Below are 72,089 nucleotides of genomic sequence, written 5' to 3'. Positions count from 1 at the left end.
TATGTCATAGCTGAATATTCTTTCCCAGTCTGTAGGTGGTCTTTTTACTCTTTTGGTGAAGTCTTTAGATGAGCATAGGTGTTTGATTTTTAGGAGCTCCCAGTTATCTGGTTTCTCTTCATCATTTTTGGTAATGTTTTGTATTCTGTTTATGCCCTGTATTAGGGCTCCTAGGGTTGATCCTATTTTTTCTTCCATGATCTTTATCGTTTTAGTCTTTATGTTTAGGTCTTTGATCCACCTGGAATTAGTTTTTGTGCATGGTGTGAGGTATGGGTCCTGTTTCATTCTTTTGCAAATGGATATCCAGGTATGCCAGCACCATTTGTTAAAAAGGCTATCATTTCCCCAATTGACTGACACTGGTCCTTTGTCAAATATCAGCTGCTCATACGTGGATGGATTTATATCTGGGTTCTCAATTCTGTTCCATTGGTCTATGTGCCTGTTGCTGTACCAGTACCAGGCTGTTTTGACTACTGTGGCTGTATAATAGGTTCTGAAATCAGGTAGAGTGAGGCCTCCCACTTTCTTCTTCTTTTTCAGTAATGTTTTGCTTATCCGGGGGTTCTTTCCCTTCCATATGGAATTAGTGATTTGTTTCTCTATCCCCTTAAAGTATGACATTGGTATTTGGATTGGAAGTGCGTTATATGTATAGATGGCTTTTGGCAGAATAGACGTTTTTACTATGTTAAGTCTTCCTATCCATGAGCAGGGTATGTTCTTCCACTTAAGTATGTCCTTTTGAATTTCTTGTAGCAGAGTTTTATAGTTTTCTTTGTATAGGTCTTTTACATCCTTGGTAAGATTTATTCCTAGGTATTTTTTCTTCTTGGGGGCTACTGTGAATGGTATTGATTTGGTTATTTCCTCTTCGGTATTCTTTTTGTTGATGTAGAGGAATCCAAGTGATTTTTGTATGTTTATTTTATATCCTGAGACACTTCCAAACTCTTCTATTAGTTTCAGTAGTTTTCTGGAGGATTCCTTAGGGTTTTCCATGTATACGATCATGTCATCTGCAAATAGTGATAGCTTTACTTCCTCCTTACCAATCTGGATACCCTTTATTTCTTTGTCTAGCCTAATTGCCCTGGCTAGGACTTCAAGTACGATGTTGAATAAGAGCAGTGATAAAGGGCATCCTTGTCTGGTTCCTGTTCTCAAGGGAAATGCTTTCAGGTTCTCTCCATTTAGAGTGATATTGGCTGTTGGCTTTGCATAGATGCCCTTTGTTATGTTGAGGAATTTTCCTTCTATTCCTATTTTGGTAAGAGTTTTTATCATAAATGGGTGTTGGACTTTGTCAAATGCCTTTTCTGCATCTATTGATAAGATCATGTGGTTTTTATCTTTTGTTTTATTTATGTGATGGATTACATTAATGGTTTTTCTGATATTAAACCAGCCTTGCATACCTGGTATAAATCCCACTTGATCAGGGTGAATTATTTTTTTGATGTGTTGTTGGATTCTATTGGCTAGAACTTTGTTGAGGATTTTTGCATCTATGTTCATGAGGGATATAGGTCTAAAATTTTCTTTTTTTGTAATGTCTTTACCTGGTTTTGGTATCAGGGAGATGGTAGCTTCATAGAATGAGTTGGGTAGTATTCCGTCTTTTTCTATGCTTTGAAATACCTTCAATAGTAATGGTGTTAAGTCTTCTCTGAAGGTTTGGTAGAACTCTGCAGTGAAGCCGTCTGGGCCAGGACTTTTTTTTGTTGGAAGTTTTTTGATGCCCGTTTCAATCTCTTTTTTTGTTATGGGTCTATTTAGTTGTTCTACTTCTGAATGTGTTAGTTTAGGTAGGTAGTGTTTTTCCAGGAATTCATCCATTTCTTCTAGGTTTTCAAATTTGTTAGAGTGCAATTTTACGTAGTAATCTGTAATGATTCTTTTAATTTCATTTGGTTCTGTTGTGATGTGGTCCTTCTCGTTTCTTATTCGGGTTATTTGTTTCCTTTCCTGTTTTTCTTTAGTCAGTCTAGCCAATGGTTTATCAATTTTGTTAATTTTTTCAAAGAACCAGCTTTTGGCTTTGTTAATTCTTTCAATTGTTTTTCTGTTCTCTAATTCATTTAGTTCAGCTCTAATTTTTATTATTTGTTTTCTTCTGGTGCCTGATGGGTTCTTTTGTTGCTCACTTTCTATTTGTTCAAGTTGTTGGGACAGTTCTCTGATTTTGGTTCTTTCTTCTTTTTGTATGTGTGCATTTATTGATACAAATTGGCCTCTGAGCACTGCTTTTGCTGTGTCCCAGAGGTTTTGATAGGAAGTATTTTCATTCTTGTTGCTTTCTAAGAATTTCCTTATTCCCTCCTTGATGTCTTCTATAACCCAGTCTTTTTTCAGGAGGGTATTGTTCATTTTCCAAGTATTTGATTTCTTTTCCCTAGTTTTTCTGTTATTGATTTCTAGCTTCATTGCCTTGTGGTCTGAGAAGATGCTTTGTAATATTTCGATGTTTTGGATTCTGCAAAGATTTGTTTTATGACCTAATATGTGGTCTATTCTAGAGAATGTTCCATGGGCACTAGATAAAAAAGTATATTTTGCAGCAGTTGGGTGGAGAGTTCTGTATAAGTCAATGAGGTCAAGTTGGTTGATTGTTGTAAGTAGGTCTTCCGTGTCTCTATTGAGCTTCTTACTGGATGTCCTGTCCTTCTCCGAAAGTGGTGTATTGAAATCTCCTACTATAAATGTGGAGGTGTCTATCTCACTTTTCAATTCTGTTAAAATTTGATTTATGTATCTTGCAGCCCTGTCATTGGGTGCGTAAATATTTAATATGGTTATGTCTTCCTGATCACTTGTCCCTTTTATCATTATATAGTGTCCTTCTTTATCTTTTGTGGTGGATTTAAGTCTAAAGTCTATTTTGTCAGAAATTAATATTGCTACTCCTCTTCTTTTTTGCTTATTGTTTGCTTGATATATTTTTTTCCATCCTTTGAGTTTTAGTTTGTTTGTGTCTCTAAGTCTAAGGTGTGTCTCTTGTAGGCAGCATATAGATGGATCATGTTTCTTTATCCAGTCCGTGACTCTCTGTCTCTTTATTGGTGCATTTAGTCCATTTACATTCAGCGTAATTATAGATAAATAAGTTTTTAGTGCTGTCATTTTGATGCCTTTTCATGTGTGTTGTTGGCCATTTCATTTTTCCACATGCTTTTTTGTGCTGAGACGTTTTTCTTAGTAGCTTGTGACATCCTCATTTTCATTATGTTTAACTTTGTGTTTGTTGAGTCGTTACGTTTTTCTTGGCTTTTTTCTTGAGTTATGGAATTGATATTTCTTTTTGTGGTTACCTTATTATTTAACCCTATTTTTCTAATTAAAAACCTAACTTGTATCCTTCTATATCGCCTTGTATCCCTCTCCATCTGGCAGTTCAATGCCTCCTATATTTAGTCCCTCTTTTTGATTATTGTGATCGTTTATCTATTGATTTCCATGATTTCCTGTTATGTGTACTATTTTGTTTATTTATTTATTTTTTAGAATCAGTCTTAATTTGTTTGTTTTTGTGCTTTCCCTATTTGAGTTGCGTTGATATCTGGATGTTCTGTTTTGTGACCTTGTATTGTGCTGGTACCTGATATTATTGGTCATCAGGCCAAACAATCTCCTTTAGTACTTCTTGCAGTCTTGGTTTAGTTTATGCAAATTCTCTAAACTTGTGTTTATCTGTAAATATCTTAATTTCTCCTTCATATTTCAGAGAGAGTTTTGCTGGATATATAATCCTTGGTTGGCAGTTTTTCTCGTTCAGTGCTCTGTATACGTCGTCCCATTCCCTTCTTGCCTGCATGGTTTCTGCTGAGTACTCTGAACTTATTCTTATTGATTCTGCCTTGAAGGATACCTTTCTTTTCTCCCTGGCTGCTTTTAAAATTTTCTCTTTGTCTTTGGTTTTGGCAAGTTTGATGATAATATGTCTTGTTTTTCTTTTTGGATCAATCTTAAATGGGGTTCGATGAGCATCTTGGATAGATATCCTTTCGTCTTTCATGATGTCAGGGAAGTTTTGTGTCAGGAGTTCTTCAACTATCTTCTCTGTGTTTTCTGTCCCCCCTCCCTGTTCTGGGACTCCAATCACCCGCAGGTTATCCTTCTTGATAGAGTCCCACATAATTCTTAGGGTTTCTTCATTTTTTTTTAATTCTTTTATCTGATTTTTTTTCAGCTATGTTGGTGTTGATTCCCTGGTCCTCCAGTAGTCCCAGTCTACGTTCTAATTGCTCGAGTCTGCTCCTCTGACTTTCTATTGTGTTGTCAAATTCTGTAATTTTATTGTTAATCTTTTGGATTTCTACATGTTGTTTCTCTATGGATTCTTGCAACTTATTAATTTTTCAACTATGTTCTTGAATAATCTTTTTGAGTTCTTCAACAGTTTTATCAGTGTGTTCCTTGGCTTTTTCTGCATTTATCCTAATTTCATTTGTGATATCTTTAAGCATTCTGTAAATTAGTTTTTTATATTCTGTATCTGATAATTCCGGGATTGTATCTTCATTTGGGAAGGATTTTGATTCTTTTGTTTGGGGGGTTGGAGAAGCTGTCATGGTCTGTTTCTTTATGTGGTTTGATATGGACTGCTGTCCCCGAGCCATCACTGGGAAACTAGATTTTCCAGGTAATCAGCTGGTACGCTGGCTCCTAGTTCTGAAAACGGTCGCTGTCTGCCCGTATTTGTTCGTTTTCCGTCTCTAAGTCTGTGCTTGTTGTTCAGAGTTCGTAGATAGTTATGTATGTGATAGATTCCCTTGTTTTTCCGAGTCTTTGTTGCAAGAGGGATCCACGGCAGCGTCCACCTAGTCCGCCATCTTGGCCCCGCCTCCAGGGATTGGTTTTTGAAGGAAGGGAACCCTGCTAGGTGAGATTTATATTTATGTGGCTCTATTACACTCCTTGAGCAGTGCAAACGGTTAACATTTTTGGCTGCTAACTGAAATGTTGGAGGTTAGTCTACCCAAAATGTCTCGGAAGAAAGGTCTGGTGATCTGATTCTGAAAAACCAGCTATTGAAAACTCTATAGAGCATGGAAACCCTGGCAGCATAGTGGTTAAGAGTTTGGCTGCTAACCAACAGGTCGGCAGTTCAAATCCACTAGGCACTCCTTGGAAACACTATGGAGCAATTTCACTCTGTCCTATAGGGTCACTATTTGTCAGAATAGACTGGATGGCAATGGTGTAGAGCATAGCTCTGCTCTGACATGTGTGGAATCTTTGTGAGTTGGAATTGACCTGATGGCAACTGGTTTTTATTACTGAGGGTGCTCTGTATGTAGTTCTTAGGCTGTTGGGCTTCTAGAATTCAGTCAGTTATAGTTTTATTAAACTGAGGCCTCAACAATGTAGTTTATAGATGCCTTTGGATATTAAGGTCTCAAAATCCAAGAAAGGAGGGAGACAAAAACAGCGGCCTAAAATTATGCATAAAAACTACCGTCTCCCCTGAATATTAACATAACTCAATTTAAAAATAAAAGTAAAAGGTATGCTGCATTTCTTATAGATGAAAGGCATAATCTACAGTAAAATGTGTATAAAATGAATTCAAATTTATGCTACTAATAATATGGCATCATATATATATAACAATACATGCTACATAACCCAGGAGAAACAGAAGTATTCATAATGAACAAAGCCATTAGGTACATTTTTCAGGGTTTCATATAACAAGAAAACAGAATAAGAATAATCATAACATGCTACATACTTAATTCAATGGATCTGCTTTACAGTCTACCTATTACCTGTAGAGAACATACATTTTCTAATAAATTATAAAAAGTATAAATACACAGACACACGTATATAGAAAGAGAGAAAAAGAGAGAGTGCATCCTGGTGACAAGGTGGTTAAGAGCTCGCCTGCTAACCAAGAGGCCAGCAGTTCAAATTCACCAGCCCCTCCATGGAAACCTTATGGGGCAGTTCTACTGTGTCTTATAGGGTTGCTGTGAGTAAGAATTGACTCGACAGCAATGGGTTTGGTTTGGTTTTATATGTGCGTGTGTGTGTATATATATATATATATACACACACACGCACTATGAATATATTGGGTCAAAAATCTCACAGTAAATTGTGGAAAATGAAAAGTATGTAGGACATATTTTTTTTCATGATCATAGTGATATAAATTTAGAAAATTTATCAAAAGAAAAACACAGCAAGCTCAAATTTAGAATAACAAATAAATGCATTATTTGGTGGTTGTTTTTAGGTACCCTCAAGTTGGTTGCGACTCAAAGTGACCTTATGTGCAACAGAACAAACACTGCCCAGTCCTGTGCCATCCTCACAATCACTGCTTGTTTGAGACACTGTGCCAATCTATCTCACTGAGATCTTTCCCTTTTTCACTGACCATCTGCTTTACCAAGCTTGATGTACTTCTCCAGGGACTGATCTCTTCTGATAACACGTCCAAAGTGAGTGAGATGAAGTCTCGCCATCCTTGCTTTTAAGAAGCATTCTGTGTACTTCTTCCAAGACAGATTTGTTCCTTCTTCTGGCAGTCCATGGTATATTCAATATTCTTCATCAAAACCATAATTCAAAGGCACCAATTCTTCTTTGGTCTGCCTTATTCATTGTCCAGCTTTTGCATGCATATGAGGAGACTGAAAATATATGGCTTGGGTCAGGTGCATCTTAGTCCTTAAAGTGACATCTTTCTTTTTTTTAACATTTTAAAGAGGTCTTTTGCAGCAGATTTAACAACGCAATATGTCGTCTGATTTCTTGACTGCTGCTTCCGTGGACGTTGATTGTGGATCCAAGTAAAATGAAATCCTTTACAACTTCAATATTTTCTCCATTTATCATGATGCTGCTTAATGGTCTAGTTGTGAGGATCTTTGTTTTCTTTACGTTGAGGTGTAATCCATACTGAAGGGTGTAGTTCCTGATCTTCATCAGTAATTCTTCAAGCCCTCTTCACTCTCAAAAAGCAAGCCTGTGACAACTGTATTGGAGGAGTCTTCTGCCAGTCCTGATGTCACATTCTTCTTCAAATAGTAAGGCTTCTTGGATTACTTGCTCAGAATATAGACTGAATAATTATGGTGAAAAGGTAACTATGAAGCATGTCTTTCCTAATTTTAAACCACTCAGTATCCTCTTGTTCTGTTCAAAGCTCTATCGCTTGTTCTATGCACAGGTTCCACATGTGCACAAATAAGTGTTCTGGAATTCTCATTCTTTGTAATGTTATCCACAATTTGTTATGATTCACACAGTTCAATGCCTTTGCATAGTCAATAAAACACAGGTAAACATCTTTCCAGTATTACCTGCTTTTAGCCAAGATCGATTTGACATCAGTAATGAGATTTCTTGCTCCACGTTCTCTTCTGAATTTCTGACAGTTCCCTGTTGATGCACTGTTGCAACTGTTTTTTTTTTATTATTATTATTAACAAAATTTTACTTGTATGAGATACTAGTGATATTGTATGATAATTTCTGAATTCTATTGGATTACCTTCCTTCGGAATAAGCACAAATATGGATTTTGGCTGTTTTTGTTAGTTTTGTCTGTATTTTCCATGATGTTTTCAATTTTTTCCTTGGTTTTGTCTGTGTTTTCCCTGATATCTTTCCTAATCTCTTGGACAGCCTCAATAGTCTTTTGAATTCCGTGTCAGGTAGTTCCACTGTCTTTTCTCCTACCAAAAGATCATCTGATTCTCTATTTTGGTCACTTGCTCAAGCCATCTTTTCCTGCTTTTTCGTATGTTTTCATATTATCTGCTATCTCCTCTCCAAGACATTAAGGTATTACTTTCTGTATTTATTGATTGTTTATTTGTTTGTTTCATCCTACTTCGTTTTTTTTTTGATACATCAGGGAGGGTGGGCCAAGCATACTTTGCTGCTTGCTTATCTGTGGGCATTATAGCTCTCATCACCTTGTCAGGGTGGACAGGTGAGTAGCTGGCAGAGAGAGCCCGCTTCATCGTACATTGGTTTGGTGAAGTGGCTAAGGGTGAACTGGGGGGAAGCTGTCTGCTTCCTGATTTTGGTCCAGTGGCATGGGAGCATTCATAGCCCCTTGAAAGATAGCCAAGGGTGTCAAATATGGAGTGGTACAGGCTTGTTTCTCTCCATTCAGCAATTGGTTGAATGTTGGAGAGGAGGGACAGTACAGGCCCGTTGCAGTTTTAGCTGCAGCAGCAGAACAGGGCCAGTGGGCTGTGGAGGGTAGCATATGGGATTAGGTGGGGGGAACAACTCATCTCATAGCAACCCTATATGAGTCGGAATCGACTCAACGGCAATGGGTTTATGGGGGGAATAAATAAAATAAAACAGAAAGAAAAAAAAAGGTAGCTGACCGGTGAGGGCTAGGTGAACCTGGGGGCCAGCAGAAACAGGGGGAGGTGGCAATATGGTATTAGGTGGAAGAGAGACAGAAAAGGAAGCAAGGAAAAAAAGTGTCATAGTGGGAGCTGACAGGGGGGGCAAGGGGGAACCAGTGGGCCAGTGACTTTTTACCCATGGTGGTTTGGTGAGGCCTGGCAGGAAAGGGGTATAGGTGGCATTTGGGCCTAAGTAGGGGGAAAAAAGAAAACAAAGAAAGGAGAAAAAAAAAAAAGCGATGTGTAGGGGTGTGGTGGACCTGGGGTGGTGGTAGGCTGGAGGCTTTCTATCCAAGGTAGAGCAGTGTGACTCCCTCGGAAAGCATACAGCAGGTGTACAGGGCTATGTGGGAGGGAGAATGAAAAGGAAGAAATGGGAAAAAATGGCCCAGCAGGAGCCTTTGGTGGTGGGTCTGGCTGGGGCAGGCCTGAGGTGATGACTTCTTGGTAGCTGTCTAGCTGAGAGGTGCAGCATGGACTGTCAGGAAGGGGTGAGTGTGGTGTATGGAGGTAAGTGGGAGAGAGGAAGAAAAGAAAAAAAATGGCGTGGCAGAAGCTGGCAGATGGGGGTGGGGTGGAGCTGGGCTGGCAGTGCACCAGGAGATTGCTACCTGTGGTGGTGTGGCATGGCCTTGTGGGAAGGGGTAGTGGTGGTGTAAGGAACTAAGTGGGAGGGGGAAATAAAAAGAAGAAAAGGAATAAGAAAATAAAAGAAAAACGGTGTGGCAGGAGCCAGCAGGCAGGAGTGGGGGAGACCCAGGGTGATGGAAAGCCGGTAGCTAACTGGCCAAGCGGCACAGAGCGGCCCATTAGGAAGGGGTGGGTATGGTGTATGTAGCTAGGTGGGAAGGACAAAGAAAAAGAAGAATGAGGAAACAAATTGCATGGCAGGAACCAGGGCATGGGGACAGGGCAGAACCAGTGTGACAATGGGCCCCTGACTCTCTAGCTGAGCAGCATGGTGGAGCCCCTCAGGAAGGGTTGAGGGTGGAGTGCAGGACAGGGGGTGAGAGGTGGAAAAATGTGTTTCTCTGGTTACCAGGTACTCTGCCTTCTGTTGGGAGCTCTGTAAAGTTGCCTTCCCATACTTCCTCTCAGGGTGACTGTTGGTTGTGCTCCAAGATGGTGTCGCTGTGCCATGTTAATTGGTAGGGAGTCTCCACCCTGTATCTTTACTCGTTCTGTTTTCCTCCTGTTTCTTCTTCCATTTGGTGTTTGAGCTAATTTTTTATTCCTTCATTTGATACGTAGGGTTCCAGAATTCATGTCTGTACCTGTTTTACTTAGTTGTTTTGGTCTTTGCTGCAGAGGGACAGCATGATGCAGCTGCCTAGAGCATCATCTTGGCTTTGCCTCTTGTATTTTATTTTTTTTACAATGAACATACAAAATTGGTAACTGTGTAAATTTACAAAATTTGTAAAATTGCAAAAATGATCATTTTCACTGTGCAAACTATTTGACCAATATAGGTCAACCAATGGCCAGCTCCAAGCACATACTAAGAGTGTGTTTAGGTAGATAATATCAAAAATGCAGTTGATTAAAGAAGTGTAAAAGACATGTATACATCCATGTGGCCCTTGAAGAAAAGCTGACCTATTTAGGAACCTAATTAAACTTCAGTAATGCTTCACACATCTTTAGTGGTACCATGTGATGGAAATTATCAAAGCTTGTTTTTGAATAGACAAAGCTTAATGAAGACTGTCTCTCAAAATAGTTACAGCTTCATGTTTATTGACTGATAAGGCCACTTTTTATCAGGACTAAACAACTGATCATAATCTTATAATCGTTTTGATGTTTTAATATATTTAAGTTTTAGTACAACTGCATAACTTAAATGTGATAAAGGGATGGCTACTAATTAGGAAGTACATAATATTGCAAGATAAAATAAATAAACCTTGAATAATAAATTTTATTTTCAATAACTATATGATAGTGATTATCATAATATTAGCTAATGGTTTCTTTTATTTTTCATTTTTCAAATGAAAAATATCATAGACAGTTTTGGTTTGCCCAGTGAAAAGTATTTTTATGGCTTTTAGAAGATGTTGTCACATAATAAATGATATTTTCTAAAGCACATATTTGAAAGAACGAATGAAATAAAACATTTTTATAAATATGAGACAGATGTTGTAGTGACTGACTAGACATATTTCTCCACCACTGCCTTTGATTCAGCATATTGTATTAATCAACAAAGTATTGAGCCTATGGCATAAACTTGATGTGTTGTGGGAAATAGAGATGGAAGTTTTCATTATTTCACATCAATTCACAATTCTAAGTAAATATAAAAGTAAATGATATACGTGTCTGCTGTGTTCTCTTTATTCATTTCAGAACCATTTATGGAGACCTAACCTATTCCAGGCACTCTGCTACACATTGGGATAAATAACAAGAAGATACCTGAACCGGTGACTACTACCTTCCCCTTCTTCTCAACCCCAAATATACTCCCCTGCAAATGGACTCCGATGCAGGCACATATACCTGAGCTATATGAATGTGAATGTACTTATTCAGGTATACGAATTAGAGTTTATGACTTTATATTACACCCTAACTCTTTGATTTGGTGTGCAAATAGTAGATCAGGATATATTCCTTCATTTCTGTCCTGCATTATATACCTTCACCTCTTCTCAGACATCGCACACTATTGATCGCGCTTATTCTCTTATGTCCCACTTCATATCCTCTAGGTCTCAACTGTCTCCAGGGCATTTTGTTCATTTGCTCCAAGCCAAGAAAACATGATGTTAAGTAACTCTAGTTTTCAAGTCTGATCAGTTGCCATTAGCGCAACCATTCCTGAGCACATATATCTCTCACCTCATACTCCAGAACCTCCTAACAATACTGAGGCTTGAGACACTAGGGGTTTATTCAAGAGCAACCTGAGGCATTTAACCTGTGGGATAAACCTTTGATCAATGGTACCGTTTGATTAATTTCCTTATGTTGCCTCAGAAGGACTTCCTGAGACGCAGTAGGCTGGACCCTAGGATGTGCATCCAGTCATGCTTGACAGCAAGCGATGATTGACTCAGTAATGAAGCCTTAATTGATTTCCTTTCCCTTCATTCATTTCCCTTTTTCCTCTCTTCATTTCCCTGGGACCGCACTACTCAGTAAATTAATAGACTATAAGTCTTTGCCTCAAGATCTTCTTTCTAGGAAATACAGGTAAAGGCAGTCATCTTTTCTGCTGATTCTGGCCCACAGATTAAAACTCTGGAATCTAATAATTGTCCCCTGTCCAAACACCTCTTCTAGCTATGACCACAGGCAGATTTACCATGAGGTTATTAGGTTTAAGCTTTGGGGCCTTTCACATGCATAACCCCTTCTAAAGCCTTATGCCTTATCTTTTATTTGTAAGTTTGCATTATTTTAAAAAAGACACCCATCCCAATCAATTGCATAAGTTTATCTGTTAAACCAGGTGTCATTTCATCAATTCTGACTCATGGTGACTCCATATTGTCAGAGTAGAACTGTGTTCCATGTGGTTTTTAATGGATGATTTTTCAGAAGTGGAAAAATGGGCCTTTCTTCTGAGGTACCTCTGGGTGTACTCGAACTGACAGTCTTTCAGTTAGTAGCTGAGCACTTGCACCACCATCCCACAAACCCTGGACCTGCTTCAGGTTATTGTATTGTGACTTGATTTTCAACACAGCCTAACTTCCTGGAGAACAAAAAAAAAAGATCTTTACCCCTACCTTTACTTCCTCATCTCCAACTATGATATGTTCCAATACCATCTATCCATAAAATCAAGCTTGCTGATTTCCCCAGAGAGCTCTTTCCTGCCAAGTATATAATGAATGCTAGTCTTCCCTTTATTATGTTTTACCTCCTCACTTTATGTAATGCTGCTCATCATTCCTTTTGTCTTCCCTTGCCTTCTCTAAAATCATGCTATCTTAAATTTTCTTACCACTGCTTTTCAGGTTTTTTTCTGCCTCTCCCCTAGATATTCATTACCTCTGGGAAGTTGGTTTTTTCGTCTTCTCTTTTCCATTCATACATGAATCCTTTATGATTTTGTGTATATCCATGATATTCATTACCGTATTTAAAGCTGATTCTCAAATAAATATCTAGAGCTTAGACTTCTCTCCTGATTTCAAAATATGTATATTTCACTAATTATTAAACACTTTTACTTGAATGTTTTCAGGCAGAGATAAATTTTAGTATGTCTAAAGAAGATCCATCCTCTTAGTTCTCAAATCTATCTCTTCAGTTTCCACTCACAGTTACTGGTACTGGCATCCATCCCGTCAGCTAATACAGAAACTTGAATGTCATTCTTGTTAATTTTCTGTCTGATACCATCTTAGGTTAAGTCAATTACCAAGTAAACTAGCTTCAATTTTCTAAACACTTATCAGCTATGTTTTTGCTCTTCTTCTCCAAGTTTCTTTTCTTGGCTTACTAAGCCCACTCTTACCTCTTCAGCCTCGTATATTGCCACCTGCCCTTACACACTCTACTCCTCAGACATTTTAATATTCTTTAAATCTTTGAATGTTCTGAGCTCTGTAGGCCTTTGCCAATGCTGTTCCATTTACCAGGAAAATTTACTCTCTTTTTTTCTCCCTCATTCTTCCACTATGCAATATGGAATAAAACATTTGAAGTTGAATAGAAATCCCCTCCTCACCCCGCACCCCGAATTCTCCATCATTTGGTTTGTTTAAGCTGGTTGAACTTAACCATTAAACCTATGGTTAGTCAGGGTTGCAGCTTTCCTCTATGAGGACCATTTTTCTTGAGGCAGTTTTTCCAGTATTAGCAACTGCTCCTTCTTTCCCTCTCACAAACAAGTAAAGCATTTAGTCTCATCCCAAAGGAAGAAAACCTAAAGTCACACCCAGTTCCTGAATAAACATCAAGCCTAGATTTAAGCTGATGTTTATTCTTCTCAGTTCTACTGCGATGGATGCTTCCTTGGTATTCTGCATCATGGGAATGAAATGGTAATCGCAGTACCACCAAATAATATACCTGTAGGAAAATGAAGCAGCAAGGGAAAAATGTAAATAAGTTATATGATCAACCAAACTGGGAAATGCAAGAAAAATCTATATTTTCTGTAATGGTCACAAACACATTACTACGGTTTATGATTTCATGCCTCTACTACAGATATGCCTTCCATAACCAGTCATATCCTTCTTTTTACACTAGGATGACCTCAAGCCTTTATCTTTACCCTTGTATCATCAGGTTCCATTGGACAGCATTTTAATCTTGAGGTTTTATTATTTTTAATGTATTTTATGTTTTAGAGCAGTTTTATATTTATAGAAAAGATTGTGTAGAAAGTACAAAGAGTTCCCATATTTGTCCTCTCTCTCCTGCACGCTCTTTCTCCTTTACCGACGTTTGCATTTCTGTGCTACTTTTATTGCAATTGAGTGATCAGTGTGGATACGTGATTATTAACTAAAGTCGAGTTTTCTTTAGTGTTCACTCTTAGTGTTTCATGATCCTATGGATTTTGACAAATGCATAATGGCATTTGTCCATCATTACAGTATCATAGAAAATACTTTCACCGAATGTTTTATTCATTAATTCTAATGATTTATAAGGATTAATGTTCTGTGATTTTTATCCTTTATTAGAAATCTTCTAAAAAATGCATAAATTTGAAAAATGTTACAATTGCTTCATCCTAGGAATTATTTAGCATTATTCATGAGTTATTCACATATTCTAAAAATGACTAAAATAATAAGGAAATGGGCAAACGATGAAATCACCCAGAAAAAAAAAAGGATCGTGCAATTGTAAAATAAATAATCACCGTATACATAACCCATAAGTTTTTATTGTATCCCCAAAATTACCTATTGAGAAGATATAAAAGAAGTCCATAGATGCCACGTTCGAATTATTTTTTTTTTGCTTTTATTAAACTTGAAAATCAGATATGTTCGTTTCAATATTCTGCTCATAATGGCAAAAAGAAAAAAAAAATACCAAGGAAGGCATTTTACAACTATTAGATAAATACAGACACTCATGGCAGCACTCAGACTCCAATGGTGATGATGGAATCACTCTATTTTCCTAGTGCTCATATGATGCTATCCAAAACAAATCTTCTCAAATGAGTAAAAGGTTGAGGATTTTCCTTTCTGCCGTCTTTTATTTTCTCTGAAAAATAAGAATGGGGAATGTGTGTGTGGGAGGGGAAGGGGGATGTTGAAGAAAGTATAGAATGTCTGTGATAAATTGGAAAACAAGATAAACCAAAACAATACAAGGCTGTTCATTTGTAGTGGGTTTTTTAACTATAAAAGTATAGGTATATCATTTAACCCTGTCTTGTGCCCTCCTCAGCCCCACAAAATAATATTATATGACATGGTATTAGGGTCATTTTATTAATGCCAAAGCTCTCAGGCTCAGAAACATTGTATCAGGTCTAGCCCACACCCATCCCCCTTTACTCTTTCCTAAAAGAGGGCAGGGATAGTTATTTATTTTATTGTTTCTAGGACAGAAAAACTGTTTACTGCCAAGTTGAAAAAGAAAGCGTCTATATTTAAGGATCTATGTAGAACAGGGAGACCAGGAAGTAGCCTTTGACCATCTCTCCCAATCTCTCAAGTACTTGGAAACTCTGCAACACACAGTTCAGGTTTTTCAAGCTCTGCAGATAGAGCATTCCCTGTCTTTGTGCTGATAAGAACTTTTGTTGAGATACCCTGTTGCTTAACTTCTTCACTCCTTTCCATAAATCTTATATTTTTTGTTAAGCAGGTAGGAATGAAATGAGGGGATTTTATCTATAGAAGGTGCCTAATATCTTCATGTAATTATTAATAGTTCCCACACTTACTATCAAAAATGAAGTCATTTTGATGGATACATTATATGGTTACCCCAATGTTAGAATGTTAGAATTCCATAACATACTTATGTAAGTGTCACTTTATCACCTGACAGGCTGCCCTCATGATCACTTTAGGTAGAAAAAAATAGAAGTAAATGCAAATTGGGTGAATTATTATGGAAGGAGAACCAGGATTAATTGATATCTCCTTGGGACTAGTAATATTCTTATCTTCTTTAGTTCAAATATTTCTACCCAGGATTTTAAGGAAGAGCTGGTAATGTTTATAGTAGAAATTGAGAGCAGCTGATTGGATTAAATCAGATAATTATCAGCTGTTGCTTTCTGCAAGAATTGGCTGGGCCTCTGAAAACAGCCTGTTATAAGTCCAAAGAGAATTATATGACATGGTTAGATATTCAGGTGTTACACAATAGCTTCAGTCTTTCTCTATATTAAATGTATATATGTATATACATATATGTATATAAAACCAAACCTGTTGCCATTGAGTCAATTCTGACTCATAGCATCCCTATAGGACAGAGTAGAACTGCCCTGTAGGGTTTCCAAGGAGCAGCTGGTGGTTTCCAACTGACAACATTTTGGTTAGTAGACAAGCTCTTAACCACTGTACCATCAGAACTCCATATATATATATTTCAAGAGAAAGGATTTGTCTATTAGTATAATACTCAGCTTTTGTGAGTATCTGGATAATAGTAATGTTTAGCAGGGGGGTTAACAGCTGCTAAATTTGGATGGCCGTTCTCCCAAATCTCTTTATGGACTTAAAATATGAAAAAAATTATACCAACATTCCATTAAGGAGTTACATGATTGTTCTGTACTTCTCTTACTGGTAATAATGTTTTCATATTTCTGTCACTGGTGGTTACATTTCTGTATTTCTAACACTGCTGATGATATTTCTAGTAATGCTGGTTATTTCTTAGCAGTGCTGATTACAGAGATGTGGGCATTTGAAGTTTTCTTCATTATAATTAGCTCTCCTTTGATGTTATTTTATTTTTCATTTTTTTTTTACTGTCACCACTTACATACTGTGACACTTGTTGACTGTTTTGAGATGCAAATGAATAAGTTGCTATTGATAAGAAAATGATCCACTGCTTCCATTTATACTCTAAAAAATAGGTTGTTTGTGATGTAGGATTTTTGGCTGATCACAATAATTCATTACAACACTACATCATGTGTACCTATACTGCTCAACACATTATAATGTATGCCTAAAGAAAATGTTAAGCTCTATCCTCCCAGTGTCCTTTAAACGGTGACTTTGGTTTTATGTAATAAAATACACATGTGTTCCAAGTGTAGGGGGCAATACTATGTCACTCATTGTCTTATAAAGAATTTCTCTGTTCTGTTTCCCTGTTTAGCAAGTCTAGACCTGGACTTAATAAAGTTTTTAAATGGGGAAAATTTTGAAGAGTTCCTTTTAACTTTACAAATTGTGTTCTGTTTTCCAGAACCACAATTATTTGATTAAGATGACTTCAACTTGATTATGTATCAGGGTCAAAGAAAAAAAAAAAGAGAATTTGTCATTTACAAATGAAGACAACACAATGCAATTTTTGTTCATTGGGGCTGTCCATAAACTGCAAAATAATGGGGTCAATTCTTCTCTCTTTTGAAGATCATGTGAGTTCAACTGTGTGGGATAATCAGCTTCACTCTTTATATTTAGCGTCTCAGTTTTCCTTCAAATAAGTCACACTATTTCTCACATGACATAGCTTCACATAGAGGCGTAATAGTCTATATTGGAATATCAATCATATAGAATTTAGAGTAAGCCAGGTATTGAATATGTCCAGGATCATCGAGTTAGGGAAACAATTCTTAGGCTCCCTTTTAATAAGAACATTTTAACTTGTATTGATTTCCACAAGTTGTTTTTTCAAGATAGCATAGCATCTAGGTTTTGGTGCAGATTCCTATTTAGCTACATATATTAAAGCATAAAGAAGCCCGATAGCTTATTCTGAGTGATTACAGTGAAAAAATCCAAAATAGAAGGTAGGTTTTTCCTCCCACATGTGTTTTACAAATTAGACTATCTCTCCCAATTAAATAAAACTAAAGCCATGACCTAGGGCACATTAAGTCTATTTAAAAAGCTCTAATTTTTTTCTCTACTTTTAGCTCCTTCACGGGAAGATAACACAATCTTCAATTTGTAATAGTGTACATAAATGATTAATAGATAATAAATTATAAACCTAATATAGTATATTGCAAACTTTTCCCTAATTTACTAAAAACTTCTCCATTCTATGTAATCATCTAAAAATGTGCCTTCTTCCACCCAGAGTTAGGTGTTTGTTCCTAAACTTATTTATTTCCTATTCATTATCCATGGTTCAGCTGGCATCCAACTTGTACCACAAGGCAATCTTGACCTTGCTTTGGTTTTTGTTACCTAAGTTTTATCCTCCATTGTTCTCCATTATGCTCACGGGGCCCTGAAAGAAGTTAAATGGTTTTTCTTCTTTCAATTCCATTGCCTTCAAGTACCACGGAACGTATTCATATAGTCTAAGAATGACCTCTTTCACATAACCCTAATCATAAAAAAAAAGTTTTTTTTTTTTAATCATAGGACAATGAAATTCAATATTTGATATGAAAATGCCCTCCTATTATTCTGAATGTCTTTATTTGCCATAGTACTGCGAGGAGGGAGATTTTTCGAAACCGCTGACCAATAGTAAAATGTCTGAATTAAACCCAGTTTCTATCGCTTTCAGCAAAATTGGAACAGACTTTTCACACATGCTTGTCCTTAAATTCCTTATCTGGCTAGCAACCGTGAGTAATTAAGGTAATGTTTTATCTAAGGTAAAGCCAGGATGTGGAAGGAATGTACCATTAGGAAGGGGTCTTGACAAATGTATCTGTACAAAGAAGCCTAAAGAAATATTCCCTTCATGATAAAGCTGTAGCAACAATGTTTTATGGAACAGTCCTTGATGGCAGCGATCCCTGTACTACATACATCTATAATGAATGTACATCAAATATGACAGGCCCAAGAAATGTTTTACATCAAATGAGACATTTTTAGGACCTGCTCTGAAAAGTATGTAATGTGAGCATTTTATAATCTCTGTGCTTAAGCAGGAAACCCTGGTGGTGCTGTGGGTAAGAGCTACAGCTGCAATCCAAAAGGATGCCGGTTTGAACCTACCAGGTGCTCCATGGAAACCCTATAGTGCAGTTCTACTCTGTTTAGTAGGGTCGCTATGAGTTGGAATGGACTGGACAGCAATGGGTTTGGATTTTGGTTTGGTGCATAAGTGAACTTATGTAATTAGCACTTGTAGTCAATCTTTGCAGTCCATCTCTACCCATGTATTCAATGGAAGTCTCTCCCCACTTTGTTTAACCCTTCCTTTTAAGACCTTGATGAAAGACTAACCAGTCAGTGATTTTGTTGTGATCTCTTTGTCTCTTGCTCTATATCCATCCCTGCTTGGAACCCTCTTGCCAAACTTGCTAGTTTTCACTTGCGTGAGCTGATAACTTCCCATTCTAATGGATCTCTAACACGGAATACATGCTCTGAATTTTTGTTTTAAGGTCTGAATGATTTTTCCCCTACAACAGCACTCACCACTAACCACCACATAATTTATGTATTTGTTTGCTCTCTGTCCTCTGCCACACAAATGTAAAGGCTAGAAGGGAGGAGACTGTATCTGTTTTATTCACTACTGATTCCCTTGAGCTTACCATGGTGCCTGACACATCACTGGTACTCCGTAAACACTCGCTCATTTCTTCAGTGAAAGGCAAGAGAATGCACCAAGATAACAGATTAAGGAAAATTGGTTGAAACATCAACACTTTATTTTCTGCCTTCTGTCATTAATTATATTTATACCAAGGGTGATAAAAATATTTAAATTATTTAAATCACATCTCTATACATAGGATATACAATAGATTATTTCAAACGTATTTGAGCCATTCTTCAAAAAATAATTTTTCCATTATCATCCTGTATCTCATTGACTGTTCAAGGTGTGCAGTTACATGATAATAGAGAATAAATTATTTTTAAAATACTAATAATGTCACTCACATTTCATCATTTTCTAAAATCTTTAGTTTTTTTTTTTAATAAGTTCCTTTTTCGGGTGTAGGTTTACTGTTTTTATTTTTAGTCTGATAAGGATAGGTAGACAGATGATAGACAGATAGATAGATAGATAGAAAGATAAAACATGCACTATTCTAACACATGTACAATTCACTGACATTAATTACATTCTAATCCTGTGTGAATTTGTATAGCATTCTCTAGGGAAATATGATGTGATTCATATAAATGTAATTGTCCTTTATTTTCTCTAGGAGTCAATATGACATCTCCCTAAATCATGTGATTTTATTGGCAGAATACTAATATTCCTTTCAATAACTGACTTTTTATTGTGATTGGTGTAAGATTTAAAAAGAAGAGGTCCAAAAAACCTTAAAAAATGTTACCTCACAAGAATTATAGAATTGACATACACTCTGTGTGGCCTAAAAAAAAAAAAAATTGAATAACTTTATGCCAAAAAGTCTAAATTTTATCCTTTTCATTCCAGCAATAAATAAATAAATACACGGTATATACGTGAGTATTCCCTGAAGGTTTTCAATAACCCACTTTGCACCCAATTTAGGAATCACTAGAGCAGAGTGATGAAGCTCATGCACTGTAATCAGACAGACATGGGTGCAGATCATACAGTTCTTATCAGATTGATGCCTTTGGTTTAGGCATATAACTTCTCTATGTTCTGCACATAAAAAGAGCTCAAAAAGCCAGCCATTGTAATATTTATTAGTATTACAACAAAGCACAAAGCTCTAGAGCCAGACTGCATAAATTCAAATACCAGCTCTGCTGCTTATTACCTGTTCAACCCATGCGATTTAGTCTCTCTGTGCCTTTGGTTCCCCACAGGATATTTAGTTACTCTGAATACCTTTTACATAGAGTTATTAGTACAAAATGAATTAAAACTCATAAAGATCTTAGAACCACAGCTGGTATATGGTAAACAGTCAATAAATGTTATTATTGCTAATAGTAGCTAAGAAGAACTTTCTAAAGAATGTGCCCTAGGGAAGGGGGTCCCTCTTGCTGAGCATGAATGCAGTACTCCTTTCAAGTAACTTTAAAAAGTAATCAAAATTCTATTTTTCCCTGGGATTTTCTGGATCAATGTAATTTATTTACAAGAAGAGCACTTTTAATGTTCATCATATAAGCATTATGGAATTAAAAAAAATAATCCTCTTATTTTGGTCTTTTCTATTAGGTTTTGATCTGAAGATAAGAATTACTGAACTTATTAATTCTTTTAAGGGAAAATGTTATACAACACATACACACACACTGAACAGTGTAGAATGCACTTAGAAAACAAATCTGTAATGTAGAAATCTTAGACATCTTGACATTACCAAACCAAAAATAAAAAACCAAACCCATTGCCGTCAAGTCGATTCTGACCCACAGGGACCCTAAAGGACAGAGTAGAACTGCCCCCTAGGGTTTCGAAGGAGGGCCTGGTGGATTCCAACTGTGGACTTTTTGATTACCAGCCATAGCTTTTAACCACTACACCACCAGGGTTTCCTCTTTACATTACAGAGACATTTAAAAATGAATCAAATAAACTGAAGAGCTTGTTTTAGATTGCGGCAGTTCAAAACGACGTGTGGAAATGCAGTCTTGACCCTGTACACGAATTCTGTGCTTCAAGTATATATTCATTGTGAGACAGTGAGACAGACAGACAGTATTTCATTTTCATTTTGACTCAACAGGAAAACCTCAGGTAGGCACATTTACCTACTTTACCAACCACACTTAGGCAGCATCTGTAATAGAGTGGAATCCATATTAAGCACAAAGGGAACTTCATTGGATCAAATTTCGGGAGAAAAGAGGATAGGAGTGTTCAAAAAAAAAAATACTACTACAGTGAAATTTTATATGCTTGTTATCGATATTTCTATTTTCTCAATATTAAAACGTAAAAATCGCAAATACTTGGAAGACAGAATAGAATAGTTGAAGTACCTGTGAAATATGAGAAACTATTAAATATATGTAATTATATACATAGAAACCCTGGTGGCATAGTGGTTAAATGCTAACCAAAGGGTCGGCAGTTCGCATCGGCCAGGCACTCCTTGGAAACTCTACCGGGCAGTTCTTTGTTCTGTAGGGTTGCTATGAGCTGGAATCGACTCCACGGCAGTGGGTTTTTCTTTAATTATATACGTATATACTTCTGAAGGGAACCCTGGTGGCGCAGTGGTTAAGAGCTACAGCATGCTACGCTTCTAACCAAAATTAGGGCAGTTCGAATACACCAGCCAGTCCTTGAAAACCCTACGGAGCAGGAGCAGTTCTACTCTGTCCTATAGGGTCCCTATGAGTTGCAAATTGGACGGTAATGGTTTTGTTTGTTTGTTTGTTTTAATACTTCTGAAGGATAAAGAGTAAGAGAAAGACAAAAAGAAAAACATCAGAGAGGCAGGAAACAGTGGTAGAAAACCAATATTCAGTTTCAAGGTATAATATGCAGAATTTTAGAGATTGGAAAGAGTGAGCTAAAACTCTGGGTTTCAAGGAAGTTTTAATATCCTTGGAAAAATAAGATGAAAATTAAAACTAATAGAAGTAAAAGATTTTCTGTCACCTATGCTAGAGCCCTGGTCATGCAGTGGTTAAAGTGCCTAACTGTTTAAGGAAATGTTGGAGGATGGAAAACATCAGAGGCTCCATGGGAGAAATATGTGGAAGTCTGCTTCCATCAAGATTTACACCCTTGGGAACCCTATGGTCATTATGAGTTGAAATTGACAGGACAGCAGTGAGTTTTTTTTTTTTTAAGCTAGAATATAAGCTGCTTCAGGAAATGTGTTATTGCCAATGTTTGTTCATTGACGTAGCCTGACTTCCCAGAGTCTGGCACATAGTATCTATTCAATGAACATTCTTTGAATGAACTTGAGAGATGAAGTCAAATAACAAATGAGATTTTTTTCCATAGTTATATTTATATCAATTGCTTACTTAATTGCAAAGATAATTATTCTATGGCATCAAAAGATAGAGAGATCCTTTTGTGTTACTGTGAAAGTATTTGACATGAGTTGGTAGATTTGAAGCTAGTAGATTTCAGGTAGCTAGAAATGAGGGATCAGGCACAGCTTTCTGGTTTTTACACATATATTGGTCAGTTGCCAAATGCCAGTCACTGTGATAGGTCCTAGGGATGCAGAAATAAAAGGCACAATGTCTGGCTTCACATAGCTGTGTTCTAAAAACAAAATCAACAAAAAATGTGCCTAGAAACTATTGCATTACAGGAGAAAATGCTAGAGATATGGGTACACACAAGGCATGGGTGTTTGGCAAACTGTGAGGAAATAAATAGAATGCTTAGAATATGTGGTAACTTGGCTGAGCCTAAAGAAAGGCTGTGGCAGAGTCACAAGAAAGAGAGAAAATGGTTTCTAAGTATCAGAAATGACACCCACAAATGCCTTGGGGCTTGAGAGAGCCTAGTGCTTCTGGGAAACTAAAAGTAGGGAAGGTGCTTACGGAGGAGTGGCAGGGCCTGGCATGACGAACTATGGAGCTTAGGTTTTATGCCGTTTTGGACAATGATTATCACAGGAACAAGCAATATGGTGACTCATGTTAAAAGATTTTGTTGAGTAAGTTCACAGACAAAAGCACTGAATGGAAAGAGTGTGGTTGAGGCAGAAGTGGTAAAAATATAGTATTGTAATTCAGATAAAAAATGCTGAGGGCTTGAACTACCATAAAAGCAATTGGTATAAAGAGGATAACCTTTGAGAAGTAAACGCACAGTAATGACTGTAAATTTACTGAGCATTTTCCATGTGCTGTACACAGTTATGTTTCATGTGTATTAACCCTTTTTAATGTACACAACAACCCTATATGACATGTACTATTATTATTCCCATTTTACAGATGAGGAAAGTGAGGGTTAGAGGGACTAAGTGATTCACTCAAGATCACAATGAGTACACAACTACTAAGTGGCCAAGACAGGATTACAAACTCGGGAAGTTAAAGTCTAGAATCCATGTGTTTAAACTCTACCATAATGCCTCTGGAGAGATAAACATATGCTAATGAGATAGAGTCAACATTATTTGTTGACTGAAAAGGGAAATGGTTAAGGGAGAAAGAGAAATTTAAGATGATTCTCAAGTTCCTGACTTGGGTTGGAGGTTAGAGAGCAGAAGATTAATTTTACTTAGAACATTTTGCGTATAAAATACATGTGAGGCACCAACACGAAGTTACCAACAGGCAACGTGTTCTATCAGTAGCGAAGTCTGAGCTTGAGATCTGCTAGATACAATCCCAAAGTTATTAGCTAAAGCATGGCTTTGGTTGAGGCCCTGATATTACTGAAATGGCAGGCATCCTGGATCACATAGCCCTTCTCTTGGTTAGGATGCTTAGGGATGTAGGTATCTGGAAACCTCAAATTAAATTGTTTTACACAACAATAATTTCCTCAATAGACAAGAAATTGACAGTGATGGTAGTTTCCTAGATTGTTTGGTATAATGGGTCTATGCTGACATTAAGAGTATAAGCTTTTTTTCAATTTCTTTGCTCTGCCATCCTCGTTTTTGGCTCTGCCCTCATGGTGGCTCCACTTATGTTGCAAAATGCTGCAGGGATTACAGGTATCAAATTAAAACAAGGCAAAATTAGAGGCCAAAAAACATTTCTAGCTTCTTCTTAATGAATTAATTTTTCTCGGGAATCTTTCAGAAAATGTACTAAAATCTTGTTGAACAGAACCTCAAGTCAGGCTCACCCCTAAACCTATTGCTACCCAGGAAATGGGACCACTATGGCTCTGTCTAGTCAGGATTTACCACTTTGTTGGGGATGAAGTAAACATATCCCAGGTAATGAAGGGTTGTTGGGTGCTGTTGAGTCAATTTTCAACTCACAGGTACCTCCTGCGACAGGGTAGAGCTGTCCCATAGGGTTTTCTAGGCTGTTATATTTATGGGAGCAGATCGCCAGGATTTTTCTTCCACAGAGCTTGTGGGTTCCATCCATCTGCTTACCTTTCAGTTAGCAGACAATTGCTTAACCACCAGAGCTCTTTGGGTAATGAAGGGAAAGGATGAATATCTCAACCAAGCTAAGATTCAGTGGAAATTAATGTTGGGTAAGCAACAAATGTTTTCGCTATCACCAAAAAGCAGACACAAAGAAGGAGTTAGCAAAGAAGAGAAGAGAAATAGTTGGAGGGGTTTTAAAAAATGATTGAGTGTAGTGCCTCTAGGGAGAAGAGTTAACAAATTCTTTCAATCAAGTTTGATACACATACTTATTCATATAACTATAATATTCTTTGACAATTTACTTTTTCCTCTTAATATATCTTGGGAGCCATTTTAAATCCATGCAGATAAATTTTCCTGGTTCTTTTTGGTGGTTGAATAATGGATCATCGTGTGGCTATAGCATTCTCTTTATAAACACATCTTTATAGATGGGTCTTTTTTTAATTAAAAAAAATTTAAATAATACACTCAATGCATTTCTTGCACTTATAAATACAAGTTTTTTTATAGGAATTAACTTCTAGATGTAGAATTATTACTCAGAAAAAAAATCTATTACTATTTTCCAAGATATTGCCAAATATTTCTCACCGAATATTTTTAGAGATGGACAAGACTTGAACATTTTTCAAAATCAAGAGTAAATGCTCTTTCCTCTATGAAATCTTTCCTAACGTTGTCAGAGAGGATTAACTTCTCTCTCTCTTTTTTTTTTTTCCTTCTCGTCCACAGCACACCATTCATACCCCATAATAAACGGTTCCTCACTAAGCATTGTAACAAACTTAAGGTGAACCCATAATGTTTCAAACTCAGAGGCATTCTGTCTGGTTCATCATTTTTGTTCTCTTAGCAGCAAGCCTACTAAAGATTCTATGAACACTTGTTGATGTGATATCAATCAGTAAAAGTTAATAAAAGCAAAATGATGGCAAAGAAAAAGACAAAATTTGGGGAAAGTAAATAGCATAGGTGTATTCTAATTTGATTATATAGAGATGCTAAAAACCACTTAACAGGGTAGCTCTATGGCTTCAACATTTAATATTTTCTTGACCTCTGAGTCAACTCATATTGCAAAAAAAAAAATCCTGAATTATGCAAGTAGCAGCATTGATCTTTTGATCATAATGTGTTTAAAAGAGAAATAAATTAAGTCTATATTAGAAACAAAGATGCCCTTTCACAGAAAATGTATATGGATATTAAGAATTTGCACTATAAAGTACTCGTTAAAAATTACTTGTAGTAAACATGTCCCACTTAAAGCTGACATTCTGCCTTCATCTCTGTGACTCTGGGTTTGATTACAACACGTCTTGATGAAGCTAATCAAAGATTTCATAAAATTAACTCAGTTGAAAGTGTAATACAGAGAAATTGTTTTTTTTTTTTTTTTCCTATTCTTAGATCAGGTTGACCATTATCTATTTTCTTTAGTCTGGGATGAGATCAGTGTGGACTTTTCAAAGAGACTTCACAGTGAGGCTTTTTGCTTTATGCTAATGAGTATAAATCTTATAATTTAAAAGAGGAACTTTTATCATTCCACAAATATTTAATTGTGTCCATAAAATCAAAGTCAACTTTGTTCAATGCACCCAAGGAAACCTTGAGTCACTGAGTCAAAGCTTCAGTTGAGAGAGCAAATTGCTGTTGCTGATGGTTCGATTACTCTGTTGTAACAAACGTATATGAACAAAGCTTACTCTGCAGGTACCCAGAAAACTTACGGACTGTATACAAGCATCTCTTACCATTTTACATATTTTTTATATATTGCTTCTAGCAGAAATACCATGCTTAGAATGCTAAAGGAGAAAGCGTTGTACTTTAATTCTAGCTTGCCCAATTTGATACATCTTTTAAATTCTCTGTTCAATCCGTAAGGTTATGTGAGCCCCCCTGTATCTTTCATCCCAAATACATTGCCATTAATCTTGCCGAGGCCCACTTTATACATCCCAGCTAAAACAACTTTCTGTTGTGCAGAATTTTACTGACTCAGCTCGCAAAGGTAAATGAGTAAACCCAGAACTCCTGAATCACACCTTAGCCTGCCTTTGGTCAAACGAAATTAAATGGTTCAGAGATGGATATGTGACCCAATCCATTATCCATTGTACAGTGGCAATTACTGTATTTTATGCAAATAACATGTGCCTTCTAAGTTTGTTTGCCAACTGCACCTTCCCCCTCGAGGTATTTTCGTAAGCGTGCTATACTAATTATTTACAGCAACGTGTTAAAAAACAAAAAAATAGCATAGTGCCACTTAGGAAAATACTTCATGGGGGGAGGAAGTGGTTGGCAAACAAACTTAGAAGGTGCACGTTATTTGCATTAAAATACTGTATATATTAAATAAATGAGAAAACAGCAATATTAGATATATCTCTGTAATAAGTTCAAGCTGGGATTTAATAATAGAGCATTTTTGATCCTTTTGAGTAAAAAAGAAAAAGAGATGTGATTTAAAATTTAAATAACATTTGATATTTTAACTGTTTTATAATCATTAATTCATTGTTTTCTTCTTATCACCATTTTCCAGATTAATTAATGTTATAGGAAGTTTACTGTCTTTCTTAACTAATATTAAATATTAGACTTTATATTACACTTAATAAATTAAGTATAGCAATTAATTCAATTTTCTAATTAATTTGTGTAGAGGGTTTTACAAAGAACTTTCTTTTTTTCTCATTTAATACAATTACTCTCAAGCGAATAAAAATTGCTTTTCTAAATCTGGACTTTAAAAAGTCACATCTAGGTTATTTACAATTGTGGCTGAAGAAGTAAGCTAAATAAAGCATGGGCTTCTATCTGGTCCAATAGCCCAAAAGTATTTACAAAGAGTTTTGAAATATCAAGTTTCTGTTTAACTAAATGATTGAATAGCACAATAGAGAAGCACTAGAAGACTACGTAGCTAGCTTTACTTGCAGACAGTAATCAAAAATCTACTTTGAGAAAATGTTCTGCATTCTACTTTGGTGATTAGCATCTGGAGTCCTAAAAGCCTGTGAGCATCCATCTTGGATACGCAACTAGTTTCATCCTTTTGGGATCAATGAAAAATGAAGAAAACTAAGGATACAAGGGAAAGATTAGTCCAAAGGACTAATGGACCACATCTACCACGGCCTCCACCAGACTGAGTCCAGTACTACCAGATGGTGCCCAACTCCCACCACTGACTTCCCTGACAGGAATCACAACAGAGGGTCCTGGACAGAGCTGGAGAAAAATGTAGAACAAAATGCTAACTCAAAAAGAAAGACCAGACTTGCTGGCCTGACAAAGACTGGAGAAACCGTAAGAGTATTGCTCCCAGACACCATTTCTGCTCAGTAATTAAGTCACTCCTGAGGTTCACCCTTCAGCCAAAGATTGAACAGGCCCATGGAATAAAATAAGACTAAAGGGGTGCACCAGCCCTGGGGCAGAGACTGGAAGGCAGGAGGGAACAGGAAAGCTGGTAATAGGGAACCCAGGGTTGAGAAGGGAGAGTGTTGACATGTCATGGGGTTGTTAGCCGGTGTCATGGAACAATGTGTGTACTAGCTTTTTGACGAGAAACCAGTTTGTTCTGGAAACCTTCATCTAAAGTATCCTAAAAATAAAATAAAAGAAAAAAAACTATTTTGAGAACTTCATGACTCGTCTCAATTTTAAAGTGATTGGTGCCATTTAGATAAAAATGTTTTATCAACCTTCAAGCTAACAAATATATCACACTATTTATTTAAAAAGAAATTTATTTAATATTTCCCTCAAACTACCTTCAAATTTTGAAAATGTATTGCCTTTCATAAGGTATAAGTACTATTTTATTTTTTAAGCAATAAAATCAGACACCTTTTCTTTGAGTTGAAGAAGACATTATGGGAACAAGAAGAATTTATTTAGGGCTAGTGCTTTTTTTTTTTTTTTAGTGCTAGTCTCTATAGCCCAAGTGATGTGCAGTTTTTTAAGGTAGAGATTAGTCTCAGGAAGTAGTCAAATGCTCCTAAACACAGAAAATTGTATCAGTATTTTATGTGGAGTTGAATCAAAATAGTTTCAAGAAGAAACATTCACAGTTCTTTCTGTATGACTACAAGAATAGACTTTAAGGAAAAATCAGTACTCGATTATGAGTTTTTGTTGTTCTTCGTTAATTCAGGAAGAAAATAGATAAAACTCCGACCATTTCCCAACATCTCATTGGGTCAGTTTCCTCTCTTCCATTTCATTTTATCAAAGAATTCTGGTCAAAATAGGTACTCCACTAATATTTTGTTGAGTAAAAGTTGGGGTCCCAGAGTTAGAGACAGAGGGCTGAGCCTTTAGCCATGGGGTTAACCTCTGAAAGGGGCAGGAACAATGGATGTAGAGATGAATTCTTGGAGCTGGGCAGTGGAAGGAAGATGACCAGCACTGAGGAAGTAGAAGGTTAGAATGAGGGCTGAAACCAGGGCACACTCCAAAGACCTACACAGATTATCACCCTTCCCACCTTCCTCCTACTTCCCACAGAGATATATATTAAAATGCAATAATAACAGATGGAATTAAAAATAACATTTTTTTCCCCTGAATCCTTAGCAAAGAAATTAAAAAAAAAAAATGTGGCTACCCAGATTCAATATTAACAATTCGTTTTGTTAAAACAAAATAAAACAAACCATAAACCCTTCACATTATGCTATTCTACAGTTTCATTAAGCTATTTAAAAAAAAAAATTTGGATATAAAATATCAGTTTGCATGGGCTATTTATCTCATTAAAAGATAGTTCTATTTTATTACTCTGACAAAAAGTGAAAATTTCCTATCTCTACATCATTTTTCAGTTTGCAGTGTCCCTGAAATCTGGATGACATCCATTATAAGTGGAAGAGCAACACTGGAATTCTGGGAAAGTTGCGTAAAGGAGAGGATATGTTCTTCCTCTCATTCCATTGCTTTGAATTAGATGTGATATTGGAGGTGTGTCATCCTTGAGTATCACAAATGGTTAAACGCTGGACTATTAGCTGAAATGTTGGTAGTTCAAACCCACCCAGATGCCCCTTGTAAGACAGGCCTGGTGATCAGCTTCTGAAAGGTTACAGCCTTGAAAACCGTATTTAGCATTTCTACTCTGCACACATAGGGTCACCATGAGTAGGACTGACTCAAGGGCAACTGACAGCAACATCATTGGCACTATAGTAGTTATCTTGGACCAGCAAGAAAACAGCCATGCCGTAAGTGGCTGGGCATAGATAGAAGGTAGTCTGTTCCTTTTCTAGCTGTGGAACTGCCTTGGACTGCTCTGGACAAGGCAGATCAGTGGACAAGCTCTGGACTGACCAACCTCCAGGCATTAACAGGAGGACAAGATAATCCTCTCTCTTATTTAAGCCACTTATTTGGATTTTCTCTTAAAGACAGCTGGGCCTAATCTTAGTTAATAAACTGATCTATATAAAGAAAATGACTCTTTTTTTTTTAAATGAATTGCTGTGTAGAGGCCCTTAGTGAATCTAAGTTAATGAACTGATAATAATTTTTTTATCTTTCTAGTTACATGTCTGTAAAACATCAGAGGGTTGTAAGGAGGTTACTTTAATTTTGTTTCCTTTTAAGTAACAATTATTTCCATTGCAAACTCATTTATGCTGTAAATTAGCTCTGTAAATATAAGAGTATCTTATATAGACATAAATCTCAAGACGTGGGGCAAGCCAACTGCCGCCAATTCTTAATTAGCAAAAACTGAATCTCATTAAGATTTGCTGAAATAATGACTTCTCCCTTTTTCCTAAAATAATTCACTATGGGATACAGAATACAGAATTGTTTTTCTCTGTCGCTCAATGTGGTGTTGTTTATGAGACTTACTACTCAAGTTTAGCTGATGTGATTGCAAAATCTACTATTTCATCCAAATGCTTTACACAAAAGGTTAATGGAAAACACGTTCTCATTAGGATCACCACTGTTGAGATTCTAATAAATAAGTCAGGGGGACTGAGTTTAAATCTATGTCTTTTCACTGGAATTTGTTTGAGAAATTACCTGTATCTCACTCATAGAAAATTTTATATTCCTTTTATTCCTCGTTGTTAACTGCCATCGAGTCAGCCCCTGATTCAGGGTGACTCTATGCACAATGGGAATGGATCTATGTGATCCATAGGAATTTCACTGGCAGATCACCAAGCCTTTCTCCCTACTCTGTCTTAGTCTGGAAGCTCTGCTAAAACATGTTTAGTATTATAGCAATGCATAAGCCTGCACTGGCAGGTGAGCGCTGGCTGCACATGTGTTACATTTGCTGGGAATCAAACCCAGGTCTCTGGCATGGAAGGCCAGAATTCTACCCCTGAACCACCATTGCCCCTCTTCTTTTATTCCTAAGAGATTTAAATTATTGAATAGGAAGTTATGTCATTGTGGGAAGAAGAGGAGTGAAGTGTTGGAAACTATACTTCATGGAACATAGAAACGTAGAGGATCTTTCTTCGATGTATATTCTCACAGCCTGAAAGCATTTTCAACCTATGTTATTTTCTTTACTAAAAAAAGCAAGCAATTATCTACCCATTCATTTTTCAGAAATAACATCTCAATTATGCAGTTCATTCTGGCAAATTTCTAAATGTTATAATAATCTGAAATAATTATCTGAAATAATTGAGAAAATTATTTCTATTTTCCAATATTTAACTGATGAATACAGGCAGGGTAATATAACAAAGCTTCTATAAAAAGCTAATAACATTTACCTATTCTAGATATTTCATAAAAGTGGGGTCATACAATATTTGCCCTTAACAACCAAAAAAAAAAAAAAAAGCCCAGTGCTGTTGAGTTGATTCTGACTCATAGCGACCCTATAGGACAGGGTAGAACTGCCCCATAGAGTTTCCAAGGACCGCCTGGTGGATTCGAACTGCTGACCCTTTGGTTAGCAGCCGTAGCACTTAACCACTACACTACCAGGGTTTCCATTTGCCCTTAAGGGGTAAATATATGTAGACCAAAGTTTAGTAGTGATTACCAGGGGTGAAAGGGAAGGGGAAAGAGGTACACATTGCTTACCGGGCACTAAGCTTCTGTTAAGGGTGATGGAAAATTTGGAAATAAGAAAGTGGTGGTGGTTGTATAGCATGATGAATGTAATTAATGCCACTGAATTATATATATAAAAAATGTTGAAAAGGCAAACTTTTTGTTATTTATATATATGTGTATGTATATATAGATACATATATGTACGTATGTACATATATAAATATATATATACACAAACCAAATAAAACTCATTGCTCCTGAGTCAATTCCAACTCATAGTGACCCTGCGGGTAGAACGGCCCCATAGGGTTTCTAAGGAGTGGCTGGTAGAGTTGAGCTGCTAACCTTTTGGTTAGCAGCCAAGCTCTTAATCACTAGCCACCCGGGTTTGTTTGTTTGTTTGATTGTAGTAAGTATACGGAAACCCTGGTGGTGTAGTGGTTAAGTGCTACGGCTGTTAACCAAAGGGTTGGCAGTTCAAATCCGCCAGGCGCTCCTTGGAAACTCTACAGGGCAATTCTACCCTGTCCTAGGGGGTCGCTGTGAGTCGGAATCGACTCAACAGCACTAGGTGGTTTTTTTTTTTAGTAAGTATATATGCGTATATATGTATGTATATATATATACTTATTACAATTTTTATAAAAAGCTAATGAAAAAACATCATTTATGTGTGGTATTCTATACAAACAGCAAATGCAGGAGGCAATTCTAAAATTCAAGAAGATAAAGCCAACATTATAACACCGTGTTTGATATATTTAATATAAACATTTTTTTAATTCATATATAAATAAATAATGTGTAATTGAAACAGCAGAGATATTCTCTTAGTTTTCAAGTTTGCATAAAGGGAGAAAATGGAAAGAAATAGCAAATTCAGAAGATAATTTCTGTTTGTAAAATATGTAGCAAACTTCTTCAGATATGTGAGCTTTTATTTTGTATGAAAAAGGGCAGCTTGTATGAACAGTGCTTTTTCAATTTTCCATTATTATTACATTTATGCATAAATATTCACTTACAATAACTATGATAAATTAGTAATAAATGAGTAAATTTTAGCCTTTAATGACAATAGTATCAATAGGCTATTTATTGTACATTTGGGACCACAGAAGAAGTAAAACCATGAGTAAACAAATGATTAATACCATCATTCTTTTAATTGCTATCTTTATCATTCTAAAGCAACATACTTTTATTTTTTTATTGAAACTCAGTCCTTGAGAGACTCAGAGTTTCATCTGATTTTCTTAAATTTCGATAGCTATGTAAATAGATCTTAAAATTTTATTATTCTATTTCTCCAAGGAAGTGCTCTTCAATATTTTTTATTAAGTAAAAAGTAAGACCTCTAATTCAAATATAACATTAAAAAAAAAAAAAAAAAAACACTCAGGTGAACTGCTATTGAGTTGAAAATTGATGGCTGTTTTTGAAATGTTTTAAAATTACATGATTTAATTAGGAGCTCCAATAATCTGGAGAAAAACTGCAAACAAATATCATACTACCAATAATCTCATGTACATATTAAAATCTAATTGGTGAATTAGAATGAATTTCCAAATGTTAAAAAATCATACACATTTATACACACATACATCCAGTTCTCACTTAGCGGCTATTTTGTTATCCCACACTTCACATTTGCAACAATAATAACACATCTACTTCTGACTACCTTGTACATCACCATGTATGTCTGGCAGTAACAAATGCTGTAGTGTGAGGCAAGAGTAATGTTGGCTGTAACGGTTAAGGTTATGTGTCATCTTGGCTGTGCCATGATTCTCAGTGGTTTGGCAGTTATGATGGAATTTGGCAGTTATGTAATGAAGCAGTCTTCTTCAATTTTGTTATCTTGTATAGTCATTCATTCTCTATTTTCACATAACAGCAATGTTCGCATAATGACCTGTTCTTTGGAACTTAACCATGTCAATAATTGAGCAGTGGGTATATAAGTGTTTATGCATGTTTAAAAATACATGCATGTTTTAGACCAGGTATAAATGAAACCTGTTTTTTTTTTATATTCATATTTTCTTTGTCTCCCACATTCTCCATCTTGTGCCTCTTCTCCCCTCACCTCACCTCCTGTCCCCACTCCTCTCTCTTTCTCTCTATTTCTGTCTCTCTGTGCCTTTAATTTTAATTGAGATGTAACACAGAGTATTAAAAAAAAAAAGGAAATGCATTGCTACTGAGCTGATTCCAACTGATAGCAACCCTATAGGACAGAGTAGAACTTCCCTATAGGTTTTTCAATGAGAAGCTGGTAGATTCACACTGCCAAACTTTTGATAAGCAGCCAAGCTCTTAACCACTGAGTCATCAGGGCTCCACACAGAGTAAATGTACAAATATTAAGTGTGCAACTTTTTTATGTATGCATTCACTGAACTAACCATTACTCAGATCAAGGTATAGAACATGCCCACAACCTCAGTTGTTTTCACCGTGCCACCTTCCCTGGATATTCCGTCTCCCAAACACAGTACATATTCTGACCTCTCTCACCATAGAAGAGTTTTGCAACATTTTAAACTTTATGTAAATGTAATCAAACTGTATATTGCTATTTTGTGTTTGACTTCTTTTGCTCATCTCTATTTCTAAAATCATTCATGATGTTGTAGGTATCAGCAATTTCTTATTTTCATATAACCATTGCTGCTGAGTTGATTTCTACTCACAGCGACTCTGTAGGTCAGAGTAGAACTGTCCCATAAGGTTTCCAAGGAACAGCTGGTAGATTCAAACTGCTGACCTTTTGGTTAGCAGCCATAGCTCTTAACCACTTTGACACCAGGGCTCCAATAGGTGATTTATTTTCTAAACTGGACATAGTAAATGAAAGAATGAGTGACTTAGAAGTTAGTATTAAAGTTTTTATTAAGAAAACAGCACAAACAATAAGATATGAGGAACATGACAGGTGAGTTTGGAGATAAGAAACTTAAATCACAAGCTCCATGTGGTTTCAAAATGCATTTAAAAATAGAAAAAAATCAAATACATAATCTTTAAAAGTTTTCTAGCATTAAGGAAATGTGAATATTTATATTGAAAGCAGGTCAAGTACAAAGTTGCATAAACCAATACAAAAATGAGATTGCTCTTACACACACAGTAATTAAAAAAGAATAACCAATGCAGTGAGAAAAACAAAACAAACCTGATTTTTATTTTAGGCAAAATAAGGGACCTAGCTAATATAAAACTTATGCAGTGTTACACATAAAAAAAAATATGTATCAGATAAAATGTAACAATTTTTAAAATAAGAGGCAGGGTTTAAATAGGAAAAAAAAAAAAAAAGGAGGAAGAAAAATGCTCATCTTCCAAAAACAACATGGAAGAACCAATGACATAAAAATCTTGGTGGATTTTCAGATTCATAAATGTCTAGGAAGTAGGTTTTCGATTGTTTTTCTAACACTCATATAAAAACAGGAGATGAAGCGTTGGAACTTCAGGAATTAGGAACCAGAAATGGAGTCCTCTACCTTGAAACCAGGATCTCCAAATTTTACATTGAATTAAAGTGGGATATGAGTGAATCATATCGCCTTAGACATAGAGATGTCAGGGAAGATAGTCTCTTCCAAAGCACTCAGTTAAAAAAAAAAAAAGAAAGAGAGAGTTACCTGAGTCAATAAAATTCAGTGCACATGTTTAGAATAAGAATGTTTACTACTCAAGCAATGTGGAAACCTCAGTTTATTCTGAGACAGTTGACAGAAGCAAATACAAAGTAATTCTGAAGGAAGGCTTCCACAACCACATCATGCAAGAGTCCCACAAACTGCCCCTCCGACCAAACACTGAGATATGTTCTTAATCAAAATCACAAAACACTGTGGAATACAATATTCATAAACACAATAAAGTAAATGAAACAAATAGGATTAAAATATAAAAAAAAAAAATTAGAGAGTATAGTTAAACAAGCTAACAATTTAAAAAGGAAAATTTTAAGGAAACTTAAAATAAAGACATAAAAACAAAGAAATGGAAACTATGAGGAAATTGCCATACACGATAGAATGGAAATAGAGCAAACAACTTTTAAAAGGAACTTTAGAAATTAAAAAAAAAAAAAAATAAGTCAATGGAATTACAAATTCAATTAATGGTTTAAACTGATTAGACACAGTTAAATAGAAGTTTAATCAGAATGCAGTATGCAGAGATAAAAAAATATGAAAGAAACTCAAAACACTGTGAAAGAAAGAATGAGAAAATAAGAGTTGCACATAAGATACATTCCTGAGGAAGGGAATAGAAAGAAGTGAGCAAAAGAAATTCTAAGGAGATAATAGCTGAGAATTTTCTAAAATTGAGGGAAGACATAGCTCCTTCGACCGAAGTGCTGAGTTGGGTAAAATAAACAGAAAAAGTACATACCTAGGCACTTTGTACTGAAACAACAGAAAACCAAAGACAAGGAAATAATCTTAAAAAAAAAAACAGTGTGAAAGGATAGATTAATCAAAAGGGAACACAAATAGAACAGCAACAGACGTCTAGAATACAGTGAGAGAGTAACTTCTAAAAAAATGTCAAAGTTACATTTTTCTCTGGTAAACTATTATTCTAGAATGAGGGTTAGGAAAAACTGTCTTCATAAAAGCGACAGTTGATGAGCATAGCCAGATCCCTTAAACATAGGAGAACTCCCGTCTTCTCTGTTATTAGATCTTCAGGTCAGATCACCTGTAGACTTGATGTAGAAGCCACATTCCTAGCCTCTCTGTATACATTGTATTCCCATTCTGCAAACTGTTGCCAGTCTGATAAATCAGAACACAAGTTTGGTCACACCATGTGGCTGCTTAAAATCACTAAATAAGCCTCCACTGCCTTCTGTGTAAGTACAAACTTACAGCCATAAGGAACTGCATGATTTTACAGGATATTTTTCTAATCTCTTCTCTCAATCCTGCAAGGACATCCCTGTATTGCTTGCCAACCTGTTGAACTATAGTTCAGGCAACTCCTTCTTTTGCCTCATTGTGTTTGCACTTGCTGTTTCCTCTGCTTGGGATGCTTCTTCTTCTCTATGTACATAGATAATTTCTCCTTATGCCTCCAGATTCAATTCAAGCATCATCTCCTCTGTCAGACTTTCCTTTAACACAATCCACCCACTCCCACACAACCTACTTATATTAGTCAAACTTAAGTGCTCCAGACATCTCTACATCCCTTGATTAAACTGTGGGTCAAAACTGTAAAGTAACTGTTGACAACTTCACTCGGCAGTTGTGAGGAAGAAGCTGGGACTTCGAATACTCTTTGTGACTTGTCTGTTTCAGTTGGATCAAAGCTCTGTCCATCTGCAGGATTCAGACAAAATGCATCCCAGGTGAGGTATGCAGCCATAAAAGGCTGAGGATCTCTCCCAAAGAGAGCTCATTTTAAGAAAACCTGTGTTGTGTAACAACCCGGAAGCACCTGAACCCAAGGTCATCCGCATCTCCAAGAGACTGAAGAAAGCCTCAAACCAGTGATCATGACATATGGTTTATTGGAAAGCTTACTTACAGGACCATGGCCCAGATTGGCAGCTGGACAAGTTTAGTGCTCCACAACCACCTGGCAAGGGACACAAGTTTATATGCCATTCCATCAGTGACCAAGGCTCAGTGTTTTCTACCAAGTCCTTGGGCAGCCAGTGTTCACAGGGACTTCACATCCAGGCCCAGATGTTTTTCTTCTTATTGCTACGGCATTCCTTAGCCTTGGTCATTGGCCCCAGTCATGCCACTCTCAGCCTTGAACCTCAGCCCGAGTCCATCCCAAGTTCATCCCCAGCATACAACAGGGAAGAGCAAAACTGACTCCATTAGGAGGGGATGCCTATAGCTGAACAGCATTACCCTACAGCATATAAATCCCATAGGCTTCAGCAGAAAGCCAAATGTAAGAAGAGCACAATTTCTCTAATTCATTTTGTTCATAGCCCAGTGTTGCCACAATCCCAGCTCTGACTAAGGACTCATCTTAACAATGTATCGAGAGAAAAAGCGGCTGATAAAGAGTAGTTTTCACTGCAATTTCCATAAGGAACTGTGTTGAAGATCAAGTATTGCGTTATTACTCACTGATCTGAATAAACACAAAAGAGAGGAAGAGCCAGTTTTTCTGCTTAAACCTAAAGAGAAGAGTGGATTTGATGTATTGAAAAGTCCAGCATAATATTATTCTGTCTAGAGCAATAGTAAACTAACAGTATCAGTTTGTCATGTAAGGTGGATAGAACAGCAGCATCTAGCAAATGACAGAAAATGTTGTCTGAGGGTGCAGAAAAAGGACAGGAGACATGGTGGTGGCTTTAGGGACATCAGAAAGATAATACTTTAGTCTGGCACTAGTGGGTACTGATATCGGCGTCAGGCGCCTTTAGAAAACTCATAGACAGAAGATTCATTGCAGTGATTGTCAATGGAAGGTCCACAGCAAAAAGAAAAGAAATGGCTCTTGCCACATGGAATCTGAGAGTGTTCATATATTAGCATCATAAGATTCTACCTAAAGACATCAAAACTAATTATGGAATGATTGAGTCAATACCAGATTGGAGGTGGGTAAGAGCTAAAAATTTGTACCTTAATTTTACCTTAAACTACTTCCTCTGACTCTTTTCTTCCCACCAAGGTGCTGTGATCCAAGTAAATGTACATTAAACCTTTTGGGTATGATTTAGAGAAGTCAGACTAATTAGTAGGGAAACAGAGAATGTTGTTAAATTTGAAACGGTACTGTATCTTTAATTTTTTAATATACTTTCCTGTAGAAATAGATCATGGATTTGTTTTTTACAAAATACATTTTAAGTAATGTAGTTTTTAGTATTATATAGCAATTTATTTAACCAATTTCCTTTGGACATCAGATTTTTTTAGTTCTTATTGAGAATGCTGAGTAAAAAGCCTCAAAATTAAATCTCATCACATAACCTTGATGATCTAATAATAATAAATTCAAAAAGGGATAATGAATAATAATTATGAATAATTAGAAACTAAGAAAAATATGGGAAGTGAAATTGGAAACTGTTATTAAAACAAACAGAACCTAATCAAAGTAATAAGTTATTTCAAGCTGAATAAAGTAATTGGACTAAGCAATTGAGAATTACATACCACAACATGTTTTAGCATAGAAGTCAACATATAATATGAAAAACTAAAAAATTAAGGAATAACAATATAAGCATGCTATTTAGAAATATACAAATTTATATCCAGGGGAAAAACGTAAAGGTAATGGAAAAAAATCTGTCTCTGAGAAAAGGGAATCAGAAATGGGGAGGATTGGAACTGAGAAACACTTTCTATTATAGGCTTTTTAACTGCTTGATATTTTAAACTTTATTGGTCCTTTAATCATATAAAAATTAAAAGTAAATAAAAAAAGAACAGTGTATCAAGGAGACAGATATACAAATGTGTTCTGGTCTTCTATAGCATTTGGAAAATGTTTTACATATTGATATGAAATATTGACTTGACATACCTGAGAGGCATGCAACCAATGACAATTAATGCCATGGTCTGTTGGATTATTTAATAAGACTGCAAAATGATAATCAACTTTTATATTAAAGTTTACTGAAAATAAACTAAACTCTCACTTTCTAAATGTGCTTACAATAAATATACTTCTTGTATAATATTCTAAACAAAAAAAGTTTTTCATATGTATATGAAGTTCTTCCTTTTTAACGGCATTTGTGTGTCTCTCTGTCTCTGTTTCTCTCTCTCTTGCTCTAGAACTCTATCACTTCCCAGCCCTGCTCCCCCCAACCAAACACACGTGTGACACTCTAACAATGCGTCTATCTATTTGGTTTGGCTCTTTGCACATTACAGTGTAGTATAACAATTAAAGAACTTTCCTGTGCAAAAAAAAAAAAAAAATAGTAAAGTTATTTTCCTTGAAAAATCAATTAAATAAATAGATCAAAATTGATAGTATTTCCATGAAATTTTCCAAATCTCCCTTGTTCTTAAAATGCACCAAAATATTTATGTTGAGGTGTTTCAGAAACTGTGACTAAAATGATCTTGAAATATTACCAGTCATGGCTGCTGCATTGTAACTGCCTGACCTACAATGCTTACTTGAGCACGCAAGACTACTTCATCTACTGCTCCTTGTCCCTAAGGCCCTACTTATATTTTAAAGAAACTTATAAGTTTTTCCTGTGGTGCCATAAGATCTGATTATGAATGAACAGAAATACCAAAGGAAGTAGCTTTTAAAATGTGCATTTTTCCCCAAAATTTACATTTCAAGCTTTTCATTCTTATATGATTAGTCCAATCTTTATCTCAACAAGTGAGAGAGGGAAAACACACACACACATACACACACACAACCTTGCATAATAAATAAATGGACTTTCCAAATGCAAAATATTTGGGGAAAAATCTTGATTATCTTTCTACTATTCGTTTGGATTTACATTTAAAGGATACAGCATGAGAAGTCTATCATTTATTTAAATATTTAAACACTTAAGTTGTGTTCTATACACCAAGCAATAATTTACCCTGGTCAGCTACCCCAGGGAATTAAAGGAAACAAATAAAAAAAACAGTAGCAGATGATAAAAAAGCATCCTTTCAAGAGAGGTATAATTTTATTCACACTGTGAAGTCGTTTTCACTGTCATCAAGATATCCTCGAGACAGCCTTACTAGTATATGCTTGATGCATAGTTATTCTTGAACAAAAACAAAATAAATTGATCGATGTGGATTTGAAATCTCTACTATTATTTTACTTGTTGTTGTTAGATGTCATCAAGTTGTTTTTGACTCATAGCAATCCCATGTGACAAAATAGACCTTTCCCACAGTGTTTTCTTGGCTGAAATCTTTACAGAAGCAGATCACCAAGTCTTTCTACCAGATAACCTTGGGGTGGGTTCAAACCTCCAACCTTTTGGGTAGCAGCTGAGCGCCTAACCATCTGCACCACTAGCAGTCATTCTTAATGAGGAAAAGGCCTTCATAACTATTATCACTTACTGTTAATTAGTATAAAAAGAGAACTTTCTTTGTTCCCAATTCAGTGGCTTCATTCTGTGTTCATCCTACCTTACTACTCCGTAGTATTTGATCCTTCTGATCACACGTTTTGCTGGAAATTATCTCTGCTGCTTATTTTCAGAAATGACAGTCTTATATTTTCATCTCTGTCTGGCAATGATTTAATGAATACTCTTAAAAATTTTAAATTTCTACATTAAAAGAAGACATTGCTTGGTGAGGTATTCTTTGCACAATATGAGTTGCATCGAAGAGTACGTATGTTAATGTAAAAAGGAATGAATTCAACAGTGAATACCTTAGAGAAAACAGATTTAAATCAAGTTAAATGAGACTTGCTGCTGCATGCTTCTCAGAGATGTTAATATTTTGAACCATCAAATGAAGATGCACCTCCAATGAACACAATAAGCTGAGAGAATTTCAGGGCATCTTAAGTTAACACATTGACAGACTAACTTTATAAAAAAAAAAAGCACCTATGAAATTATAAATTTATAAACTCTGTTCTAAAATGATCAAAGAGCATACAAATTTCTCAGGTCAAACAGAATATTTTTAAAATTTACATTTCTTTAGAAATCAACATCATAGATAAAGTGAAGGTATTAGATAGCATAATTTGCCTTTCAAATTAGAAAAATAACACAAATCAATGATATCTATATTAATAGGGGCCAGGAATACTTACATACACTCAAACTCTCATGCACTACTGCAGAGCCTAGATTGATACCTCTCTTTCCGTGAGTAATTTTCAAGATATATTCAGACCTAAAATGTTCACTTAAATTGGGTAAGTTATTTCTTTATGAATTTAATGTTATTGTGTTTCTACAGGTATGTAATGAGACTTAATTTTGAGACTGTTTACCCATTAGTCTTAATAATAATAAAAATGAAACAAATCTAATGTTGAAAAATAACTGCTTAAAGAAATTACTCCATAACATTAGAGTGGAATGGCATGTTTGTCAAAATTCACTCTATAAAACAAATATCTCTGCTGTATTCCACCATGAAAGAAACATTTTCAAAAGCAAAACCTATAGTATTATCTTAATATAACAATATCCCTACGCTATGAATCTGCAGAGAACAAAATGCATTCATCCGAGTAGTCATTAACAATGGTTTTCTCTGGGGGGAGGATTGCCAGTTAACGTGTATTTTTTCCTTTGTGCTTATCTGTATATTTGAAATTCTCTGAATGAATGTGATTTATTTGGTAATCTAGTAAAGTGTATGCATGTATGTTAAACAATCAATTACATTCTTATAATTTCCTTCTTACATTTTCTCCAAAATGATGTTATGAAGCATTTGAGTACTCAGTAATGCCAGGCACTATGCTAAGCAATGACGGTTAAGCAATGAATGAGACATTAAGAAATTATATATATATATATATATATACACATACATACATATACACGTACATATATGTAAAGAGAGAGACCCTAAGTAGGGCAAATGGCTAACATGCTTGGATGCTAACTACAAGGTTCAAGGTTCAAGTCCACCCAGAAGTACCTTGGAAGGCAGGCCTGGAGATTTACTATGAAAACCCTATGTGGCACAATCACTCTGACACAAAGAGTTGCCATGAGTCATTCGGAGTCAACTCTATGGCAACTGGTATGTGTGTGCATGTGTGTGTATATATATATGGACATATTTATAAAATAGGTGCTAAGAGAAAACTAAATGTAGGTGCTATGGGAACACTAACAAGAAGAACTCAGTCTAACCAAGGGACTCATGGAAAGATTCCTGGGGAAAACCATATTTGAGTTAAAATCTACAGGTCCAGCATAATGTCTTCAAGCTTCATTTCTCCTACCGCTTGAGTAGTCTTCCATTGCACTTGTGTACCACAGTTTGTTTATCAATTCATCTGTTGATGAGTATTTAGGCTGTTTTCACCTTTTGGCTATTGGGAATAGTGCTGCAATGAACATTGATGTACAAATCTGTGTTTGAGTTTCTGCTTTCAAGTCTTTTGGGTATATACCGAACAGCAGAATTGTTGGGTCATTCTATCTTTAGTTTTTTGAGGAACTGCCACACTGTTTTCCACAATGACTGCACCATTTTGCATTCCCACCAGCAATGAAAAAGGGTTCCAATTTCCCCACATTCTTGCAAACATTTGTTATTTATTTATTTTATCTTAGCCATCCTAGTGGGAGTGAAATGGTATCTCACTGTGGTTTTGATTTGCCATCTCATTTTTTTGATGGCTAATGACATTGAACATCTTTTCACATGTTCGGTGGCCATTTGAATGTCCTCTTTGGTAAAATGTCTATTCAAATCCCTTGCCCATTTTATGATGGGGTTATTTGCCTTTTTGTTGTTCTTCATTTACCCAGATCAACAGAGGAAGGAGAGTCAGGAATAGCAGTAGGAAAAGGAATGTGTGGCTGATTGCCTCCATGAACAACTGCCTCCTTTGCCATGAGACCAGAACTAGATGATGCCTGGCTACTATAACTGAATACTTTGATCAAAGATATTACAGAAGAATTCTGATCAAAAGGGGAAAATGCAGAACAGAACTTAAAATTCTCATAGACTCCAGGTTTTCTGGAGCCACGGGGGCTGGATGAACCCCTGAAATGATTGCCCGAGATAATCTTTAACTTTAAACCTTAAGCCAAAAATATCCCCCTGAAGTCTTCTTAAAATCAAACAATAGTTTAGCTTAGCTAGTAAAAAAATGTCTGCTTGAGCTTTATCCTTTTTAAAAAACTAGCTATATAGGATCAAATTGAAAGGAAATTTAGGGGGCAGTGAGTTTATGTTAGTGGGGGAGGAACAACTCAGATCAGGAGGGTGAGAGAGATTGCACAACTCAAAGAATATAATCAATGTCACTGAACTGTACATGTAGAAACTATTGAATTGGTGCATGTTTTGCTGTGTATATTCTCAATAACAAAAATAAAAAAATAAAAAGCATCCAATCCTAGTTCACAGAGATACGGTGTAGATAAATCATCCCAGGCTGCTGGAAAAGCACAAGGACAAACAAGCAGCCATCAACAGGACACATGTGCAGCCATATGGGCAGTTTCTTATTAAGAATTGAAAATAGAACAGCAATAATTGATGAAGAATAAGACTGAAGAGATACTGAAATTCTGAGTAATGGTGACTCATTTAAGTTATGCGAGAAATCTGGATTGTATTCTCTATGTCATGGGAAAAAAACTGAGGTGTTTTAGAAACAGAAATTCTTTTAGTGTGCTTTCAGCAACAGCTCCATTGTTCCTATATTTATATGCAGAATAATTAAAATTTTCAAACGTGGTTTTTATTTACCTCTAGAGCTTTGGAGCTTTATTTTCCACCTAGCTATAAAACTTACCAATGTCCTTCAAAAAGGTGAATTTTAGGGAAAAAATTCCAATCGTTCTCTACTTGCGCACCTCCTTTGCAGACATCTTTATCTTGGTTAGTAGCATCTCCAGTTACAAAGATTAGATTTATTGTCTTTCACTGTTTTTCATCTGATCTGTCCTTTCATCTCCTTCCTGGCTCATGAATTGGTGTCCTTTTCTTATTCCCCAAAATTATCATCTTTGCCTTCATTAATTGTCTCCTGTTGTTGTTGTTGCCGCCAATGTTTATTCTTACTCATGGCAGCTCTGCACACATGGGGTCCTCATGAAAGGGGTGGTAGGAGAGACTAGATGAATTCCTTACAGTCAGATACCATGAAGAGCAGAACTGCTCCAATCACCAGACCTGTCTTCTGAGGCACCTCCGGATGACTTCAAACTCGATCACCAGACCTGTCTTCCAAGGCACCTCTGGATGCCTTCAAACTCCAATTTTCTCCTAGGTACCACAAAAAACCCAGAACCCAGTGCCACAAATAGCACCTTAATCGGTTTCCACAAGTCTGTTTTCCTTATTCTATTTTTAAGATTGTTACCACGTTATATCTATAGTTCCAAGTCTGTTATTTAACAGTGTTTGAAGTGCTTTTTATCTACTATATTATTACTATTTTGTCTTTGCTTCTTCTTTCTCCTGTTTTCACCATAATCTACTGTCTTTCCATTTCCATATTTGTTTTTGCTGTTATCACTAGAGGCATTTATGTTTGCTGGTGCCCTATTGAAAACGTCAAACATATCAGGAATGTATTTTTCTCTATCATGTATGTCAATCATGTTAATAATCATTGTTCATAATCATGTTGAGCCACATGTTCTTTTGCGAGTGTTTTTTATATCCCTTGTTATGAGTAATTGTTCATAAATCCCTAATGCTGTTTAAGATTCATGAGCACAAAGAACATCTATTCCTTGTTCACCTTTGCTCCCTGGATGCATGAGAAAGTACCTCCTACTTGGTAATACTTGTTAAATACTTGATAAATGAACACATTATTTTATTTTGTTTTTCTATATTAACATTCTTGAGTGAAGATAAATCTCTCTAGACCAGACTGTCAAGAGTTAGCACGTGTGATATCACGTCAGCTTGATCTAATACTACTTTCTACGAGAGCAACTACATAGTTCTGTAGTGCAGATTAATTTAGGTATACAATTTTTAATGAATTCTTTGTGTTTCACAGGCTTTGACTAATGCTCAGATTGGTCTATTATTTATTTAGTTTTTTTAGGACATATGTTTTCTAACAATCAAAAGAAAGAGTGAATGAGGAAATAAAATCTCTGTATACTGTATCCCTCCTATAATGTGATCACTTCCCCTTCTGTCCAATTGTCTTTGTGATTTGTAGACTCAGTATGTAGAAAGAGAAATACTGTAAGAATGGGAGCAGAATAAAGGGAATTCTGTCTCAAAAAAAAAAAAAAAAAGAAAGAAAAGATAAGATAAACAGATATTTTAAACAAAAGAAATAGCTCTTCCTGGCAAAAATGAGAATTCATAGAAAAAGGAAGAGGAAGCGTATAGCTGAGGAAAGTTTAAATGACCATTCCACATACCTTCAGGAGAGCAAGCTTTATTTATTATTGGCATAACACACTTTAATCATGAATTTTTCTACCTATTTCTACCAGCCTGTAATCCAGTACAAATTCTTCTTAGATTCTGGCAGAATATTAATTCAATCCTTCATTTATTGACTGAACACGTATTTATGGAGTGACTAATATATGGAAGTCATTGCATAAAATGCAGTATTACAATGGTGAAAAATATAGACAACTCTCCTACTTTCAAGGAGATCTTTTTGACACAAACAAAAAACCAAAGATGAGAAACACAAGTCCTTATTCAGATCAAGATGGCACAGATGAGTGAAACCTACAATTACAGAGTGATAAGAAAGAATGGAGCATCTGCTGTGGATTGGCAGCTCACGCTCATTCACAGGTAGAGCTGCTACTCAACTGAACCCCGCTATTCTAGGAGAAATGCCAGACCAATGGATTGAGATTTTCTGGTGTTGACGTAAAACCAGAAATCAGAATCATTTTGTGAAATTATCTCACTTCAGAATATTGGTAGTAAATGTGATTTTTTTCAGAAATAAAAGCAGTGTTAATTAATTCTTCTGTTACTTCATTTTTTCTGCTTCTTTTTGGTGGCAAGTGTTTTCACTGGAATGCATGCTTACTAATTGAGTGTGTTTAACTTTTTGGTCGGTAATACGAATTTTGAAATATGATCTGATAATACAAGCAACTAATGAGGTGACTGGCACTATGGTGCCACCATTCCGTGGTATGACAATATACCAATGGGAGAAAAAAAAAACAAAACAGACCAGTTGTCATCTAGTCGATTCTGACTCATAGTGACCCTAGAGGACAGAATAGAACTGCCCCACACGGTGTCCAAGGAGTGTCTGGTGGATTCAAACTGGCAACGTTTTGGTTAGCAGCCATAGCTCTTAACCACTATGCCACCAGGGTTTAATTTATTGCAGGTGTCTTACTATTAGGTTACATGGAGAACCTCTGGCTTTCCAAATATGACATAGAAAAACCAAAACAAACCCATCAGGGCTCTCTAACTATCACATAGAAAAGCCATAATTACACTTGCAAGCCTTATCTCACAACAATAAAGGAAAAAAGGCAAAAGTTTACAAAGCTAACATATCCAGGAAGCATCACCTAATAGAGTGCTCAACCTACACAACAATGGGGCTCAACTCTGGTTGGCTGAGCTTCACCCATTTCAAAAGGGACCTGCCTTGCTGCTATAGAACTGGAATAATGCCTTACCTCTGATAAAGGGTTAACCTAACCACAAAATGCCAACTAGTTTATCAGAATCTGAGAAGCTTAAAACGATAGGAAAACTACATAAAAGAGTGGAACAGAGTGCTCTAACTGGCTCAGTGGACTGTGCAAGGACATGTTTACCAAAACTAAGTAACAATTGGAGCCCTGGTGATACAGTGGTTGAGGGCTATGGCTGGTGACCAAAAGGTCAGCAATTTGATGCCACCAGCTGATACTTGGAAACCCTATGTTGTTGTTAGGTGTCGTAAAGTCAGTTTCGACTGATAGAGACCCTATGCACAACAGAATGAAACACTGCCCGGTCCTGCACCATCTTTATAATCATTGTTATGCCTAAGCCCATTGTTGTAGCCACTGTGTCAATCCACCTCATTGAGGATCTTCCTCTTTTTTGCTGACCCTGTACTTTGCCAAGCAGGATGTCCTTCTCCAGGGACTGATCCCTCCTGACAACATGTCCAAAGTATGTAAGATGCAGTCTCTCCACCCTTACTTCTAAGGAGCATTCTGGCTGCACTTCTTCCAAGACAGATTTGTTCATTCTTTTGGCAGTCCATGGTATAATCAACATTCTTTGCCAACACCACAATTCTAAGGCGTCAATTCTTCTTCAGTCTTCCTTATTCATCGTCCAGCTTTCACAGGCATGTGATGTGATTGAAAATACCATGGCTTGGGTCAGGCACACCTTAATCTTCAAGGTGACATCTTTGCTTTTCAACACTTTAAAGAGGAGTTCTACTCTGTCCTCTATGGTACCCCAGGACGCAAATTAAAGATCTGCCCAATATCATACACAGCCCACATGATAAATGAAAAACAATAATCATGTGACAGACCTGAGAGCCCTGAGCCAAAAGACCAAATGTTTAGAAAAGAAAAGCAAGGAAAGATCACCCAATCATGATCTTTCTTCTTTGCCTTTGCTTTAACCAATCATTGTCTTAAGTAATTTACTCATAATGAATCAGCAGCTGTCAGCACTCGAAAGACTCAGTACTTATAGATTGTACTTATTTGGATTTTGTTTTTTTTATAGCCTAAGTTCTTGTAGCCAATTTCTCATTTTGTTTTCTTATACGTTGCAGTAAAAACCTCTTTGTTGCAGAAGGCTTTGACGAACGTTGTTTCTCTGCAACTCCTCTGAAGTCCAGAAGCATAAAAATTGGCAGGTATACTGTTAACCCAATGGTAGCAAAAGAGTATTAACCTTGTTTATGGCCAAAGAAAATGCATCTTATGGTCATATTTATCACAAAGGTCTGCAACAATTCAAAGAAAAAAAAAAAAAAAACAAGTGTATACAAAATTGTTGCAAATAAAAATAAATGTCTTTGAATAGAAAAATGAGATGCAGGAACAAGTATACCTACTTAGGATAAGGTGGCTAGAAAATGCCTCTGGAGAAGTTGCCTTTTATTCTGAGACCTGAAATACAAAAAGTACCAAACCAAATGGAGGGATGGAAAAATAGTTCCTCAGGTAGGGGGGAACACTTTACAAAGGCTTGGAGGCCAGGAAGACCTTGTCAATCAGCTGATAAAGGGAGTCTCATGAGTTAAGGATCAAAATGTAAATGGGGACTAGATTTTAAACAACTTGGTGGGCACTCTTTGGGACAGAATCAGAAGTCTATAAACTGAGAAATGTCTTGACAGTTGACTTTTGTTTTCATTTTCTGCAGGCTTTAACTTTTTTTTTTTTTTTAATTTGCCTGCTTTATCCTTTATGGCAGTTTGAATCCAACAGGTGCTCCTTGGAAACTCTATGGGGCAGTTCCACTCTGTCCTATAGGGTCGCTATGAGTTGGAATCCACCTGATAACAAAGGGATGGGAACCTTTATCTATTCACTATAAACATTTTAAAGGATAGTTGTTCTTAGTTACTGTCAGTAGATGCCAACTCTTGGAGACACCATGGCACAAAAGGTTAAGCACTGAACTACCAGTCAAAAAGTTTGGGGTTGGAACTCACCCAGAGGCATCTTGCAAGACAGACCTGGTGATCTGCTTCTGAAAAGTCACAGCCTTGAAAATCCTACAGAGCAGTTCTTCTCTGTGCATATGGCATTCCCATGAAAGGGCTGGTAGGACAGGCTATTTGAATACTTTATAATCAGATACCATTTTAAATTAAAGCCTCTGAAGAGTTAAAATGAGAATTATTCTTGAGTGATAAATGAGATTGGGTAAAATTAGGAGTTGTGACAAATCTTTTTGCGTTACTCAGATACGCTTTCAGTCTATTTCTCTGTCCTCACAACATATACTGACTGGATTTTTTTATTCCACTTTGTCTAAACCAATCGGAAACCGTGAGCAGGATGAGATTCTATTGCACTGCTCTAGAAAGAAATTATATGAATATTTGGAGCCATTTCATGTGCTATTTTAATATTACCCATGAACATGCTGAAGGAAATGCAACTTTTTTTTTTTTTTTTTTAGTGAATAACAGTTTGTCTTGTGAAAAATGCTGTCTGCTTTTAAGTGGATGGTTTTCTTTACATTTTTGAAGCTTTGAAGCTGTTAAGGAGTAAAACTGAAATTGCAGAGGAGACGTAACATCATACTAAAATATAAAAACCAAAACACCAAACCCATTGTCATCCAGTCAATTCCCTGGTGGCATACTAAACCCTGATGGCATAGTGGTTAAGTGCTATAGCTGCTAACCAAGAGGTTGGCAGTTCAGAACTACCAGGTGCTCCTTGGAAACTCTATAGGGCAGTTCTACTCAGTCTTATATGGTCGCTATGGGATTAAAATATAAAGGCATAGACAAATACACCAATAATACTTTTCTTTTTATTTTAATTTCACAAAAAGACAGGTGTATGAAAAGGTTACTTATATTCTGCTTTTGCCTCCACTACTTCATTATTTAGATAAAATGTTACAGATATTAAGAAAATGCCTTTTTAATTTAGATAGCAATATCTTTATTTTAAAGGAGCTCTAGCAGTGCAGTGGTTAAGCACTTGGCTGCTAACCAAAAGGTTGGCAGTTCAAACCCACTAGCCATTCCTCAGGAGAAAGATGTGGCATAAAGATTAACAGCCTTGAAAATCCTCTGCTTCCATAAAGATTAACAGCCTTGAAAATCCTATGGAACAGTTCTACTCTGTCCTACAGGATCCCTGTAAGTTGGAATTGACTTGATAGTATTACCGGGTAGAAACCCCAGTTTCTTACTCAGCATAATTCCTATTGGCCAATAAACGAGAGACCAAAATGGGAGAAACTTTATTTCATTGTACAAGTGAATGGAGCCAGTCAGAGCTTACTGTTGCGAAGGGCAGGCAGGCCGGCAGGTTATTTTTAAAGGGGTTTACAAGTAGGGAGTTCATACAAATTACATCAGCAACATTCTTAATCATACTATTCAGGCTCAGTGGGGTTTACATATAATCTGCAAGCAAAAGCAGGATTCAAATGTAAAGCTGAGGGGTGGGGGTCGGGGGAAGCCCAGCAAAGGAAATGATTTTGCAATACAGCACTGTAGGGGAGGAAGCCAGGTAAAGCATACAGTGCTGTGGAGGTTCTATCACACTTCTCTGATTTCGTTTTGGACGTTGGTCATTCAAGACCAGTGTCCATTTTGAACTATAGGCCAGCTTGAAATTGTTTGGCAAATTTTCAGGAAGGGGCAAATATTGAACCTAGGCCTTTCATTGTGACTACTGACTTCTTGTTGGTTTATAACTATTTACTAAATATTAAAAGAGTCACTTTTACACCCTGCTTAATTTTTTTTTTTTTATGTGAATGTCTTTTTTTTTCAGATTATCTTTCCTACTGTCTTTATACCTCAGAGCCCAGTTGATGTGCCTTTATGAGTCTTTGTGAGTCGAACTCTAGCTGGGTCACATTCTCTATGCTCAAGGGCAGGGAATAGTGATTCTAATATTATTTTCTAAATCATTCTTTCCTGTTGATCGGAGATTGGAGATAACACATCGATGGTCAATACCTGGCCTTAGCTGAGCTCCTAAATGGTGGCCATTGCAGGCTTTTTAAACTCACAGTGCTGGTTTTCCACCGGATACCATCTGGTTCTTCACCAGGATATTAAGTAAGAGCAATGTTCTCAATCACATTGCCGGAGTAAGCAGACTCAGTGTATATCAATATTTTAGCCTGAGGCCTTCTTTTTTAAACTTCTAGGTGTGTAAGACAATAGAAAATAAATTTTATCACGCCTAATACTATCAGGATGCAGACTAAGAATATTACTATCCCTTGCAGTAGAAATGTGGCCCATGTACTTATCCCTGATCGTAAACAACCAAACAAATCTGGTGTTTGTAAGCGTGTTATAGTGTGTAACCAAGTAGCTTGCTGTCTAATTCTATGTATATCCTGTTCTACTTCTCCTGTGTTATTTATTCAAATGCAACATGATATACTTGATACAGCACAGACTATACTTTCTTGGGCTAATAAAAAAATCCTGAGGCTCTTTTGTTATCTCAGGTCACCTTGGCTAATGAGGTCAGAGATTACTGTTTTGTCTTTATCTCATTAGCAACTTTGTCTGTTGTTTGTTTCATAATGATTCATCAATTTCTTAAAGATTTCTCCAACAGCTACCAACTGTACCTTGAGTGTTGGACCAATGGATTTCTTTTTGACTCTCATTTTTATGGTGTGTAACAATTTAACATTACCCTTTCAATATTTACTAGTATCATTACTATGAATATCTACGGGTAATCTTAACATTCTCAAAGTGCATTGCACATGCATTTGCCAGGAATCTAAACAAGAGATTGCCCACATAAACTCACTGGCAGTTGGAAAAGGGTAGTTGGATCTGGAAACACTGGTGGTGTAGTGGTTAAGAGCTATGGCTGCTAACCAAAAGGTCGGCCGTTTGAATCCACCAGGCACTCCTTGGAAACCCAGTGGGGCAGTTCCACTCTGTCCTATAGGGTCACTATGACTCAGAATCAACTCAATGGTTATGGGTTTCCATTTTTGGTATAGCTGGATCCACCACTCACAAAGTTTGCTAGAGGAAACAGGAGGTATAGAAAAATTCACATGTGACAATCAGATTTTCATTAAAGCATACATGATTAACAAGACGATATAGGATGGACCTCTCCTGTTGGTGGTCTTCAGTTAACCTGTTTAAAACATACGAAGTGTTCTTCCTGAGGGCAAGCTATGCCTCCTTGGTCTACCTATTAACAGTCATGGGTCACTTTCTCGGAAGCAGTAATGTCACAAAACTGTTCTCATGAAAGAAGAGCTTCTAATTCAAGAGTTACAATATCTAAACCCCATAGTTAAATAATTTAGGAAAAAGGAAGATGATTTCTTATTTCTAGAGAGTAGAACCTTAAACATCAGCAATATTCCCGCATAAAACCCATAGTTTCCTTTCGTTTACTCAGTCTTATGTAGTTAATTTTTGTTACACGTGATTCTGGATCAGCCACAGTCAGCTTCTGTACAGGAATTCTGGAAATTTTATTCAGTCTAGTTACAGTCCTTTTCGCAACTCCGTTATAGTCCATATTTTTGTTGAGATATTTTGATCAAACATTCTCAGCAAATAGGCAAAGTAAAAATTTGTCTGCAGATGACAAAACTTAATACGACCATGGTTAACTTGTAAAAATTATACTCTTATACTGAAAGGCCTGACAGAAATTATTTACAAGCATAACATAAAGGCCAAATAAAATCAGTTAAAAAAAACTTTAGATAAAAATATTGCTAAATACAACCACTAACTGTATTTTTAAAGCGCTTCAGACATAATAAGTAATAGTCTTGAGACATAATACCAGGATATACCAAGTCAGGATATATCACAAATATATCAAGGTTATTAATGTTTTAAATACCTGAATAGTAATGAAAGAAACTTCATAAGTAAATGATGGGCATTCTCAATCAAATCACTGGCTTTGATAAAGTTGTAACCAAGTTAGCAATTAAGAAATAATAATAAAATTAAGACATAATATTATACATTTGCTGTCTAATATTAGACAAAAACACAGAGGAAATGTTAACACATAAATCTTAACCCAAGGAGAATCAGGCGTTTCTCTTGATCTTGACAATACCTTCCATGTAATTTATTAAATAAAACTTTTTAGCACTTATCCCTTATAAAATTTTTTCTTGTGGCTTTCCATGAAGTTTCAGAATTGTCAGGAGTTTATTATAGGTCACGGTGAAATAATACCTATTTAACCAAATATCTTAAAGTAAAAACCTTGGCTTTTTTATTTCTAAAAGCAATGTGGCTTGGTTTACTGCTCAGGAATCTTAATTTAATGAGAGGCTGAGCCTCTGCCTTTGAGGCAGATTATACAAAGAATAAATTAACCCTTCAACTCAGAAATCAAAGAAAATTTTATTATTTTAAGAGCAAGAAACACAATTCTTAGTTTTATATTTTATTTAACATTAAAGCTCCTAAAAATCTCATACATTAAACCATTTAACTTTAGTCAGACAGATAAAACTTTTGTCCATATCAAATAAATTTCTTTTTTAATAAAGCTCTGATTTAGGGAATAATATTGGAGTCATTATTCCCTGTCCTTGAGCATAGAGAATGTGATCCACCTGGAGCTAGACTCATAAGAACTTACAAGGATGTATCAACTGAGCCCTGAGATAAAGACAATAGATGGGACAATCTTGGAAGTTACCTTTTAGGAAAGAAAAATATCTTTTAGGGCACCTTTCACATAATCCAGAACACAAAAGACTTCCCACTTTTGTCTTTTTGAATATATGCAAATAAAACTTTTTTTTTTTTTTTGCTGTACTAAACTCAGTGATTTTTTTAAACTATACACCACCTCTTGGACATTGTCTTTGTTGCATATCTCTTATGTTGCATCCCTTCAAATCACAAAAATGAACACACTCCTTCATCCCTTTAAATGGCAAAAATGAATGCACTCTTTAGCAGACACAAATATACACATATATATATTCTTTCTCTTGTGGCATAAAAAGCAAAAGTATATAAGCTTAAATTACAATAAATATCTATTAATTTGATTTAATAACAATAAAACAAAAAACCAAACCCATTGCCATCAAGATTTACAGCGACCCTATAGGACAGAGTAGAACCGCTCTGTAGAGTTTCCGAGAAGTACCTGGTGGGTTCTAATGGTTGACCTTTTGCTTAGCAGCCGTAGGACTTAGCCACTATGCCACCAGGGTTTTCTTAACAACAATAAGTTACCTGGAAGGCCTTAGAAATTACTTTAAGCCTGTGTGCTATAAAACATAAAACTGTTGTTGAAAGAAAGTCTGTTTACACATTCTAAATTTTCATTCAATATTTACCATTTCTCATATTTTCCCAGTCTAATTTGAACCCTTAAAGATTTCATCAACTGGTGTTAGAAATCACAAAGTCTGCTCAGCTGGCAAATTCATTGATACGGATATAACCTTAAGTGTCTGGGTCCCAAGCCATTTCAGGTGTGCCTCATTGTGATTTCTATATGACATTGGAGACTGGGGGCTGGAGAACCCTGATGTTGTCCCACCCTCTCTATTTTTTGACTCTTTCCAGAAGAGAAGATTAGGCCATTCTGATTCATTTACATGTGTTTAAATTTCCAACTCAATGGCACTGGGTTTGGTTTGGTTTTGGTTTATCTATCCAGTAAATATCAAAGCTCTTCAGCAATTTTTTAAATGAATCTATCAATCCTTGGCTAGAGAGACTGGAGCCTGCGGGGTCATCCCAATTCATTTACACGTGTTTAAATTGATCTAGGCGTTTTGAAAGGCAAAAAATAACTCATTTCTTCCCCTTTTATTTTTCTCTTGGAAAGCAGTTTTGCTTTCTCTTTATCACAACCTTTTATCTACCTAGTAAATACCAAAGCCCTTTAGCAGTTTTTTTTTTTTCTTTTTCATACTCTGGAATTGTTAGTTTTACTTTAAGACAAAATTATTATTTTTCTTTAAATAAAACATATTTCATATAATGTCTAGCTTAACTTACTTAGAAAGGCTTTGGTTTTATGATTGACTTAAACATAAGTTTTTCGATGTCCAAAAAAAAAAAACCAAATCCCCTGCCATCAAGTCGATTCTGACTCATAGCGATCTTATAGGACAGAGTAGAACTGCCCCATAGAGTTTCCAAGAAATGCCTGGTGGATTCGAACTCCTGACCTCTTGGTTAGCAGCTGTAGCACTTAAACGCTACGCCACGAGGGTTCCCAAGTTTTTCAATACAGCTACTAAAAATCTAAATCATAAGACAGGCACAAGACAAGGATGAGAAAAGAAACTGATGTTCTAAGATAGCCTTACAAAAATCAGCAATTCTTAGCCATAGCCTGCAACCTGATACAAGACAGAAACTTAGACACAGCACTCTAGACCAGAAGCAAGCTCTCAGAATAGAAGGAGACAGAAAGACTACATAAACTCACCAAACAGTACTGCAAAAAACGAGGAGATATACAAAGCAATTTTTGGTAAGATTGACTCAATTCAACTGAAAAACCGGTTCTAGATAAAACTTATTAACTTATCAGGGCCTCAGATGGAGGAATATTAGAACTTTTGACAAAACATGAACATCGAGCAAAGTTCCCCAAAAGAGAAGAGACAACACAAATGAAAACTCATTTTCCCAAAGTAGTCACTGAAGTTCCAAATTACTTTCAGTATACTCAGTGTATAGTATTTTGATATATGAACCTCAAACCAGTATGTTGGTAGCGGGCGGGCGGCGAATCCAGGCTCCTTTACCAAAGATGTTAAACTCTAAGGTTCAAGCTTTTGGTTTCCTTCTTTTTTAACTTAATTCTGATGGCTAGAGACTTAGTCTCTTATTTAGACCTTAAATATACTAGTTCCTCCAATTGGGAAATAAACTATAGACTGATGATTTTAATTTTAATTTTAACATTGTGATTCTTTATTGAGAAACTATATCATAAAACAGGTAAAGAACTACCACTTCTCCCTGTGAATTTGGAAAAACAGAGCACTAATTTTCCGGTTTTCTATGAGCCACAAAAAGAAACCTAACAAGGAATGCCTCGGGGTTTGGGCAGTGTTCCACTTAGACCAATGCGTACCTTCACTGCGTAAGCAATTTCTTGTGGGTGGCAGGCAGCCTAGCGCTCTAGTCTGTCTCACAACCACCTTGTCCTGTTACAGGAGTCTTTAATGCTCGTGATGACCACCCTAATGGTTTTTGCTGGTTGACCCGTGCCTGAATTTTTGTGGCTTATAGTGTCTCAGAGTTCTTTGAAAATAGTATTACCTCTTTAATATTTCAAATGCCCAAATCCAGACCTAAATTGTAGTTTGCCAAGGGTTACTAAATTATCACTCTTAAACGATCAAGCAAAAATCTAAAAGATTCCTTTTAATCAAACAACCCATTTTGCAAAGAAATATACCAAACAAAACTTAAGAAAACATGAGAAAAGGAACAAGAAAATAAGCAAAGCCTTGTTTTCTGGGATCACTCACCCGGTCAGTGTCAAAGGGACTTGGAGTGTGAATGCTTGGGTCCAGAAGATAGGACCTGTCTTTTTGCTGGCTTCTGTTCCAAAGTCCAGGTCTTTTCAAAGTTGACTGGATTCTTGGTTTTAGAATCCCTACTGCAACTAACTCTTGTAGGGTGAAAACATCACAAAATTTAGTAAAGCAAAAAGAGATTTTATTTGACATATATTCAAATTATATTCAAAAATCGATTATATTCAAAAAGGGAAAAGTGGGAAGTAGACAATCATGCTGCCAGAGCCACGTCGGATTTCCAAGTCTCTGTTCCCAGTTCTTAAGGATGCATCTTAGTGGGCCGCATTTCAGGATCCCTTGAACGTTCTAGATACACTCACACACTCATACAACTTAATCTGGTGCACCAATTTAAAACGTGCCTGAGCCTTTTATGCCCTCAGTGGTCAATTCCTGCTGCTTTTTGGTACTCTTCTAAGGTCTTACCTAAGAATTACCCTGTTACTTCCCAAATAACCTTAGATCCTTAATGCCCTCAACAGTCAATTTCTCCGGTATCTTTGGACTCTTTTAAGGCCTTGCCTAGAAACTACCCTGTTACTTACCAAATAACCTCAGATTCCTAATGCCCTCAACAGTCAATTTCTCCCACTTGTTGGGACTCTTCTAAGGCCTTACCTAGGCACTTGCCAAACAACCCAGGTGCATTTCGAAATGTCTCTCACTGAGCCATCATTTGAGCCCTGGGGGCGGGGGGCGGATCTGCTTTCAGAGCTGCTCCAAGGTCTCTAGGAGAAAATCTTCTAGTGGCGACAGACATTGGGGCTGTCGTGTTTTTCGATTCACCTCAGGAACCAAGCTGGCTCACTAGAAATGTTACTGGGTGGAAACCTAAAGTTCTTACTCAGCATGACTCACATTGGCCAATAAAAAAGAGACTGAGGTGGGAGAACAAAAAGGCCCTTTTACTTTGTTGTACAAGCAAATGGAGCCAGTCAGAGTTTATAGCTGCCAAGACTGCTCACCAAGGGTGGGCTGACAGGTCACTTTTAAATGGGGTTAACAAGTAGGGAGTTCATCCAAGTTATGTCAGCAACATTCTTAATCGTACTACAGGGGCACAACAGGGTTTACATATAACCTCCAAGCAAAAAAAAAAAAAAAAAGCAAAAGCAGGATTCAAATTCAAAGCTCAGGTGGGGAGTGGAGGCCAGCAAAGAAACAATTTTGCAGTACAACACTGTAGGGGAGGGAGCCAGGTAAAGAATACAGCACTGTGGGGATTCTGTCTCAAAGGCAGTGGAAAAGGGAGAATTTTAGCATATATTCCCTCCATGATTCAAAGCAATCTTTATACAGACACTTAGCTAATTTAATTCTGAATACTTTATAACATTTTTCCATTAGCTTATACTTACTGATTACTAGTTTCTTAATTTTAGATCATGCCCCCTAATTTGGCCTTCTTTTTAAGTTTTATATGTGTTTTGTTTGAGTCAGCTTTGTAGTTCCCCTTGATCATATTCAAAAGGATTAAATACATCACCAAAAACACAAGATGGCTTTATCTGTAGAAGCTTTCAATGATGTCTATTCAGAGATATTTACATATCACAGTGAAAGAAATGTTTCTTGATTAAAGTGACAAAATGCATTTTTCTGTAACACTTTCTAAGTAAAACCATAGCTGTAAAGTCATTATGTTACTTTCAAGAGAATATAATATTTTCACAATTTTGCAAAGTTCTTGAAGATAAAATAAGCTTTATGATATTATACTTTGAACATCAGTGTTGTTGTTGTTAGGTGCAGTTGAGTTGGTTCCTACTCATAGCTACCCAATAGGACAAAGTTGAACTGCCCCATAGGGTTTCCAAAGAGCAGTTGGTGGATTTGAACTGCTGACCTTTTGGTTAGAAGCTGAGATCCTAACCTCTAGGACACTAAGGCTACTCTTGAACATCAGTAACCCACGAAAAAAACTTATCATCTCCTAGAATACTTGTTTGTTTTAAAATATGAGAAAGATATATTAAACAGTGGTATTTAATTTACTATATAATAAATCTTTCGATTGGTTATTATAGTGTTTTGAAGAAAATTCTTATCATGTGCCTAATACCAACCACCCCCTCATTCTCCAATTTCTCATATTACCCCAGTTTCAGATAGCTTGAATCACAGTGTCTGTTGTGATGTCCTCTTAAAACTGCACAGACAGTTCCTAAGGGATTCCTCACTGGGGAGTGAACTGAAGGGGAACTGTAACTGCATATGGTTTCTTGTCCTGTCCTATTAGCTGATCAAAATAAGATGGACACCATACCACCAGTTGCAAGGGAAACAGAAAATGGCAATTTACTGTTTGTGCAAACAAGGTGCAATGAAGGACCTAGCAGCCAAAAGACCACACGCTCCTCATCTGAGGGGGATGAGGAGCTTTTTATTTTCAGTGGCGTTTGAGGGTTGAGTTTAGCGCCTGAAACTCTCTGCCCTTAACCCTCCCATGTCCACATTTGGAGAACTGGTTGCTGAATCATGTCAGTGATGCTGGGGTCCAAGTAGAGGTTGAGGACACAGCTCTTTGGGTCCTGAATATACGCCAAAATCCTGGTTAGCTCATGTACAGGATTCTGGTGCCAAATTCAAATTGTGGTTACCCACTGCACTGTGGTTAGGTCAAACTGCAGTGAAAAGCCAGGCTTGGTGGGCTGCGAGAGGGTGGAGAACCATGGCGGAGCAGGGGAAGTCTTGGCAGAGGCTTCAGCACTAGCCCAACCTCAGGCAGAACAGTTTTTGGGCTGAAGAGAAGTTTTCCACAGCATGTAAAAAATCAAATACAAGGTTATAGAAGGGTTTTCAGCAATACAGGAAATTTTTATGCCAAATAGTTGTATATGATAAGAGATCATACATTCCATCTTATGCCCTATTCTTTAGCTTAAAGAGAAGATTTAAGGTTTATATTTAGTAGGATTTGTAGCCAACCTTTTTCAGTTAGGAGTCTGAAATTATAGTTATGAAAAATGTAAAAACATGACTTTCATTCAAACAAAAAATGAACAATTTTCAAAGATTTTATTTGACTAGTGTTTCAATGAAGGAGTAAATTCCAAAGAGAATTTGACCTTTTGTGGTTTACTTTCTCTACTGAATAAAATTCATTTGCATTGCTATGGAATGGAAACATTTATTTGCATTACTGTTGGTTTTCTACAAATTAATTTCTATTCCTCCAGCCTACAGAGTAGTAAATGGCTCAGCCGATCAAAGGAACATACCTCCACAGAATTAGAGAACTCCCTGAAGGTCCACTACACAAGCCCCAGAAGCCACTGAAAGGATCAAGTAATCAGACCCAGTAATCTCTTTTGCTCAATTACAAGTCTTAGTCAATTTTTTTGTGGCAGGAAATATAAGTCAATTCCCCCTCAAGTCATGTAAAACAAATGTCTAGACATACATTAAACTAATATCACAATTTTTATGTTTTTTCTATACAATATTGAGGATTATATTTTTTTCACAAAGCTGATTATCTTTTTATTTGTTTATTCTTTTTTCCTCTTAATATCATGAAAATTAAAAAATATTACCTCTTGATTTTTTTTTGGAAACCCTGGTGGCTTAGTGGTTAAGTGCTACGGATGCTAACCAAAAAGTCAGCAGTTCAAATCCACCAGGCACTTCTTGGAAATCCTATAGGGCAGTTCTACTCTAACCTATAGGGTTGCTATGAGTTAAAATCGACTCAACGGCAACAAGCTTGGCTTTTTTTGTTGTTGTTCTTGATATTTTAAAAATTTGATTTGTTTTTCTAACAAATTTATATAATTTTTATTTACTTAAAAAGGCATTCAGAAATTTAAAAAATTTTATTAAAACTTTGTGTTTTTATAATTTACTAATCTTATTCCTACTCATATAATAAACAGGCAAAGGGAGGGAGTAAGGAAGAGGCAGAGAAGTACCTAAGAAGGAAGAGAGAGGAGAAGGAATAGAGAGGACAGTGAAACCATTTTTCTTAAAGCATATTTGATGATAATATTTTGTGTTCATTTATGTAACCAAATAGAACAATATATATACCAAAAAGTTGAATAAAAAAGAATAACACTGTAGATATTTGCAAGTGAAGAATTTCATAGATTAAGAAAATCGTTGGCAAAGAATATTGAATATACTATGAACTGCCAAAAGAATGAACAAATCTGTCTTGGAAGAAGTACAGCCAGAATGCTCCTTAGAAGCAAGGATGGCGAGACTTTGCCTCACATACTTTGGACATGTTATCAGGAGGGACTAGTCCCCAGAGAAGGGCATCATGCTAAGTAAAGTAGAGGGCCAGTACATAGAGGAAGACCCTCAAGGAGATGGGTTGACACACTGGCTACAACAGTGGGCTCAAGCATAACAAGGATTGTGAGGACGGTGCAGGACCAGGCAGTGTTTCCTTATGTGACACATAGGGTTGCTATGAGTCAGAGCCGACTCAAGGGCACCTAACAAGACAATTTAAAAACGTGAAGAATCTTTTCAGATGCTGATACAACAAAAACTTCAATTAGATACAGTGGAGTTGTTTTTTCTGTTATCCTGTTCTATATTTTTCATTCTGTGAAATAGTAACAATTAGCAATAACTTTTTGAAAAATAAAATAGAAAAACTGGGGCCTTTACCTACGTAGGTATGAGATAGAAATCAAAGTAGTAAACGAAATATTAGACACAATTTTCCAAGCAATAAACCTTAACTTTTGAATAAAATTCTTGCTCAAGTCAAATGAAATTGTTTATCCTGCTGTCTAATATGAGATCCTAGGGCCGTGAAATTTTATCCACATTTACATGGTAATTGAAATAGTATACTTGGTATAGAATCATGCTCTGTTTTTACAATAACGTGAATTATTTTAATAGGATTACACAGAGGATTAGGGTACTTACACTATAAGGGAATTTCTTTAAATGTGATTATTCACACTCCTCTGATTTATAATTATATATACTAGATTATTTCTGACCTAGGGTAAAATCACCACAAAGTTATAGGAAAGAAGAGGAAAGATTTTATTCGGCATATGTTTCTAGAGGCAAAAGTGGGAAATGAACAAACCTGCTGCCAGAGGTATGTCTGCCTGAGTCTAATGAAAGTTACAGAATCATAAGTACACTTTTTGACATTACAAATGGATAAAATCATTAAAAGCTTCGCCTTTTCACAGATTGGCTAAAAACTGCTGAATTGCCATGAGTCCACATTTTGAATTGTCTTAATAGTCATTGGTAAAAGCTTTACTATAGCAGTTAGGAGAGTCTTCATTGGTCCAACAAAACTTACTATTTACTCAATGCTAATAGAAAAAGCTAAGAGTGGAAAATAATGTGGATCTTTTGTGCTCTATGCAAGTATTTGTTTATGTGAAATTTTCCTAAAAGAAGTTATCCAAGATTGTCCTAGCTATTGTTTTTATACCACAGTGCCCAGTTCATGTGTCCTTGTGAGTCCTGATGCTCCAGCTGGGTCACATCCTTTATACTCAAAGGACAGGGAATATTGGCTCCAATGTTAACTCTTATGTCATTTCCATACCTTATAAAAGAGTTCAGATAAAGGAAACAAAAATTTTTGAGTTGTCATTAGGTACCATTGAGTCGGTTCCGAATCATAGCGACACTATGTACAACAGAACGAAACACTGCCCAGTCCTTCGCCATCCTCACAATTGCTGTTATGCTTGAGGCCATTGTTGCAGCCACTGTGTCAATCAATCTCCCCCTTTTTGGCTGACCCTCTACTTTACCAAGCATGATGTCCTTCTTCAAGGACTAGACCTTTCTGATAATATGTCCAAAGTATGTGAGAGGAAGTCTCGTCATCCTTGTTTCTAACAAGGATTCTGGCTGTATTTCTTCCAAAAAATATTTGTTCCTTCTTCTGGCAGTCCATGGTATAGTCAATATTCTTCCCCAACACCGTAATTCAAAGGCATCAATTCTTCTTCAGTCTTCCTTATTCACTGGACAGCTTTCACATGCATATGAGGCAATTGCAAACACCAAGGCTCAGATCAGGCACACCTTAGTCCTCCAAGTGACATCTTTGCTTTTTAACACTTTAAAGAGGTCTTTTGCAGCAGATTTGCCCAATGCAATGTGTCATTTGATTTCTTGACTGTTACTTCCATGGACATTATTTGTGGATCCAAGTAAAATGAAATCCTTGACAACTTCAATCTTTTCTCCGTTATCATGATGTTGCTTATTGGTCCGATTGTGAGTTTTTTTTTTTTTTTTTTAAAGATGTAATCCATAATGAAGGCTGTAGTCTTGGATCTTCATTACTTCATTAGTAAGTTCTCTTCGCTTACAGCAAAGAAGGTTGTGTCATCTGCATATCTCAGGTTGGTAATGAGTCTTCTTACAATCCTGATACCATGTTCTTCTTCATATAATCCAGCGTCTTGGATTATCTGCTCAGGATACAAATTGAATTAGTGCAGTGAAAAGATGCAACACTGACACACACCTTTCCTGACTTTAAACCATGCAGTATCCTCTGTTCTGTTCAAACAACGACGTCTTGGTCTATGTACAGGTTCTGTATGAGCACAAGTGTTATGGAATTCCCATTCTTGGCAATGTTATCCATCATTTGTTATGATCCATACAGTCAAATGCCTTTGCATAGTCCATAAAACACAGGTAAATATCTTATTGGTATTCTCCGCTTGCAAACAATGTCCATCTGACATCAGCAATGATATCCTCATTTCATATCCTCTTCTGAATCTAGCCTGAATTTCTGGCAGTTCCCAGTCAATGTAATGCTGCACCAATTTTTTGTTTAAAATTTTTTTAGCATAATTTTACATATATGCGATATTAATTTTACATGTATGTGTTTGATAATTTCTGCATTCCCTTGGACTACTTTTTTTGTAATAGGCACCTGTATGGATCACTTCCATTTGGTTGGCTGGGCAGTTGTCTTCCAAATTTATTGGATAGATAAGCGAGTGCTTCCAGAGTTACATCAGTTTGTTGAAATATCTCAGCTGGTATTCTGTCAATTCTTGGAGTCTTGTCTTTAGCCAGTGCTGTCGGTGCAGCTTGGACTTCTTTCAATACAATCAGCTCTTGATCATATGGTATCTCCTGAAACGGTTGAATGTAGACCAATTCTTTATGGTACAGTGACTCTGTGTATACCTTCCATCATCTTTTGATGCTTCCTGCATAGTTCAGTAACTCCAGGTCTTTGCACATTTCGTTATAAAACTTTATCTTCTTGAGCAACCCTTTGAAATCTTCTCTTTCAACTACAGGTAGCCAAAATATGTATCATTGGTCATATAAAAGAAAAACACACCTCCAGTTAAAATTTAAAATGCAAGCAATCCATACGTCATCCTAGGTAATGTGGCTTCATGGCGTTATCAGCACACAGGGACATTTTAAAAATTATTATTAATCGACTTTTTTTTTTTTAGAACAGTCTTAGTTTCACCAAACGATTGAGCTGATTATACAGAAAGTTCCCATATACCCCATACCCAGCTTCCTCTATTACTAACATCTTATATTAGTAGGTTAACTTTGTTACAATTTATTAACCAATATGCATGCATTATTATGAACTGAAGTCCATAGTATATTCAGATTTTCATAGTTTTTACCTAATGTACTTTTTATGGTCCAGGATCCTATACCAAGATACTAAAGTGCATTTATTTGTTATGTATCTTCAGGTTTCTCTTGGCTGTGACAGTTTCCCAGACTTCCAGTGTTTTTGATGACTTTGAGAGTTTTGCGGCATCCTGATCAGGTGTGTTGTAGGATGCCTCACTACTATAATTTGTCTGATATTTCTCTCATGATTACATGGTGTTATGTGTTTTGGGGAGGAAGATCACTGAGGTAAAGTGCCATTTGCATCAAATCATATTAAGGGTACATGGAAGCAACAAGATTTATGATTGTTGATACTCAACTTCATCACCTGGCTGAAATAGTGTTTTTCAGCTTTATCCACTGTGGTTACTCCTTTTCCTCTTTCCATAATGTCCTCTTTGAAAGGAAGACGCTAAGCATAGCCAGCACTCAAGAAGTGGGGAGATACGTTCCCCCTCCTTTTGGATGAAGTATGTAAACATAACGTATTTCGTATTCTTATTCACAGGAGATTTGTCCCTTCTCCCCTATTTTCAGTTCATGCCTACGGCTGCTAACCAAAAGGTCAGCAGTTTGAATCTACCAGGAGCTCCTTGGAAACTCCATGAGGCAGTTCTACTCTATCCTATAGGGTCGCTATGAGTCGGAATTGACAACAATGGGTTTGAATTTTTTTTTTTTAATATTTGTTTTATACATTGGGTTATAATCTAATACTACTTTATTTTATTGCTCAGATCGATCTAGATTTGGCCATTGGGTGCTTTTACTTGCCTCCTGTGTCCTTTGAAGTATCCATCAATGTAGATTTTTTTCTATTTTTAGCACTTTCCTATTCTCTGGCACTACACATGCTCTAAGTTCATCTTGTAGATTTCTTGCCCCAATCTTAGAATCATCTAATTCTCCAAGGACACTTTTTTTGAAAAATGGTATAAGAAACCAGTATGTGGGTCCTAGATGTGCTTGTGTTCCTGGGGTGTTATTTCTTTTAGGATCTCTCAGCTGACAGCAAAGAAATACATGAGTGCACAATAACCCATGTATACAAATATCTATAAATATTTTTCTATGTAACAGTATGTATCTATATTAAGTTAAACATGAGTTCTTATTGATGTTTCCAACTCTAATCCGTTGCAAAATGTATCATTTTGTAGCCTCCTCTTCTTGCTTATCTGGAAATTCCTATTCCAACAGTGATAAACCTGGTTTCCACCAACCACCATCCATTTACTTAATCATTTAATTCTAGTATATATGTATAATAGTGTTAGAAAGTTAAATCCTACCCCTGTCGGGGAACAACTTTATCAACTAAAGTACAGTCCTTATTGTGCAGTTCTTCTTGCTTTTCAATTTACAGAGTTTACTCATTTTCAAAATTGCTTGGGCCATCACCCCTCTCCCCCAAGAGGATTCTTTCAAAGATAGCTGTTATTGGAGTAGGCCCACTGAACTAAAGAAATAGGAATACTTATTTGTAAGATTATATACAAGACATTGGAAAAGCAAAATACTTTCAAATGAATAAGTTTTAACTCCATGAGTACCATGAGAGATGAGAATTATTATTTACTTCCCAATTAAAAATACCTAGAAATGAGTTGATATAGAAATCTATCTCCTATTATGCAAAAAGTTTCAGGTTGTGAAGGTAACAGCGAATTTGAACTTTTTTGACGTTTAAAAGATTTTCTTCAGCCATCTACCCTAGAACTTGCCCATTAAATATTCCTACACAGCTAAGATCATCAAGAAATCTCCTCAACCATACTGGGTCAGAGTCAATATAAGACTTTGTGCCACAAGCTGAAACTCTGAATGTATTTCTTCATAAATTTATTGTGAGATGTTTTTGAAATAGTGCTATAAAATACTTATTTTTTGAATAAACCAAAAAAAAAAAAAAAAAGAAACCCATTGCCGTCGAGTCAATTCTGACTCATAGTGACCCTGTAGGGCAGAGTAGAACTGTCCCATAGAGTTTCCAAAGAACACCTGGCAGATTCGAACTGCTGACCCTTTGGTTAGCAGCCGTAGCACTTAGCCACTATGCCACCAGGGTTTCCATTTTTTGGTATAGATATCATAAAAATTGGAAAGTTAGGAAGAGCTTTTAAAGGACTTTCTAGTATAATTTGAAACAAACTAAACCTCAAAGCAGAAATGAACGTATAATGTAAAAATACGTAGACACAGATGCGTAAAAACACACACACCTACACATATTAGAGATTGTGCAGATTGCCTTAGTCATCTAGTGCTGCCATAACAGAAATACCACAAGTAGATGGCTTTAACAAAGAGAAATTTATTTTCTCACAGTCTAGTAGGTTACAAGTCCAAATCCAGGGCATTGGCTCCAGGGGAAGGCTTTCTTTCTTTGTCAGCTCAGGAGGAAGGTCCTTGTCTTCAATCTTCCGTTGGTCGAGGAGCGTCTTAGGCACAGGGGCCCCATGTCCAAAGGACATGATCTGCTCCCTGCACTGCTTTCTTGGTGGTATGATGCCCCTAACTCTCTGCTTGCTTCCATTTCCTTTTATCTCTTGAGAGATAAAAGGTGGTGCAGGACCCACCCCAGGGAATCTCCCTTTACATTGGATCAGGTCCGGTGACCTGAGTAAGTCTGGTGTTACATTCCCACCCTAATCCTCTTTAGCATAAAATTACAATCACAAAATGGGGGACAACCACACAATACTGGGAATCATGGTCTAACCAAGTTGACACACACACACCACAATTCAATCCATGACACACATATTTTAAGTTAGCCTGGAAACTAAATCTGTGTTTTTAGTATAATTCCTATTGAGAACATGTTCCAAGAGTCAATTAATTAATATATAAATTAATTTATGACATCACTTCCTAAGATGCAGTACTGTGCATATGCATGTAGTTATGGGAAAAAAAAAAAAATCTGACAGCTACATCTTCATTGAGGATTCCTTTGCCAGTACTGAAGAAAAATAGAGGCAACTGTAAAATCTTGAGGATGACATAATGTTTCCTAGTAATAAATCTATGGCAAAACTACTGTCAGAGATTGAATTATGTCTCTCCAAAAAATATATGTATCATTCGGGCTGGGACATGATTCCTGGTATTGTGTGATTTTCCTACATGTTTGAAGTCCTGCCTCTATGATGTTAATGAGGGAGGATGTGCAGCTGTTGTGTTAGTGAGACAGAACTCAACCTACAGGATTAGGTTGTGTCTTGAGGCAATCTCTTGAGATATAAAAGATAGAAGCAAGCAGAGAGACAGGGGAACCTCATACTACAAAGAAACCAGTGCAAGGAGAAGAGTGCGTCCTTTGGACACAGGGTTCCTGCTCAAAGAAGCTCCTAGTCCAGTGGAAGGTTGATGAGAAGGCTGACAGAGAGAGAGAAAGCCTTCATCTGGAGCTGACTCCCTGAATTTGGACTTTTAGCCTACTTTACTGTGAGGAAATAAATTTCTCTTTGTTAAAGCCATCCACTTGTGGAATTTCTGTTATAGCAGCACTAGATGACTAAGACAACTACTTCCATCCTTTTTCGTTGTTTTACTTTCTCTAGAAGTAGACTCAGCCTCTTCTCCTCTCTAGTCTTTCCTGTTCAAATAAATCAGTCAAATTGTGAAACTCCATGAAACTTTTAAAAGAAAGCCTATTTTACCTAACCATAGTATATGGTCACTCCAGGATTACTCAGGATTAAGAAGAGATCTACAATGTGGAGGTCAGTCTGATGGGGGATAAACACCCCTTTCACCACTAACTTTGTTTAGAATATATTGTTTATGTTAACTTCTGAATAGGAACAATATCGTGATTTACATCCATGGTCATTTAAAGCAATGGAAATGCAGTTAATCAGAAATAGAATGTTAGTGTTTTTATTTTAGAATCTACTTTCAAAATTAATTTATGTATGGAAAAGCTGTCTCTGTTAACTAGCATGAAATTCATTTTAAGTTTCGTTTTAATGATAAAATTACCCTCACAGTTTTTATGACCATTTTGGTGCATAGGATAGACATTTATACTCCTAGATACCCTATGTGCTTTAACAATGTATCATTAAGAATGGGCTTAGTTATGCTGCTATAACAAACAATCCTTACATTTTAGTGGTTTATAAGAGTATATTTATTTATCAATAATGCTATGTGTTCTGTGGGGATTGCCAGATTGGCTTATTTCATTGCAGTCACTCTGGGACTCACGGCGATGGAGGCTACACCTTGACACATGGTTTGATAATCACCATAGCAGTGAGAAGGGAATGTGGCTAATTGCACATTAACTTTTAATGCTTCCATAAAGTTATGCTTGCTATTCCTGCTCCCATTTCTTGTAATTTCAAGAGGTCAGGGAAGTATATTTCTGCTGAACTGAAACAGTTGCCAGTGAGTAGACTTCTAATATATTGTAATATTAGAAGTAGACTCCTAATATATCCTAATATTGGCATCTAGCAGTAAACATGTCTAATAAGTATATTTCTGCTGATCTGAGACAGTTGCCAATGAGTAGACTCTAACTCATGATGACCCCATGTATGTAAGAATAACTGTGCTCTGTAGGGTTTTCAATGGCTGATTTTTTGAAAGTAGATCTCCAGGCCTTCATCCCAAGGCAACTCTGGGTAGACTCGAACCTCCAAACTTTCACTTAGCAACTGAGATCATTAACCACTTGCACCACGCAGGGACTCCATAACCAGAATAAACACTAGGAAATACATGGTTCACAGCAACGGTGACTACTGCAAATAGTGATCGGATAGATTAAATCTTGGAAGAAAGAGAATGGTAGGAATCAATAATGAAAACACTGTTCTGTCTTAATTTAATGAAGCTAAGTTTTGAATTCTACAAAATTTATGCCTGATCTTAGGAAAAAAATGGTAAACAAATATAAGCTATATTCTGAAACTCCGAACACCCCTTCTTTTCCACTTGAAATGTTTCTCCTTTTTCTACTTCCTCTGTCGGTGACATTTACCCAATGTAAGAGCTTCCCCTAACTGTTTTCCTGTAAAGAGAACGGAACAATTAATTTACGTTGATTTTAAAACAACTGAAATGCAGCCAATTTTCTCCTAAGAGGCAATACGTTGCAATAATTATGAATGTGGACTGTAGGGTTATCTCCTCCTTGTCACTTACTTGCAATATGACTTTGGACAAGATTGCTAAACCTCTCTATGCCTCCGTGTCTTTATCTGTAAAATAAGAGTGATGAGTCCCTATAAATGAACACATTTTCAAAAGTACCTGAACAGCTCACAGTATGCCCTCAATTAATGTTAACCTTATTTGCCTATCGAATATCTTTTTTTTTAAGATGAAAATCAGACCTCTGTTTTTATTTAATGCATAATTTTATTAAACATTAAAATTATTATATTTTAAGTTTTTGGATGCATTTTATTCGGTATTTATTTAGCAATGTCAGGCATATTTTCCTAATTAACTCATATGGTACAGAAGAGATAGAGTTCAAAGCTCTTTTGTAAACCACAGAGAAAATTTTTTAAAAATTGACGACTTTACCATTTCATAGTATTATACATCTTCAATATTTGAATATGATATGTCATGCTAATCACTGTCAATTTAGTGAATATAAATAAGCAAAATATGTAGAAAATAGCATGTTTACAAATAACCATATTGAATACTTTTCCTATAAAGAAAGAAGTGTCTATCTCATCTCCTGAATAACAGCAAGGAAGTCATATTTTGCAGGTGTATTATTTTACTTAAACCCATCACTACAATTATTAAATACATTATGGATGCATTAAAAGAGACAATAACTGATACTAAGTAACTTTTGGCAACAATGATATTTTCAAAAACTCAAGATTATTTCATCAGTGGTAGAATTTAATATGCATATATATTTCAAATTTCCCTTAAGGCTGCTTAAATTGGTCAAGCATTAAAGTTGTATTGAGTCTAAAAAAGGAAATGCATGCACTCTTCCATCTGTAGAAGATAAACCACACTCAGTCTATAGCTAGGGTATAAATTGTACATAGAAATGGAAAGCATCGATGTTATTTATATATGAATGAATATGTAATTTATTGCATCATACCCAGTATAAAAGAGGTCTGGTGACCTTTGTTTGTTTTGGGCACTACAAATAGCCAGCCTAAGTGTTCTCATTTAAAAAGAATTAAGCTCTTTTTACTAGCTTCTTAATCTGACAATCAAAATAAAAAGCCTATTCTTTAAAATATAGATTTAATGTATTATATTGAAATCATTGCAAAGTGTGGGATATATGTGGATATTTTTAAACTTGAAAGTAATTCTATCTGCAAGTGGAAGAAAGGCCTATTGAGTAACCAAATTTTAAAAGGAAGAGATGCTGTTGTCCAGAACCTAATTTTAGCAATGATGGAATTAGCTAAGGTATTAAGTAAATGAGAATATATTTTTTCACAGTAATTCTCACTGTGAGACTCTCTCCAAAATTTATTATTGTATATTGGCATCTAGCAATAAACATGTTTAATGAAAACCATCTCTATCCACGGTGATTTTCAGTTATATACTCCATTTCATGCCAACTTATTAAAGAGCAATGATTTATTATCAAAGTATAATCATCTTTCTGTAGATGTGGTATTGTTCATATTGTTTGTAATTTTTACTTTCATTTGAGGAAATTATAATTTAATCTTGGAGTATTTAGAAGTAGGGGAAAACAAAAACAAAAAAAAGCAAAGCAAAGAAACAAACTAAAATTTCTATAAAATTTTATTACCAAAAGAAAATTATCTGTTTACAGAAGAAATGTAGATTTATGCATCTCAATGACTACTTATTATTTTTTCATAAAAGTCTAGTATAGAGAAGAAAGCTCAGTTCCTATACTCCTTTTAACAACTAAAACATAGTTTTATGTTTATGTGTGTGCAAGCGTGCATGTGCGTAGCAATAATGTAAAAACAAACAGATTAGTTTTTTTCTGGCTTTCTTGTGGATAATAGTTTCAGTAGTTGATTCTAAGTGTTCCTCTTTTCAAGGCTTATATTAACATTGTCGCTTACTGACATGCTGCTGTATGCATTTCTAGTGACTTATAGAGAAATTCTTTCCTGCAAGTCAGAAAAGTAAACTCTGTGATTTATATTCTCTGAAAGACAGTTAAGATTTAAATTCATTTGCTTGGAATTTAAATGTGGAGTTGCATTTACAAAAAATAAATATAAAATCAGAAGTTGTGATTTCTGTCTACTCACATAGAAGATTGTGGCAGAACAGAGCAATTATACTTCTAATACCCAAAGAAACCAAACCTGTTGCTGTTGAGTGGTTTCCTACTCATAGTGACCCTACAGGACAGAATAGAACTGGCTCATTGGGTTTCCAAGGAGCGGCTGGTAGATTCGAACTGCCAACCTTTTGGCTAGGAGCCAGAGCTATAAATCACTGTGCCACCAGAGTGCCATACCTCCAATAGTTATGAAAAATACTTAGTCCATGAATATGCCAATTTGATTTTGGCATTTCAGCTATGCTGCTTTTCCCCATGTTTTTAAAAAACAAAGAGGTAGTGAGCAATTTAGAATTTTGGTGATAAGGATTTTTGTGGAGGTGTTCCGGGAGCAGTAATTTATCATTGTTAAGTCAAATATTTGATATAAGCGAACATTTATTAGCTGGATTTTGTTACATGTTTGTCTTAATTAATCTAATTATTATCTATATCCTTGACTGCTCAAAGGCATTCATGCCAGCCTCCAAATTTGGGTACAAACATATGACCAAGACATTTCTGAGCATGGAGAGTTGGAAAGTTTTTTGCAATATAAGATGAAATTAGTGTGTAATCTTCTCCCCTTTAGTAGTGTTGGCCAATAGAACTTTTTGTGATAATGCAAATGCCTGTCTGTTGAACACTTGAAATATGATTAGTATGACTGAGGAACTGAATTTTTAGTTTTATTTAATTTAAATGTTAAATTTAAATGACCACATGTGGCTAGTGCCTACCCTATTGAATAGTGTAGCTTTATCTGATCTTGATCTGTATTATCTAAAATAAAAAAGAATGTTTTTATATGCGCTGTCTTTATAGAAATAGTATGATCAACTGTTTTATAACAAGATACCATAATTTAATTC

The sequence above is a fragment of the Loxodonta africana genome, chromosome 17 (genome assembly GCF_030014295.1).
Source record: "Loxodonta africana isolate mLoxAfr1 chromosome 17, mLoxAfr1.hap2, whole genome shotgun sequence".
Taxonomy (NCBI): Eukaryota; Metazoa; Chordata; class Mammalia; order Proboscidea; family Elephantidae; genus Loxodonta; species Loxodonta africana.
The sequence above is the reverse complement of the archived record's forward strand: the minus strand, read 5'-3'. Positions refer to the sequence as shown.